The 72,089-nt window shown below is 41.7% G+C and overlaps 2 protein-coding genes across 4 annotated transcripts; one reads left to right on the top strand and one right to left on the bottom strand.

Moving 5' to 3' along the window:
• Positions 1-22,794: 22,794 nt before the first annotated feature.
• On the bottom strand, positions 22,795-70,173 carry ESM1 (endothelial cell specific molecule 1). 3 transcript variants are annotated; one of them, XM_042949947.1, is made up of 5 exons: positions 69,883-70,173; positions 37,186-37,283; positions 31,277-32,079; positions 27,870-28,019; positions 22,795-24,296 (listed from the first exon to the last, which is right to left on the bottom strand). In XM_042949947.1, exons 3-5 carry the CDS (start codon positions 31,575-31,577, stop codon positions 24,199-24,201), a joined length of 549 nt encoding a protein of 182 aa, XP_042805881.1. In that variant the 5' UTR covers positions 31,578-32,079; positions 37,186-37,283; positions 69,883-70,173; the 3' UTR covers positions 22,795-24,198. The 3 variants fall into 3 exon arrangements, with proteins under 3 accessions (XP_042805881.1, XP_042805872.1, XP_042805892.1); XM_042949938.1 differs by lacking the exon at positions 37,186-37,283; XM_042949958.1 differs by lacking the exons at positions 27,870-28,019; positions 37,186-37,283.
• GZMK (granzyme K) lies at positions 55,871-66,743 on the top strand. Its single transcript, XM_042949927.1, has 5 exons — positions 55,871-56,553; positions 56,914-57,061; positions 63,454-63,604; positions 64,383-64,652; positions 66,123-66,743. Exons 1-5 carry the CDS (start codon positions 56,493-56,495, stop codon positions 66,294-66,296), a joined length of 804 nt encoding a protein of 267 aa, XP_042805861.1. The 5' UTR covers positions 55,871-56,492; the 3' UTR covers positions 66,297-66,743.
• Positions 70,174-72,089: the final 1,916 nt, after the last annotated feature.

Here is a 72,089-nt window from a genome sequence, read left to right as displayed (position 1 = left end):
AAGCAGCACGCATGATTGCAAATTAAATTAGAGACATCACCGTCCCTCGAAGGTCCCCAGCTAACCCACCAGGAGTTTGAACTTCACGCACCTTCATCTTACCTGGTCTCAGCCTCTCTCCATCTTGTTGGTTCCTCTCTCTTCTGTTCTTTGGTCTCTCCAGCACTACCCAGTTGAAAAAAAAAAGGAATATTATTTTAATTGCTTAGATCACCTTACTAGCATCTCCATTTCCAAAATGGAACATAGCAGGCTTCAGTGGCCATTGGAGAAGCAGCCCAGTATCACTAAGCTGAAATCAAATGCCACCCTCTCTTTCCCCACCTAAGAAACAAATTCCTTTCTTTCTTTCTGCAGAGGAATTCACTCTTCCCTAAAGCTACCGCAGCACTTCCAGACTCGAGGGGTTCCCCGCTTTTTGCACCAGTTGAATCTTGGAAATTTCAAGGGGAAATTCTGGCGTCAAATATTACAATAGTAATATTTTCTACGCTATCAGTCCTATTTACTATTTATCATTCTTTCATTCTAGTCAGACTTCCCTCAGGGCTGGTAGGGGGCAGTCTGCCAGGGCAGACGATCAGTGTGCTTTGGCCATGTCAAGAACCGGAGAGAAAAGCCAAAGAATACTGGAAAGGTCATAATGCTTTTACGTGCCTATCAGTTACCCCATCTCTTCTAGGGGAGGAGGCTCTAAATGGGATTTTTTCTGCCCAAGTAACCATAATTTTTACCACTGTCACTGAGTGAAACCAAGACATCTACTGTAATGTTGCTGCAGCCGATTTGACCAGAGCTTAGTGACTGAGCTCAATGAAAGGCAAGGATGAATACACCAGACAGGAGAAGGCTAGTCTCCTGGGGGTGATGTGCACTAAATCTGCATAATGAGGGCCCTGAGTGTTGAATGGTGGCACATTATCCCAATCAAATCTAGAATCAGCCAAGAGAAAGTGAATGTTCCGAAGTAACTTTAATTTTGGCAAAATCTTTATATGTGTGTGTGTGTGTGTGTGTGTGTGTGTGTGTGTGTGTAAAATTTATTGGCAAATTGGTTTCCATACAACACTCAGTGCTCATCCCAACAGGTATAATTTTGGCAAAATCTATCCACACTGATTGCTTTCCTTTCCTACCCCTGACCTGAAGCTTCCTCCCTCCTCCTAAGTTGTGTTTTCCTGTTTACTGATAGGGTGTGCGTTACTGTGGGCTCTCATTATTCGAATAGAGGGCAACCAAGTCTAGGTGTAAAAGTTGGGTAGATAATCTAATGATCTAATCCATCCAAGGGGTCCTCTGTTTTTACTCGGTTACCTTGCATCTGCTGCATAGACAGTTTGAAGATACCTTGTCTGAGAATGCAAAGTTTACTTTACTCCTGGGGTTTTTATAAGCTTCATGAGATGCAACTTTCTGTGCTTTCAGGCTTCTCCATCACCTTGAAGGTGGATGTAAATGGGGACAAGCACAACCCAGGAAGGTAGGGGAGTTTACCCCTAGGGGTCTCCCTTCACTAATGGGAGATAGGAGCTAAGGAATAAATGCTTCATCCGGTCACCTTACAGGAGTACTGCTCTAAGATATATTTCATAAGGTTTCTAACGAGGCCCCAGGATGGAGGACCAGTTGCCCCAAACTGATCAACTGGATGACACATTCTAGTAAGGCCTTTTCCTGCTTTCCTGTTTTCTTCTCTTGGCTTGGCTCCCCCTCCCTGTGACTACTTAAAAATACCTGCAAGACTTTATCACAGGCTCTGCTTTGGGGGCAAGACATCTATTATAAGACAAAACACTGCCCGATAACTATTTGTTTTCAGGATAAGAATTTTGTCTTCCTAATATTATTTTTTTTAATGTTTATTTATTTTTGAGAGAGACAAAGAGACAGAACGTGAGCGGGGAAGAGGCAGAGAGAGAGAGGGAGACACGGAATCCGAAGCAGGCTCCAGGCTCTGAACTGTCAGCACAGAGCCCAGTGTAGGGCTCAAACTCACGGACCGCGAGATCATGACCTGAGCTCAAGTCGGATATTTGCCCAACTGAGCCACCCAGGCGCCCCTTGTCTTCCTAATGTTAAGATGCCACACGCATGCTGTTCTCCTCAACGAATGGATGCTGGTGGCACACTGACATGTTCTCAGAACCCAGCGCTCTGCCAGTGTAACCCCCCAAATCCCTGTCATTCGGCAACAGTCTATGGAAAGTTGAATAATTCAAAGACAATATGAATAAATTACATCTTCATTCTTGCATGGTATGATGTATGGAATGGCATGCATGGCCTTTTGATGAATTTGAGAACGTGTTCTTTTATACATAAAACCATCATTGGTGGTATGGGGGTGGGACTGCAGAAGTGCTTTCCATTTTCACTTTAAAGTTTTAAAATAATCCTAAAGTATACGTATATGCAAGCATTACTTTCCCGATTTACCTAAGATATATTTTTTTCCACCCCTTTATTTTTCATCTTTTTGTATCAGTTTTTACTCTTTGTATAGAGTATGGCCTTTGAAAGCAAACAGATTTTAGCTTTTTGTTACCCAATCTAATAACTTCTATTTTCTCAATGGTGGGAGAGGGAAGCCACTCTATGTATTTGAATTTATTTCTTCCGTTATCTTTTAAAATTTCTTCAACTTGTATATTCAACAGAATGCAGACGCAATAAAAGAATATTGTAAAGTTTCTTTATTCTTTCCCTTTTTTTCCTCAGTGAGTTTTGAAGTTATTGGCTATATTTTTAGTTTTTGTGATTATTCTTAAGTATGTTTGTTTTTTAAATGACTTGAATTTTTCTTGCTTGTCTGAACTTATTCTATCCTTCTGAACAAATGATAGATCTGAATATGCTTTAACTACTCTTATAACATTATCTGCTATTGTAATAATGTCAAAATTTAGTTTTACCTATTTTAAACACGTGCACACACACACAATGATCATTTGCATGTCAGTTCTTTAATTTTTAATTTTTTAATGTTTATTTAATTTTGAGAGAGAGAGAGAGAGCGCGCGCGAGAGAGAGAGCAAGCAGGAGAGGGGCAGAGGGAGAAAGACACAAAATCCAAAGCAGGCTCCAGGCTCTGAGCACAGAGCCGGACGCGGGGCTCAAACTTGAGAACCGTGAGATCATGACCTGGGCTGAAGTCAGATGCTTAACCGACTGAGCCACTGAGGCTCTCCTTGTTTTGTTTTTAAATTTGCCATCTGAATGACTTAAATTGTTTTTATGTTTATTTATTTTTTGAGAGAGAGAGTAGAGGGGGCAGAGAGAGGGGGACAGAGGGTCAGAAGAGGGGCTTTGTGCTGACAGCAAAGACCCCGACTTGGGACTCTAACTCACGAACTGTGAGAGCCTGAGCTGAGCTGAAGTCGGAAGCTTACCCGACTGAGCCATCCACGTGCCCCTCAATTTTTTTAATTTTTAAAATTTATTTATGTATTTTGAAAAAGAGAGCATGAGCAGGGGAAGGGCAGAGAGAAAGGGAGAGAGAGAATCCCAGGCAGGCTCTGCGCTGACAGTGCAGATGGGACTCAATGACACAATGGGACTCGATCTCATGAAAGGTAAGATCATGACCTGAGCTGAAATCAAGGGTCAGGCACTCAACCGACTGAGCCACCCAGGCTCCCCTGCAAGTCAATGTTTAATCAAATTTACCAACTTAAAAACATTTCTTTCTGTGTTCACAGTTGTGTCTTTAATTCCATGCATATTCTTTTCCTTTTGTTGAAGTAGATACAATAGTAATTCTTTCAGTAAAGACCTATGGGTGGTAAAGTCCTTCAGTCTTGTATGTCAGAAAACGCTATTATTTTGCCCTTATCCTTAAATTTTTCTTAATGTTTATTTATTTTTGAGAGAGAGAGAGAGAGAGAGAGAGAGAGAACGAGTGGAGGAAGGGCAGAGAGAGAGGGACAGAGATCTGGAGGGGGTTCTCTGCTGACCGATGCTGGGCTTGAACTTATGAACTGTGAGATCATGACCTGGGCGGAAGATGGACACTTGACCAACGGAGCCACCCAGGTGGCCCTCTTTTGTCCTTATCCTTGAGTGACAGTATATCTGGATATAAAAAGTCTTGTTGATAGTCATTTTTCCTAAAATACTGACCATATTATTCCAGTTTCTAGCAGCATCTATTGTTGCCAGTAGGAAATTCCTGCCAGACCAATGACTGTTCCAGACTAATTGCTGTTCTTTTTAAAGTAATCTCTCTTTTCACTCTGGAGGCTTCAGCTTTTTTTTTTTTTTTTGGTCTTTATTCCTAATATCCTGCAGTTTCACTATGATGTACCTCAGTATGGATTTATTTATTTTAATTTTTACCCTTTGGGGTAAAATAAATTTTATATTTCCAAGATTTGTGACTGATTTTTAAACATCTATTCTTAACACATTTCTTTCTGTTCTATTTGCATGTGTGTCTTCACTTCTGTGTGAACATCTAAATGTATATTTAGGTCCTCAGGTTTTACAAAATTAATTTCCTTTTTAGAAAATGCATGTTTCAATTGTTGATTTTATTGGCTGTCTTTCTTAACATGTATTTTGGAATTCTGGTGTGCAGGCATATTTTTGAGTGGAAAGTTTGAAGATTTTGTTTCTGTGGGATTTTTTTTTTTTTCTCTCTCCCTTCCGCTTCCATGTTCCCATCCCTATTTAGTACTTTTGTAGTTGACTCCATCAGAAGCCACCCTCCTTGCAAATAACCTAACAGGCCAGGGAGTTTCCGCAGTGATGGTTTTTGGAGAGACTACAGATTCATTCACCCAAAGGGCATCTTGGTTCATAGAACTACATTGGTAGGTTTTCCCCAGTTCAACAGCTTCCTTAAATCATAGCTTCTGGCAGAGGGTTCAACCTTCCTCCACACCTATGAAAGTCCACTTGGGCTTTCAAGGGATTCTGAGTCCTGGTCCTACCTTTCAAAATGCTTCCTTGTCCCCACGACCCTTGCAGAGACTAACCCTTCAGTTCCAACCCAGAACTGGCTCAGAAGGCTCATGGCTTGAGCCCTGCTCACCACATTCAAGCATCTTCCATTTCAAGAGGATTATTCATTAGGGCATTTATCTTGTTTTCAATCTGGCTAAGTCTTTTTTATTTTCTCAGTATATGTGTCTTATTACTCACACATGAACCTTTTAAGACAGTTTGACAGAAATCTTCCAATGCTTTTATATTCAATGACAAAAAGAAAAATGTAGTTACTTTTTTTTTTTTCAAAGTAACACATTCTTTTTAAATCTTAGCTCGACTGGTAAAAAAATATGAAATGGAAACTCATTTTAAATTGTAAAAGATAACTTTGTAATTTAAAAATTTCAATGTGTTTTCTTTTTTCTGTTAAAGTTTTTGTTATTTCTGGAGACATTTTTTAAATGTTGGTGGCAATGTGGTTTTACAGTAATTTTGGTTCTTGACTATTAAGTCATAAATATATTCCATTTTCAAAAAAAAAAACAAACATCCAGCATAAAGTAAAAAACTGTCCTGGCAATACACTCTGTATGCACTTAAATTCCAGACTGAACATAGTAAGTATAAAACTAATGACTGCTTTGGAGAGCCACAAAAATATATGGCAAAATTTTCCATTTAAACTGTAGGATAGAAAATTCAAAATATGTCTATCTATGGATCTTTTGGCCAAACTTTTAAAAATGCAATCATTCCTGAGGCAAGCACTCTATTTGAAAAATAAAAAGCACTCAAAAGCAATCTGAGTCTTTAGCCTATTATTTGTTCCCAAACATATTTAAAATTTGTATTATTATTATTATTTTACTTTTGTAACCTTCACATTTGTACAAAGTGCTAAAACAGGCAAACAAATTCTAAATCTAACAGTAGAATTTGGAACCAATGGTGCCTGCTCTCTTTTTCATGAAGAATTTTATTCTTCCCCTGTATTGCTGTCTTCTTACTATAGTTAGCTCTCTATCTCTATTCTGGAGTCTTGCTGAAAGAACACTGTACTACTTTGTCCAGATCCAATAAATTTTAACATGGTCTACAGATGATTAGAGTATCAGGAACAGGTAAATCTGTGGTCACAAAGCATCCCCAACCCATACCTCCTTCAATGCTCTGAATGCCAGGTCACCTTACCCAGCTGTATCTCCTGTGTAGGTTTGTCCCTCAGTGGATCTGCTAGTCCAGGGCCACGTTTCCATGGGGATGATTAACTAATAGCGTGCAAAGGCCCACCTGCAGATCTGTCTTTCCAGTAAATGGATCACTTCTGGCAACCTTAAATTTCTATAGAAAGAAGGTATCTGCCATAAATCACTGCGTGCTTTTAGATACGCCATTTCACTCCATGCTGGGGAGTCTGGAATATTGTTGTCTCTGTCTATCTCATAGTCTAGTGTAAGGATCCAAATGGTATTGCATTTAGAAGAGACTTGAGAACTGGAAATTCTCTATCCATGTAAGGGCATTATTTGTGTTTATCCAAGTCTGGATATGAGGTCATCCCACAACATAATAAATAGCCTGACAGGTCAAATATCCTGCTCGTAGCACTTACCATCCTCATTGTTTCATAACTGGGCTACCTCTACCTTGAAAAAGTGAACAGAACACTTGTCCCCCTGTCATTCTGCATCTGTTACATCGGTATACACATATAGAATCGAATTCATCATTATACAACTGTGCACAGAATTGTGCTCAGCTTCTATTTGTTTATTACAGGGGAAAATCAGTCACTATATACAGCGCTAAAGACCTTGCACCATCTGTCTTGAGCCTGTCTTGCAACTTCATCTCAAATTTCTTCATCCCCTAAGCATATTACTCATAAAGAATTACTTAAAATTTCCCATAGGTGCCATGATCTCACAAATCTCAGGCCTTTGCAAATGGTGTTCCCTTTGCCTCAAACTTCCTTGACCTACATTGTTCTTCTTTTTATATGCACATATAATTTATTGTCAGTGTGCTCTTGGTTTTGGGGGTAGATTCCCGGGATTTATCGCTCACCCACAGCACCCAGTGCTCATCCCAGCAAGTGTCCCCCTCAATGCTCATCAACCATTTTTACACTGTTCTTGATCAAACTCCTACCAATCTCAGTTTACCTTTTCTCTGAGATGTTTCTCTGAGGCCCCCGTTGACCCGGACACACCTTACTTCATAGCTTAGCCCAATGTGTTATTCTCTCTGGAAAATAGTCTGTCCTTCTCTTGAACTGTGAGCTCCCTTTGTAGATCCAGCATCTGGTTTATAGAAAGCAGTTAACAAATTTGTTGAATGAATAAATCAGTGAAAACATATGTTGTGAAAGACCAGGGTTGATCGGTAGGAGCTGGATTCATTCATTCATTCATAACTAAGCATTTACTGCTCTTTTTTTTTTAACGTTTATTTTATTTTTGAGACAGAGAGAGACAAAGCATGAACGGGGGAGGGGCAGAGAGAGAGGGAGACACAGAATCGGAAGCAGGCTCCAGGCTCTGAGCCATCAGCCCAGAGCCCGACGCGGGGCTCGAACTCGCGGACCGCGAGATCGTGACCTGAGCTGAAGTCGGACGCTTAACCGACTGACGCTTAACCGACTGAGCCACCCAGGCGCCCCAACTGCTCTCTTAACCTATGTGAAATGTTGGACCAACCTTATCAAGGATACAAATGACCTCCCTGTCTTTAAGGAGCTTACATTCTGTTCAGGGTAATAATACATACAAATAGCAATTCAAAGCAAATCTTCCAACCTATCTCATTGTCCCAAGTCCTATTTACAAAGGAATTTTTCTATTTTTACTGTGTGGTCACTTTGGACATTCCATCTAGAGTTTCTTTTACTTGGCCTAAAATTAAATTTAAGTAGTCCTGATGGAATTGTGCCTTTTCTCTGGTTCCTGTCTATTGTTTGCCAAGTGCCCATGGGTATAGTGGGGAGCTATCACAATACCCAGGAGATGCCACACAACACTAAAAAATATTTTTTGATTGGGCCTAAATAGCAAGCAGCAATGGATTTCTCAGCCATTTTCCTGTCATCTCAGGAGCTGCCTTTAAATCTGAAGAGTGATTTCCGTTTTACATTTTTTTCTCCCTCAGGTTAATAAAATCACAAGGACCTGAGCCCTGAAGAACTACCTATGGAATTTCCTTTTGGTTTATTTTTTTCCTCAAATTCAAGACACTCTATTTCACTTCCTCCTTAATGTTTTTCCCAGAAATATTTTTATTTTTGTTTCTACTTTATCCAAACTTAAGTAAGAGGCCTGCACCCTGGTGGTATAGAGCTTGGGTTGGCAAAAGACACTTTCTGGTGGCTTAACGCAAATTGCAAAAGAAATCCAGCTAGGCAGATGTATTATAAAGGTGGCTCCTCCCAGCTGATGAGTGACACAAATGTGTTCCCTCCGGACAGAGGAGCTTCAAAAAAGGTTCCCACTGGGGCAAATGACCACAAAAGGCAGCTACACCTTGGTGACCAAACATGGGTTGCATGGAAACCCCTACTAACCCTCTAGGCTGGGTCCTTGCTCCAGGTTGAACTCCCTGGGAAGCCAACTCTGAGAAGGAGATGAGTGTGCAGGTGGTTTGTCCGGGCATCCTCTTGAAGCAACACCTGTGGAGAGGAAAGGAAGGGAAAGGAAGAAAAAAGGAACAGGATTGGACAGAGGGAAAGCTAAGCGGTCATGGAGTCTCCACGGAAACTTCAGGGGACCCTGCTGAAAGTTTTGAAGCTGGGGATTCCATTAAGACATCCTTTCTAGCTATGGATGGCCATCCATGCTGCCTGTCAATGCTCCCCATTTTAGCACGCTCACTGCTTCCCAGAGCCATGACTATCTCTGCAGAATTTTCAACCCCGTACAATCAGACCTGATGTCTTCTTGGATCCTGAGGAGACTGGAAGGAAATGAGGCACACTCCAGTGTTACATTCCTGTTTTGCTTTTGTGTCTGTTCTTTAGATGGCGCAGCCCAGGAGCTAAGGATCCGTGGAAGTACCAGTCTTTCTTGCAAAGTGGAGAGATGTGTGGAATACAAGACGGTTCTGCTCCACCTCTCTCATTGCCACTGTTAGCAACACTGAGGCTCTATCTGTGATCACTGAATACTAGTTAACAAGAAACATGCCCCGGGTATGTGAATTGAGCCTTCCCCAGAAGAGGCAAGTTGGTTTCGATATCTTGCCAAATGGAAGTTGAACATGGGGTCTCTTAAGAGAGACTTTGAGTCCTACATGATGCTAGGTGCTAAGGGTTTATATTGGGAGGGTAAATGTCAAGGAAGAAAAGCCTGATCACATCTGCTATCTCCTGACTACATGAAAGGGTGGAAGTTCTGGAACCTTCTTTTCTCACCTTCCACTGCCTTAGCCAATCATAGACCACATTTGTAAAATGTAAGTTGAAGAGAAATGCACGAAGATAAATTTTGCTACTGTATACAATTTTCCCTGATGAAGCAAACCACCTTAACAGTAAACTTGGAATGAATGGTTATTGGGTCTCTATTATAGGCCAAGCACTGTGTACTTCTTAGAGATAAATAGTGAATGAAAACAATTAGATGCAGTTTGTATCTTCATGGAGCTTATAGTCTCGTGAAAAGACTTAGTGTGTGCCTAATTGATAGATAATTGCATCCGCCATAGATGCCTGCAGAGAAATTTGACCGGTGCCTGCAGAGCATATCAGACAGGAATTTAGCTAAGTCTAGAAATTCAGGAATGTTTCCCTAAAAAATGGATGGTTGCATAGAAATGTGAAGAATGACTAAGAGTTAACTTGGCAAAGGATGGGAGTCAGAGGGACATTATAGGCAAGAGAACAAGATGCATTAAATCCAGTGTGATTAGTGAGAGCTGGACAAGCATAGTGGCCAATAACTTGGGTCTCTGACCCCAAACCTAAAAATGTATCATTACTGGAGTTTCAGGCACTGTGCTAGACTGGGGGAAGTTTGAGGGCAAGTGACAATTCTATTGCCTTCAAATTGTGTTACATGGGAAGCCAGCTCTACAGTATGCTCATGGATCGTGAGTACATCCTTCCTGGACTCAGTCTTTTTATTCTCGATCATCTCAAGCAATGAGATGAATCACTACAGCCTAGAGGATCAAAGTCTAATTCAAGACTTTAAAGATAGAATAATGCAAAGGGATCTCAGAGGTCAGTAGATAAAGCCACTCATCTTACAGATGAGGAAACAGTGGCCCAGAGAGACTGAGTTACCTGCCGAATGTTATTCCCTTAGTTAGTTGTGCAACATGAACCAGATTCACGTCCCTGGAACCTAAGAGTTTCTTTCTCCTAAGGTCAGGTGCTGTAATATGCTTCCCAGAACTTATCTACTTGGATGTGTCAATGTCACCACATTGCTCTTCCCATGCCCTCTTACCAGAGACTTCCTCCTGGCTCCAGCCCTTCAGATCCTTGGTAGCTTGTGAACTATGCCCCATCTCACCTGTAGGTGTAGCTGATTGTGACTATGGAGGATTCTTCCATAGTCACCCCCAACCATGGCCCAGTCACTCAGACTATCCCACCAAGGCACATGCTGGGACTCTTCTGCTGTAGCTAATTGAGGAACTTCTGGAGTCGCTGCACTAGATGGGCACCCCCAGACTGCCTGCTCCTGAGAGACAAGGAAGGAGATAGAATCCCGATGACATAAGTGTAGACCCTGGATTAAGCCAGGCCTGAAGCTGGCAGGACCCACTTTCTGAGATTCCCAGTTAAAGAGCCGATACCTTCCCTTTTTTTTTTATTTAAATGATTTTATACCGAGTTTCTGTCCTTTGCCACCAACAAATAATTTGAATTTGTAGTGAAAGAGCTATGATAGATACATTCTTTTAAAAAAAGTGAGCTGGTTGGCCTGTGCTGAAGCAGTTTTTTTTTTCTCACAAATTTGTGCTAATGTATCCAGAGACTATCCTGTAATCAACTAGTGTGTTGGAACTCTAGAAAAAAAAGTTTATGTAAGGCTGGGGAAGGAATTACTGCCGAAACATGGCAATACCTTGAGCAGGCCAAAGTAATGGAGGAGTTAAAACAGAGCCAAATTGCCCGAATTGGAGACTCACCTCTGCCCGTACCAGCTGTGTGATCCTGGGTGAGCTACTCTACCTTGCTATGCCTCAACGTACTCAATTGGAAAAATGGGTATAAAAGTAGTACCTGCCTCATGGGGCTGTTGTGAAGACTAAACTAATTTTAATACACGTAAAGCTCTTGGAACATGGCATACGCAGAATAAACACGCAAAAAGTGTTAGCCACTACTGGTATTACATTATGACTATTAACATTATGGTTAACCAGAAGAAGCCAACTGACAGCAAAGAGGATGGACCAGGCATAAAGAGTCAAACGAGGTTAGGAGCAAAGTCCCAAGAGTACTGACAACAGAGGGAGAGAGAGGAGTTGTGTCTGTTCCAGATGCCTCCTTAATTCCCATAGGGCCAACCTACTTTATAAGATTTCTATATCCTCAAAATAGCGCCCCCTCCGTTTTATAATGTGAGCCCTTTTGACATTCTGTTCCTTGTGATCAAGCAAACCTAGACAAAAACATCGCATGTGCAGAGCACAGGGCAGGCTGGACCAGATGGCACTTGCCTGTTCAACACCGTCCACTGCCCCTGGGGCATCTTATTGATGTGTATTCTCAGTTGAAATCCATCAGAATTCTTGAAATGCACCTCAGAAGCAAATGCCTCCCAGATGGCAGGCACCAACATCATCTCAGTGGTGCAGACAGCTACAGGATCTAACCAGGAAGCCCTGGTCTGATTATGTGTAGGAGTTCAAGAGGGAATCCTCTTAATGTCCACCTTTGAAGAGCAGGTAAATCGTTTCCTTTGTTGAGATCAGGCATCCAGGATTGCCATGTGAATCCAGAGAGTTTCTAACATGCTCTTTGCTAAGTTCTATTCATAGAAAACCTTGGCCCAGGTCCAGGTCTGTGTCACATTGTTTGTGTGGAATGAGGATGTGCTCTGCTTTTTCAGAATAACAAGCCCATGTTTTCGAGTCATTAAAGGAAAAACTTTTCCCACAGTGTGATGAGTGGAGATCACTTCATCACAGCCAAGGTGTCCCATTCTAAAAGTCACATCAAATCTCCCCAAAGAAGAAATCCCAAAGCCACCCACATCCCAGCCCCCTTGTCCATCAGTAAACAGGGCATCTGAGAAGAGTCCCCCCAGTGCCCTGGAACACTTTCTTCCCCAGGCGACTGGCTCCCTGTCTCTTTTCTCCTTACTTCAGAACACATAAAAAAAACTCCATGAGGGCAGCACTCATGGGAAAGAAAACGCTCTGGAAAAGATGAAAACATCCCTTCCAGTTTTTCCCATCTGAAGCGTTCACCCACTGAGCAGTCAAAATTCACGTTTATCCTGAATTTCACAGTTTCAGAATTACAGCCCTGACATGCCAGGGCAATCTCCAGCACAGCCACCAACCTATAAAGATGGAAGTGTATAAATATACTAATAATCTTCCCATCTATTAAAACCTTCTCATCTCTGAAAATGGAATGTTAACCTTGCTTGAATAGGAACAAGTAAACATAGTTCATTAATTCTTTTTTTTTATTGAGGCATAAGTGACATATAACATTATATTAGTGTCAGGTGCACAGCTTAATGGTTTAATAATTGGCATACATTGTGAAATCATCACCAAGGTAACTCTAGTTAACATCCATCACCCTACCTAGTTCCAAAATTTTTTTCTTGTGATGAGAACTTTTAAAATCTACTTAGCAACGTTCAAAGATGCAGTACAGTGTTAATAACTCTAGTCACCATGTTCTGCATTTATACCTATGACTGATTTATGTATAACTGAAAGTTTGTACCTTTTGACCACCTTCACTCATTTTGCCCATTTCTGCCACACCTCTGGCGACCACCAATCTGTTCTCCATATCTATTAACTTGTTTTTTGTTTGTTTGTTTGTTTTGGTTTTGTTTTTTTTTTTTAATTTTTTTTTAACGTTTATTTATTTTTGAGACAGAGAGAGACAGAGCATGAACAGGGGAGGGGCAGAGAGAGAGGGAGACACAGAATTGGAAGCAGTTTCCAGACTCTGAGCCATCAGCCCAAAGCCCGACGTGGGGCTTGAACTCACAGACCGCGAGATTGTGACCTGAGCTGAAGTCGGATGCTTAACCGACTGAGCCATCCAGGCGCCCCATGTTTTGGTTTTGGTTTTTAAATTCCACATATAAATGAGGTCATTTAGTATTTGTCTCTCTTTGTCTGACTTGTTTCACTTAGTATAATGTCTTCAAGATCCATGCATACCATCCATGTTGTTAAAAATGGCAAGATTTTCGTTTTTTATAACTGAATAATATTCCAGTGTGTGTGTGTGTGTGTGTGTGTGTGTGTGTGTGTACCACAATTTCTTTATCTATTCAACCATCCATGAATACTTAGATTGTTTTCATGTCTTCGCTATCATAAATTATGTTGCAGTGTATATGGTGGGGGGGGGACATATCTTTTCAAGTTTGTGGTTTCACTCTCTTTGGATAAATGCCCAGACATGGAATTACTGGATCCATACATTCTTTATTGCCCGGAAAATAATTGCACAAATAAAAAAAGGCATGTTGACCAGATGTGGTACTTTAGAATAAGTGACAATGATCATAGGGTTAAGAGGAGATTTGCACCTGCCCTGGGGAACTCCTCCCCAGCCTCCAATGTATCATCTCACTAGGGTGTGGACACCTCCTCTAATCGCTGCCGTGCTGTGGGTGTTGGTGCCATCTTGGCTTGGCCCTTGCTGGCCTTGCTGCTCTCTGCCTACAAAAAGTAGGTGTTCTAGTCCCTCGATGCTTCTGTCTTGGCTTTTATTGTTGCTTTTGTGTGTCATGGCCCCCATGGAGACTCAGAGATGGAGAGATAGTGCTTTCCAGAGCCTCTGAAGCAAGAGGGGGTCAGCACCCTGAGCATATTTCCTAAGAGTGTCAGCTTTTCAAGGTTTGTAACAGGTGTTATGTTGATCTAATTGTTGTAAAGACAATGAGAAAAGACAGTAAAGGAAGCAGCCTGGAAATACTCACCAAACCATCAGTGATCCCCTTTTTAACATTTGCTTTGACCTAATTTCAGATTTACAGACAACTTTAAGAAGAGACAAAATTCTCACATACCCTTCACCCAAATACCCCAAAAGTTAAGATTCCCTCTCTCAATTTGTGTACACATTGTATGCTTTTTTCTCCTGTTGAAGCATAAGTTGCAGCCATTTAGGTAGGATTGAAGGGAAGAAGGTTTTTAAAAATAATACTTCAAGATGAAGAATATAACTATTCTTCATAAATATATATAAAAATATAAAATATAAAAATAGCTGTTAAATAAGTGGATTTTTCAAAAGACAATTTTGCCTTCAAGCAATTGTGAATAATAATGTTTTTGCCTTTGATATCAAATAAAGTTATTTAAGAAAAAAAAAAAGAAATCAATGGCCAGACTATGAGATAGATAAAGGGAGCAGTCGAACTGTGATTGCTTCCTGCCACTGACACCATGGCCATGAACCTGGCCACGCCTCTGCTTCATCCATGAAAAAGCTTCAACCAACCTGCAAAAAACACCTGAGCAACACTTTCAGGGTTTCTCCCAAAAGCACCAACAACAGAAATGACCTACAGTGGGCTCCTACTTCCTAAATCCCCAAGACCATGGAGTGAGTTTGTGGTTCTCTAAAGCACTCCTTCCGGCTATTTCTTTCTTGTTGTCTTTCACAACTTGTTTTTCAGCAAAACAGCACTGCCCAAATTGATCAACATCTTATGGGCCAGACTGGGTTCTGAAGGGCGTTGGCTACATCCAAAAATGAAACCCAGCTACAAGGGAAGAATGTTTGTCACCATCGAGCTATTTGTTAAAAAGGGCCATAAGGTCAGAGGACAATATCCCAAAAAAGGAGTTTCAGAGAGGCGTGGAACAACTGAGAAGCACTAGAATAATGCACAAAATTACTGTGACTCTTTGTCCCAGCAGCAGCACCCCAGTGTAATGTGTGGTCACTCCTGTCACCTGCACCTCCCCAGCTGCCCTGCCTCCTCCAAACCAATGGATTCAGCAGGTGTTTTGTTTTTCCATTTTAATGTTTATTTACTTTTGAGAGAGAGAGAGAGAAAGAGAGAGTGAGCAGGGGAGGGGCAGAGAGTGAGACACACACACACATACAGAATGCAAAGCAGGTTCCAAGGTCCCAGCTGTCAGCATGGAGCCCAACGCGGTGCTTGAACCCACACACCACGAGATCATGACCTGAGTTGAAGTCGGATGGTCAACCGACTGAACCACCCAGTTGCCCCTGTTTTTCCATTTTGTGAGGCACCCCCATCCTACCAAGACGTTACATTTTTGTTGACGTCGGCCGGAGTCCATTTTTCCACTGTTTTGTTTCGTTTTGCTCGCGACCAAACAACCACAAAGTACCACCCATGATTGAATTGGGCACCTGTGTGTTTCAGTTCTCCCTATCCCATCTCCACAAGGCTCTTTAAAGACAGGGACCACACCTCATCTCCTCACCCTGCTTCCGTTGACCCTGTGCGAAACGAATTCTCCTCCAAGCAGACCGCCTAACTGCTCATGGGTAAAAGGCGAAATAGCCTTCTAGTACATCTACTGCGCTTTCTCCTTATTTTTTAAACTGGATTTCGCTTTTGTGTGAGTCTAACAGAAATGAGTCCATTTTCAAATTCCCCTGGTTTCCAGAGGCCAAGAAACAATTTCAAGAAAATGGTTTTCAAAATCTACTGATCTCTGGTCTCGGATGCCTCCCTAGCTCTGATTCATTAAATAATTAGAGAGTCAACCATGATCCTGGGTTTCCAAGGTTGTTTTCAAACCAAGATCTCGGCTACTGCCAAGACTAGCAGGGATTTCTGAGCTGGCCAACATTCCTTGAGCTTCCTTTGAGAGGTGAAAAAAAAAAAAAGGCAGCTTAAAATGCATTATATCAGAAAGAAAGGTATGAACAAGTTAAGGGGAAACTACAAAGGAAGCGGGCCAAGTCCCAAAATAAAAGGCAGGAATAGAAAACTAAAAATAACATGCAGGGAAGTGTGCCACATCTGTAGGGCTCTCTTGCATTCTCCTGGAGCATTGTACCTTTTTTTTTTTCTTTCAGGAGCATGCTAATAATTGTTTGGAGATTTAAATAGAACACTATTATTTGTTCTTTAAAAATAGTCACGTCTTTTGTAGAATTGTGAGAGAGTTTCAAATGATATTAATTGAATTTCACTCATGGCCATTTACCTTTTATGGACGTCTTCAAGTGTGTTAAGAGTCAGTTTTCTTCAATGTCTTTATGTATCTGTCTTTAATGGAACACTTACAATGTTTGAAATGCTTCAATCTTGTTGCAATTAATGGACATATGAAATACACAAGAAAGTTGGCTTATATGACAATGCTTTAAATGATCTGCCATTTATTAGAAAGCTTAGTACATGACAGATACAATGATAGGATAAAATGGCATGCATAGAACATGGGTCAAGGTCCTTACAACGTTGCACATGAGCCATTAGCCACACTTTTCGCAGAGGACACTAAGGGGCAGCGTGGGTAAGTAACTAACCAAAGTCAATAATTAGTGAATATGATAATGAGTTAATCCTGGCTCCCTTTGACTCAAAAAAATCTAGGGTCCTTCAATAGTACTTAAGATAATCACAAATATTTTTCACATAGGTTAACTATGTATTGTTAGCCCAGATCCATCAATAGGGATTTATTGCTCACTTTCTCTGTTTTGCTAACTCTTAAAGACTTATAATTAAATTTATATTTAAGTTCTGAAACTGCATAGTACCCACCCCACGTCTAAGATAAGGTGCCATTCCTCCTGGTTCAAAGGTTTGTCTTCCACCATTCAGTTAGCTGTCGAATTAGTGTGACAATCACATTTTTCCCTTAAGAGAAATATGTTATGATAGATTTGAAGAAAATGAAGCCTCATACCAGGGAAGTACATATGTAGAGGTCGTTCACAACGTTTGTTTAATAATCGCTTCCAAGTTGTAAATTCCTGTTTTCTCTAGACACAACAAAAACAGGAAATATTTACCAACTTCACAGGTGTCAGGAAATACTTTAAAACCCTGGTGGCCTAACCACCAGCTTACGCAGATAGCATTTCTATGCATAGGTGCAGAAGGTATATTGTACTTTAAAATGTGTACCTATGATCCAGAGACCTTCATCTATACTTACTAAGGATGCACTGGCTTTGCTTCTGTCAGACCAAAAGATTTTCTTCCAGAAGAGAGAAGTATAATGTGCTAATGTGCTTTGTAGCCTTTCTAGGATTTATCAGAAAATTATAATTCTCTACATTGAATTGGTTTGAAATCCTATTTCTGTACCTAACCGAGTGCCAAGACGACAAAGTACATCACAAAACCACTGAAATATAGGATTATTCCCTTTAGTCACCATGTACACAATAAACCACAAAGTCATCTTCATTTGTTTACATTTGCTACAATTGAAACTTTCAAAAACGAAGAGAGCTTTATTCTTTTTGCCAATTATAAAACTAGTGGCAAAACTTTCAGAATATAGGTATAGATATAAAGAATAAGATAGGCATCGCTCTTACTATCTCTATTTATATATTTTTTTTCACAGAATAAGATTATCCCTATGGCATCGTAGCATGCTTTTTTCCACTTACTATAGAGAAGGGTTCTTAAGCGATCTCCCCATAGTGACTTCACTGAGATCACCATGTGTCTCTGTTCTCTCTGGATAACATACAGCTATGATATCCAGGGTGTATGCTAAAGGGTGCAGGCGCACAGACCTCCCTCTGGGGTGCACCTGAAGACTTACATTTCTGCCAGTTGAAATAGAGGCATACCAAGAGTCTGTTGTATTTGTTAGCGAACCTGTTTGCACCAGTTATCACTATTGCAAACCTGAATAAAAATTCAGTGTAGGTCAATAAACCAGCAACGCAACAAGAAGATTGTTGTTTCTATAAAAAACTAAAGTGTTTAAAAAGTAGCTGCTTTCGCACTGTTAACAATGCCCGAATTATGGAAAGAGCCCAAATGTCCATCCACTGATGAATGGATTAAGAAGATGTGATACACACACACACACACACACACACACACACACACACTGAAATACTACTCGATGATGAAGAAGAATGAAATCTTGCCATTTGTAACAACATGGATGGAACTGGAGGGTATTACATTAAGAGAAATAAGTCAAAGAGAGATATCGTATGATTTCACTCATATGTGGAATTTTAGAAACTTAACAGATGATCATAGGGGAAGGGAAGGAAAAATAAGATAAAAATAAAGAGGGAGGAAAACCATAAGACTCCTAAATACAGAGAACAAACTGAGGGTTGATGAGGATGGTGAAAATGGGTGATGGGTATTAAGGAGGGCACTTGCTGGGATGAATAGGTGTTATAGATAAGGGATGAATCACTGGATTGTACTCCAGAAACCAAGACTACACTATATGTTATTTAACTTGATAATAAAAAAAAATAGCTACTTTCGAACCGGGGAGAGGGACTCTGTGTTTAGGCAGCCACACGCCTGACCAACTCCTGGCCCTGATTACGTTGTCACCTTGTGCTTTGGAGTGAATGCGTCCTCTGTCAGTCATTCTAAACACACTTCATCATTTACAATGGCTAGGTTGTAGTCAGTTCATGGCTACACTGCCATTTCTTTATCAAATACCCCACCAATGACCTTTTCAGATTACTTACAATTACTAACAAAATATTGTAACTTTTTTTTTGTATACAGTAAGACCTTGGATTGGGAGTAACTTGCTCTGCAAGTGTTGCACAAGACAAGCAAACATTTCTAATAAATTTTAACTTGATAAAGGAGCAATGTCTTGCTGTTCAAGTAGTATGTGACACCGAATGTCACATGATCACAACTGAGCCAATGGAATTCGCTTTGATATACGACGGCTTTGTATTACAAGTATGTTTCTGGAACGAATTACGCTCGCAAACCAATGTTTTACTGTATATGTTTTTGTACACTCAAAACAATTATTTCCTTAGAATAAATTCATAACAATAGAATTTTTGTGTGAAAAGATGTATACCTTTTAGGTCGTAATATAGATATATATGTATATATTTCTAAAAATTTTTTAATGTTTATTTTTGAGAGAGAGAGACACAGAGCATGAGCAGGGGAGGGGAAGAGAGAGAGGGAGACATACAATCTGGAGCAAGCCCCAGGCCCTAAAGTGTCAGCACAGAGCCCGATGTGGGGCTCGAACTCATGAACCGAAAGATTATGACCTAAGCCGAAGTCAGATACTTAACCGACTGAGCCACCCAAGCACCCCTATGTTGTATATATTTTTTAAATATGTGGTAGGTAAACTACAAATATGAATGTTTTCCTTTAAAAATATTGAACGGCTGGGGCGCCTGGGTGGCTCAGTCGGTTAAGCGGCCGACTTCGGCTCAGGTCATGATCTCGCGGTTTGTGGGTTCGAGCCCCGCGTCGGGCTCTGTGCTGACAGCTCAGAGCCTGGAGCCTGCTTCAGATTCTGTGTCTCCCTCTCTCTCTGCCCCTCCCCTGTTCATGCTCTGTCTCTGTCTCAAAAATAAATAAACATTAAAAAAAAAAAAACCAAAAAAAAAAAAAAAACTACCTTTAATAAATAAATAAATAAATAAATAAAAATAAAAATATTGAACGGCTAAAAGTGGTACAATGATAAGTAGTAGTTTTCACTGCCACACACATTTTATCACCAAATTTATTTGGGTCTAGGTGTTTCATCTGTAAAATAAAAGGTTTAGACTAGAATTCTTTAGGCTTCTCTTCTGAACTCCAATATTTCAGATTTCTGTGTACTCCCGTATTTCCTAGAGGGCTGGAAAATGTATAAACACATCTACTCTGTGAGAGTTATGTCACAAGGACCTGTATAAATGGAATTGTATTAACTGGATTAATATAATCACATCAGACTCTATCATTGCTTTAGAATGGTCCTCCTGAGGACTCTTTAGCTCTCCCTGGTCTCTTCAAGACACATGGTGCCACTGGTCACTCTTCTTGAATGTCTTCCTATGAGACCACAAACTCCCTGACTACTTCCAAATTCTCTGGTTCTTTCACCTCCATCCTTCTTTGATGGTTTGCCACTTGTCCCTGACAAGTCCCCACAATTTAAAGTTTCTCTGACATTTTTCAACGCTTCCCGTGGCTTAGTTAAGTATCTTTAAACAACAAAAATAAGTTGAATGAAACAACTGGTTAAGAAATCTTGCAGCACATTCTTTCATAAGGCCAGCAAGAATTGGTCTTGATCACACCTTAGTTTCTTTCCTTTCTAGGCAAGTCTAGATATCCCTGTATCAGTGATTCTCAAAGTAAGGTCCCTGGACCCAGAGTATCTGCATCGCCTGGGGAACTTGTAACAGTGGAAAATCTTTGGGCCTCATCTCAGACATAACAAATAAGCAGTTTGTGTGTTAGCAAGGCCTCTAGGTAATTCTAATGAATCATAAAGAATTGCAGGTCTATAACATGCGTCTTTTTAAAGCCAGGCCTTAACTCAATGATTAACACTACATATGGGCAATCGGAAATAATCAATTCTCCCTCCAAATATCTGTTGTGATGTTGAATTATATCTATGGATCCTTTACTCCTAGGGACCTCAGGATAAAGGAAAGGAAACAAATACAGAATGGAAACAACAGTCCTCCTGAACTGCCTTTCACAGAAAATGACAATGCAATCTGGCTACCACTAAAGTTACCTTACACATTTTGTTACCACAGGAGATGTCCCCACTGCTTGATGGAGAAGGACTCTCTGTTGCTGTGGCCTTGGACAACCTTACCTGTCAGATTTACTGACTCTCACGGATGCAGCCAGTTTTTCAATCTCCTAGGGTCCTAATAGGCAGGATAACAGCCATCAAGGAGATGGGAGCTGGTAGATGAAAGGGATGGGAGGCCATCTGCTCCATCGGTTCTGCTGGAGATAGGCCTGTCACCTGCTTCATTCATTCATTTATTCATTCACTCATTCATTCATTCATTTGTTTATTCGTTCCTCCAGACATCCACTCACCCAAGTCTCTTCCATCTTTCTTCCCAAACATCCTTCTACCCACCTATCTACCCGTCCATCCTTCCATTCATCCATTTATCCATCCAACTATTCATCCATTAATCCATTCATTCCAGAACTCTTTATTGTGTGGAATATGTGCCAGTTTGGTTTCTCTTCAATATCAAATGAGGTTGAGCCTCACTAGGAACCAGTGACATTTGGCATTTTCTTTTACTTCTCCAGTGTTTCCCATGATAGTCCATAGGGGTGTAGGAAAAAAATCTCAGAACTCCTGTTTCTATTTATTTTTTAATCCCTTAAAAATTTCTACTTTGAGTATATGTGCTATAATGAACATAGTGTATTAACACTATGCTATGTATTCAGTTTAAAATTGCATGCTCAAAAGTATTGCAGTCAAAAAGTACAAAATCCAAAGATTTTGGAGGCCACTTCCATCAAGAATAGAGTCAGAAGGCTACAGAGCAATTTGAGACAGACCAGTACCAGCACTTGAAGTGAAATGCACAGAGGGGTCCCAGTAACAGGAAGCTGGGCAACTAGAAAACATGCCTGCGACTGAGAACAGATGAACCCACCTTTGTTCAATTATATTGACCATGATCTCCCAGGCTGCAGAACAAGGACCAGAGGCAAGTCCTGCCCTGGTCTAGCTCTTGTTCCACTGTCCACCCTTCCCCAGAGGGACATTTGGACTGCAGCCTGGGCTTCAGGCCAAGTCAGATACAGATACAGACGCAGATATTTAAGTAATCTCACTCCCTGAAAGCATGTCCTGAAACCCACTGCACACTGATAAGAGTAAAGACATACAAACATATGTCTTATGTAAAGACATAAAAACATACATTGTTCTTATTTAATAATAATATGAATATCTCACATTGATAACACATTGATAGAACTTTTTATCTCATTCACTTTGTTTCTCCCATCTTAAAAAAAGGAAAAACATCAGGCAGATTGATGTTTTTGCTAATACAGACAAATTTTTTGGGGGGCATTGTGTCAATTCATTTAAATGGTTTCCTAATTTGCCCATAATAAAGCTAAGTGAAACTATACTGTTCTTGGACACGATACTCTCAAGCTCCAAAGCCAAATGCTACTCTATTCTTTTACAGACAGCGAAAGATCTGTCTTTGCAGACACCTTCTAAAGTGTAAGTATCTTCAAAACACTGACAGAAGTGTTGTTTTGTTTTTGTCTCTACAGAATGGATTAATATTTAGGGACCTACGTTTCAGGGAACTATAAGGCATGGGTAGACCAAAAATGTGAGGCAAAGAAATAAATATTCTAGCCTCATGTTTTGACAGAAAATGCTTATCTGTAGCAGCAAATTCAGTTGAGAAGCCAACTTTTAATAGGCACACAGACTTTTTGTTCATTGGATGAAACTTTTTTTAAAAAATGCTTATTTTGAGAGAGAGCACACCTGTAAGCGAATGGGGGAGGGGCAGAGAGAGAGGGCGACAAAGAATCCCAGGCAGGTTCCGTGCTGTCAGTGCAAAGCCCGACCCGGGGCTTGACCCCATGAACTGTGAGATCATGACGAAAGCTGAAATCAAGAGCCATCAAGAGCGGGTCGCTCAACCGACCGAGCCATTCAGCACTCCATCAAGTGAATCTTAAATAACTTTTAATGATTTAACAAAGTCATGAATGGACTCAGAGCAGCTGTCTTGTATTTTTATTGAGCAGCCATAAACTTTTCCTTTTAAAACAAATCCAACAGCTTATGCAGCTCATGATCCAAGACCTTCCCGCACACGCATTCACAACTCTGTGGCAAACTTTGAGAATAAACATAGGCAAACAGTGAAATAATCCTTAAATAATCTTCACTCCAAATAAAATAGGTCTGCAAACGTTTCCTAACAAAATCTAGTACAACCGTCCTGTTTGTGCTGAGATCCTCCCGTGTGCTCATAATTCCACTTATCAACTGACTTTGAAGGAAAGAAAAATAAGAAAATGAGCCCTATTTTAAAGCTGACGCTTCTTGACTCTCTTCCAAGCCTCCTAAAAAAGTATTTTCTACTTTAAATCTAAAACGCTTCTAAGTCACTGCACTGACTTTGCAATAAACTCCTTCTGTTGCTCATTTTCTGACATTGTATACATCTGTCATGACTAAGTTTTTCCCAGGGTTCCCTTGTGCTTATTACTGTAAATATTACTATAATTACTAATAATAAATTTACCATGCCTTGGGGGTTTGGAAACCTTAGAGAGTTATACCTTTATTCTACCCGTTTTAAACGAACAGTAGAGGGTGATGAGTATGTCTGTTAGGATGACTCATACTAACATAAATCGTTGACAAAATTATGTAAATATTTACCTTCCCACCTCCTCCAAGTGGGAAAAATCCTGCCTGGCTCTCTCGGTCTGAGGTGGCCTTCTTTAAAACCATTTACAGGAGTTTGCCCTCTGCCCCAGAATCTCCCTTCTGATGCGGTCATCTGGGAATGACACATAGCACCTTTGAAACCTCCCTCACTATGGGGGCTGCTACCCAATCTCCTACAAGCTTCAACTATCCCCCTTCCTTCAGGGCTGGTTTTGTGTTCACTTTTCCCAAAGTTAAAAAAAAAAAAAAAAAAAAAAAAGCACAATTAAATTCTATTGGTGCTACTACAAGGAAGACCTAAATACCATACTCCCCCACCCGCCCCCACCTTCTCTCGCTCCGAACTCTCCCTCCATCCTGTATCCCAGCATCAATGCACATCTGAGTCACAGGCACTGTGGCCTTAGCTTTAGCTTCCTCTGGGGCTGATCTGCGTCCACGTTAATATGATCTAAATTGTGTTTTCCGTTCTTCAGTATTACTATAAACACATATTGAACAAATCTGTACGTATTCGTATATTTCACAAAGATCTAAAAGTGTTCAGTCATATGCATTTTATGGATTGTTAGTAGCCTACTTTATTATTTTTTTTTCCTGGACCCCCACACTTGGCCTCCCGATATCACATGTCCATATGCTATAATCTAGACAGTTCCTAAAATGTTGGCTGTGTGTTGAATGACCATTAAGATAAGAGTCTTCTCTCAGACACCCCACCCAGGCTCAGCGAGGATTTAACCATTTCATTACAGGCGAGCGGGTATTCGTTTTTACAAGTTCTTCTGTCACAGTATTGCCGTCTCCAGATGCCATGTCATGCTCTGAAATGAGAAGGAATACAAATCATGCATGTCCAAATGTTGATAACCCTAAGATCAAGAACAGTTTTATATTATTTTCTTTAAATTTTTTTAACATTTATTCATTTTTGGAGAGACAGAGAGAGAGCACAAGCAGGGGAGGGGCAGAGAAAGGGGGAGACACAGAATCTGAAACAGGCTCCAGGCTCTGAGCTGTCAGCACAGAGCCCCATGTGGGGCTTGAACTCATGAAACGCGAGATCATGACCTGAGCCGAAGTCGGATGCTTAACCGACTAAGCCACCCAGACGCCTCTATATTATTTTTATATTACAAGGGATTTACAATAATTTTTTTTATAGATTCAAAGAGTCTCTATACTCGCTGTATTCACCCACTCTGTGTTAATCGGCACCTCCCATCTGAGTCAGCCCCTACCGCCGACTGATTTCTCCTCATACACCTGTTACCACCAGGCATTATCTTATACATTCATTTGCTTTTTTTATTTATGTGTTATTTCACTCCACCACTAGAATATCAGCTCCTAGAAGGCAGAGGCTTTGTTTTGTTCATTGCTACTACAGTGCCTGGAACATAGTAGGCACTTAATAAATACTTATGGAATAAGCAAATGCTGTAAGAGTGGATCTTTAATAAGATTTTCCTATTATCTGGTATGGAAGAAGGGTTAGCCTATTTTGTGGCTCCAGAAGGTGGAAGGCAGACCGAAGGGCAGAACTTTTATAAAGACGGTTTTTGCTCAAATAAAAATTTGTAATATTTAGAATTTTCCAAAATGAAATTTGTCTGCTTCTAAGAGTAGCGAAGTGTATTTGCCTCAACAGTGCACATCCTAAAATGGAGCCCTGTACGATTCGTGCAGCCCGGCAGATGAATGTATGCAAAGTAATCAAATATTCCAGATCTTACTGTCCCTGTCCCCCTAAAAAAAAAGCTACTTATAAATTCCCCATCTCAGAAAATTGGAAATCTCACTACAAAACAACGACAACAAGAAATGGAAATAGGAAACCCACTTGACAAGATCGTAGTAGCCATTAGATAGAAATCTAGAGAAGACGAGCTCATGCAATCAGGGCATAGAAGGGACCTCCAGAAGTCCCTGTGCTGACGAACGTTGGCACCATTTGCAAAGGCTTTGAAAACAGATTCGCACAGAGGTGATGTGAAGTTGATAGCCAGACAACCCCCCTCCTATAAATGGTAGCACATGAACCCTGGAAAGTCACAAGGAGACAAGGTACCACTGAGCAGCGGAGCTCCTATGCTGCCTCTCCACAAAGCCTTTAGGATATTCTGCTCCCCTCCTGAACCTAAGGTTTACCAAGATTAACCAGTAATCATTTTTGTTGCTCCTTAGCTAATGGAAAAAAACACACACACACACACACACCTCGGGTCAGAAAATGCTTTTCCCATAGATTTCTACTAAGAATCTTGATACCTAATTTGGGTATAGAAATGTTTTTTGTGTGTAACCCCTAATGTGACTTCTACCCAGCAAAATATGTGTGGCCAAGGCATCTATCTAGTAGTCAAGACATCTGCAGAATCTGCAAGCAAATAAGCAAGGGTGACATGCTGAAGGGAAAGAGACTGTCCAACAGTCCAGTGGAGAAGAGGGCATGTGGCTGGGTATACAATGGGAGGGACGGACGTGAGGATTATTATCCTTCTTGAGGATTACTCCAAAGGTGCTCTCATGGCCTCCCAAGCATTCTTCCCAAACACCAATAAGATTCACAAGGGAGTCCATTCTCTCTCTCTTGGTGGAAAAGGTTTAGGCACAACCATAAATGAATGAAGAGGAATTCAGAAGTTCTTTAAAGTGTTTTGTAGTCTGCAGTTTTGAGAAGGCAAAATAAGACAAAAGAAGATGCAAGCATTTGAGACAGCTGACTGTCCTGAGACAGTAAGTTTCAAACCTGTACTGAAGTAGTCAAATCATTCAAAAAATGTGCAGGTCTAAGACTGATGGTTTCCAGGGGCTGGGAGTTGAGGAATGGGGACAACTGCTTAACGGATAGTGGGGTTTTATTTTGAGCTAATGAGAATGTTCTAGAACTGGACAGAAGTGGCGGCTATGCAGCGTTGTTAATGTACTAGCTACCACTGAACTGCTCACTTCAAAATGGTTAATTTTATGTTGTGTAAATTTCACCTTAATATCAAATTTTTTAGGACTTAAAACTCAATCTTTTTCCATTTTGCTTTTTAAGTACCATAGGACAAGTCCTAAGTATTTAACCTATTAATGACTTTCTCAATTTCCAGATCAAATAGTCACAAAGATGCTCACCTAATAGCTTTGAAAACAGGGGTTTCAGTTTAGATGAATGTTTAGGGGCATAACCACACTTCAGCATAATAATTCCCTTCTTAGCACAATATTTCCTCTTTCTCTTAATGTACTTAATTGTATCCATGTGTAAGAAGGGGGTAAAATTAAGAAATAAGTACATTTGCCAAATATTTCAAATCTAATTTGAAGCGCAAAGAACCAGAAATAAAACTAAATAAAATGGACTTGGATTGTCAACTATTTATATCTAAGGGGGAGAAATTGCATAGTTTGTTGATACTAACAGTTGCTGTGGCCACATGTTGTTTTAAATGAGCTATTTTCAGTTTAATGAAGCTTTACGATACTGATTGTTTATCCAACAAGGTAACCAAATATGTGCACAGGACCATCTTATACGTTGTATTTCTCACATTCCAACAACCTGATAAGAAATACACATGCATGAACAAGCATCAGGTGGCTATTACTACAATTTCATTCAAAGGCTTAGAGATAATTCCCAAGTTTCGGTCACAGATACTGTCTCTTATCCTCTCCAAAATCTATAAAAACACATGCTGGGAAATATTCTTTGGAAATACTTCCATTTGGTTAAGAAAAGAAGAAGTGTTCTATATTTTCTCTCTTGGCTCTTAAACCTTATCTAATAAATTCTTGAGGGTATTTTTTCTATATGAAGTTGGAGAGAAATAACTTTGTCTACTATACATAAACATCACTGAAGAATTTAGGGAACTTTGTGTATCTTGGTTATTTTATTATTACAGGTGTTTTGGTAATCAACCGTATTTATTCTCCATATGGCTGGGTAAACTTTATGGAAAAATGTATAATCCTCAAAATTATTAATAAAATCTTTAAAAAAAAAAAAAAAACAACAACAGCAACCGAACTCAATCACCACCCCTTTCCCCTGAGTAAAATAAAAAACAAAATCATTCAAAGCAATGCTTTATTCTAATCCTCTATATTGCTTAAGTTATTCAAACTGAAAATGAGATTATTGTTCTGATGTTTGTACTGAAATCGATTCTTTTTTTTATTTAAAAATAATTTTTTAATATTTTTTTATTTTTTGGTGGAGGGGGGAGGGGCAGATACAGAGGAAGACACAGAATGTGAAGCAGTCTTCTGACTCTGAGCTGTCAGCATAGAGCCAGACATGGGGCTAGAACTCACGAATCATGAGATCGTGACCTGAGCCAAAGTTGGACGCTTAACCAACTGCGCCACCCAGGTGCCCCTATACTGAAGTCAATTCTTACCTGTAGAAACAAGTCTCCTGTTGGAAGTCTTGGCTACTGAATATTGGAGGAAGGGAAATTTCAGACATTTGCCAGTCACTCTGTCACATATGCCGGACTGACAGTTGCATGTCTCCTTGCATTCCATCCCGAAGGTGCCGTAGGGACAGTCTGAGGACACAAGATAGGTTGAGAGAGGGAGCTGCTCCTTGTGCATGAGCCCCTGCCCGCACAGCCTCCATATCTGAACACGCCTCGTGAACCTTGACTGTCAGATACAAACAACTTCTTTAAAAAAACCCAAGTTTGGGAAGTTGAAACTTTAAGTCACAAATGTGAAATCACACCCCAAGAGCAGGACACCTCGGCTCTAGTGTCCTGCTCTGGAGTTTAGTTGAAGACGGCTAGACATAACCAACATCCTTGAACCAACCTTAATTCTGTTCACTTTCTGCTTAGGTACCAATAGACAGGTTCCCGAGACTGCTTCCGTGACAGGTCGGTGAGGTGGGCAATTGAACAGACCTACGGATCAGCTGCGAAGGAGTTTAGGGGCTCCTGGGTGGCTCAGTCGGTTAAGTGTCCGACTTCAGCTCAGGTCACGATCCTGCGGTCAGTGAGTTCGAGCCCTGCGTCGGGCTCTGGGCTGATGGCTCAGAGCCTGGAACCTGCTTCCAATTCTGTGTCTCCCTCTCTCTCTGCCCCTCCCTCGTTCATGCTCTGTCTCTCTCTGTCTCAAAAATAAATAAACGTTAAAAAAATTTTAAAAAAATAAAAGATGTGATGCTGTCTGAATCCACCGTACTGGCAAACAACTCGCTATTTAAAAATAGCAACATATAGGAAAGGACCCCACGCTACCCAGGGACTGAGAGAGGTGTCGATGCCAGCTGTCCACCAAGTGCTCAATCCTCAGTCTGTGCCAGCTTTCATCAGCTACCTTATCTGTTGACACGGCAGTACAGGTCACCTAGCTCCCCTGGATGTTAAGAGGATTTTTAGTAAAATGTTCTGCAAACCTAAGGTGTGCATGCTAGGAAGAACGAGAAAGCTGAGACTTTGCCTATATACCTCCCCAAATCTGGAAGCATTTAGAGCTTCAGTGCTTTCATACCTAGACTCAAACATATTATGCTGAGAAAAGAACAAAATCACTTATTAAAAATGCAGTATTGTTATGACATAAACAGCATCCCGATAGACACCCCTATCCTTAACAGCCAAGCAGAATAGATGCAGAATATGTATTCTCTTGGCATGAGAATCTTCTCGTACGTGTACAGTCACACATGGGGGAGAAACGAACTGTGAAGCAGCCGAGCCCTTAGCAATCTAATATTCCACAAGAATGATTGAGGTAGACATGAATGAACTTTATTTGGGGAAGAGATTTAGAGTTCTTCTCACTGGCATTCTTCAGATTGCGGAGGAGCCTGGTTTTAAACACTGGCCTCTCTGCTCGCAAGAACAGCCCTTAAAAAGGATCCCCAAAAGCCTCTTTCGGAAGAGCATACAGGATTGGAATTTGAGTGTGTCTCTAGTGACATTGAAAACTCAAACTTTAGCCAAATTCTCAATTGTGCCTCTGTTTCATCCCCTAGCGTTTTGAATAGTGCTGGGCGGATAGCAGGTGTTCAGTAAATAGATGTTGGCTGGCTGATTGTTAACTCGGCAGCCTGACGCCAAACATCTGAATATTGAGAAAACATCTGGATGTGCAGCTAACGTATACGGTTCTGTGCAAAGGCTGAAAGAGGGAGTCCGCCTACAGCAAAATCCAATGTCTCTGTCTGAAGTTTCTGAGTTTCACGCAGGGTCACTGTTTCCAGCAGAGAGAAAAATGTTTGAAACCAGACTCGCTTGCAGTCTGAAGGATGCCAAGAAGAACAATCTTAAGTGCATTTTAAGAATCTATCCTGTTAACAGCTGCCTCAGTCATTCAGTAGGAGGGTAGATTGCTAAAGATCCCATAGGCCTTGAGCCATTTCTTTACCCACATGTGACAGGGCATTTACAGTCCCATTGATAGAGGCAATTTTTGTGTCCAGAGAAAAAACAATCCACTGCAAATATTTGCTATGTCACAAGTATGATCGGTTGAACTACTTCCTCCCTAAACTCCTTACGTGCAATCCTGTAATTTATAGAAAATACAGGTTCTCCTCAGCTTAAATAAATGCTTGTGAATGTTCACACACACGCACAAAAAAAGGTTCCTCAATATTCTACCTTTTAGTGGTTATAAGCAAAACTAAACTGAGCAAAAAATAAAATTCTCTTCCTCCTGCAAGCATCCATTTCCTAATCTTTAGTTGCATTTTGCGGGTGAAAAGGTAATTGATTTATAAAATATTTGTCTAAAAGGTAGGTGTATGAATGAGACTGGATCAATGGTGGATTATTATCGTTCATAAAAGCATACAACTGTTTCAATTACATAAAGTATAAGAATGAAATAAGAAAGAAAATATAAGAAATACATTACCCAGCCTCTTTAATCATTTTAAAAGCTGCTTTGTATTATAAAACTGATGCATGGGGCTATAGCCTATGTGTTTCATCTTAATAATAGCTTTTAATTATGAGATCATGAAGTATCCATATATATATTTTAAATCACCATTCTTTTGATCCAAACATTTTTTAAACTACAGGCATGAGTTTGAAATAAATTCTACAGATGTGTAACTACATCGTTTAGCTATGATTTCAAGCTAATGACACTTTTTTTAAGTCTGTAAACTCTCATTCTTCACAGACTTCCAATTTTTATTTTTCTTGACTGTTATTTGTACTCGTCTGAGACCATCTGCCATTTTTCTAGGTGATCAAACACTTCCATAAAGTGGAACGAGGCTTGTTTTATACTTCAGGGTACCCTCCTTCAAGAATGTGAGTCATTTCGTTTCATGATCAAACCCCACCCTGTTTCACAAAGTGCATCAGCCGTTCATCAGAAATACTTGATCTTGAGAGATGCCCACCAACCCATGGACCCTTTCAACATCAAATACTCACTAAGCCCCAGCCTAGACACCACCAGCGGTTATCTAAGCGCAGACCTCTGTAATCACTGCCTTGCAGAGGAGACAGCACCTAAACCATCCAAACAGATTACCTGTCAAGTTTCTAAAGTTTTCCAGAAAGGGAGGTAACACGATTTTTCATCGCAACTTTTTTCCTTCCGTCTCCTACACACACATAATGAGTGAAATGCTGTCTTGCTTTCTGTGCTTTCCTGCACACTGGCTGTCAGTTGCTGTTCGCAGAGTTCTCTCTCTCCCTGTGACAACACCCGTGCCGGGCCTTGCTCCTAAGCCACCTGCACTTTCCCTCTCGTCCTTCGAAGGGAAGCCTCCTTGCCTCCCACGCTGGCTAAAAGCCCTCGCTGTGCCCTAGACGGGGAGGAGCAAGGGGTCACTCTTTACCTTTGCAGATACCAAACTCGTCACCAAAGTCATCTTCCTCACTGTAAAACTGACACCTGAGCCCCGGGCCACACTTGGCGCCGTCCATGCCGGAGACGGTGCGGTAGCAGGTTTCGCCCAGGCCCGCGGCGCACACCCGGCAGCAGCCGCAGTCGTCCAGCACTGTCCGCTTGCAGCTCAGGCTGCTTTTGCACTCGGCGCGGTCGCATCGCTCCGGGCAGTCGACCGCGTACTTGGGGCTCCAGGTCGTCGCCAGGTGCGCGGGTACCAGGAGCGTGGCTAGCAGCAAGAGGCTCTTCATGTTTCCCGCCGGCTCTGGCTCAGCTCCCTGCGGGCGGCGTGGTTCTCTGCTGGCGGGAAGCAGCTGTCCAAAGTGGTAGCCGAGCCTCTGCCTACACGTTTATGAGCTTTATACACTGGGTTGCCCGCATGCTTCCCCGTCATCAATTTCCTCAACCCAGCAGCAGCGCTGTCCTCTTGCCAGGCTCTCTTGTTTTAGTTTATGAAATCCAGGATGAAGGCTGGATTAACACGCCGCTGCCATCCAGGAATTGAAAAGCCCAAGCTGATGTCATCTGTTATGTTTAGATGGTTGTTTTGCATGAGCACTGAAAAACTCGCTCACATCCGTCTCGAGGGCTCAAGGACGTCTGTGAAGGGGGAATAAAGAAGGTTGCATACCTTCCTTCGGGACAGGAATTGTTCTGACACCGGCATATCACTTGGGCTGTGGCTTTGTCTCAGAGCCTCTGGAGTCAGGAGGAAAATGACATCGACGTGAATCATCAGGACGAAAGAAGCTCCTTTAAACAAAATAAATAAACATTTGGTATTTCCCCTCGGTAAACAGTTATGAGCTCACTTGGGAGAAGAAAGGGTTATATTGTGCCTTTTCAATACTTAGAAGAAAGGAAATATTTGGAAAGGGATTTTTTAAAGACCCCTCTCTTCCTTCCTCCCTCCCTTCCCCCCAAATGTTATCTCTAAAACAATTCATGGCACATATATCTAAGTTTATCATGGATGGAGCTGTATTTCTAGTAAGATGTGGAACTGCAGCTGAGAATTTTCTTTCAAAGTAATATGAAACCCACAAAAGAGGTACGATGCTGCTGGCGCTGTTTCTGGGTTCCTCAGTTCTGGAAAAACTTATCAGTTGGACTTCTGACCCAGAACTCCCTGGGGAGAGGGCTCATCCATCACCGAGTCTGGCTGTCCAATGACTGAGGCCATTCGGAGCTCTATCCCCTCACTCCTGGCATCTCTCAGAGCCCTCACTAAAAACCACTAAACAAGGCAGTCAGCCCAAGGAAACAAGCGAGCCAGCAGGGAAATCGGAACGTGGCCCAGAGAGGCAAGTCACGGGGAAGGGAAAACATTACCCCTCAGGAAACAGGGTCTTCAAGCAATGGAGGGTCACAGGGCCTAGGTCCCCCTGGGGAAGACAAAGCCGTCCTCTCACGCTATCGGCAGGACCAGGGCCTCGTGAAGGAAGGGGGCTGGGCCGGAAAGAGCAAGGTGAGCGGAGAGAGCAGAGTTCTTACATCAGCCACACGTTGGGTCCCCAGCCCCACCCCCGACTTGTCAAAATAGGCACAAACCCGCCGTCGTTCTAGCAACTACTCAACCAGTAAAGTTGATGGGTGACCCTTGGTCTGTCCCCAATTAGCTATGGGCGAGCCCCAGGATGTCTCTCAGCCTCAGCCTCCACTTTTGAGAGTCGACAGTGTTCGTTACGCTAGATGGTCTCCAGAATTCTTATCCCCATTAGAAGATGAGGCTGAGGCCACTGGATGTGTCTGCTGAGTAGCCTTCCAAAGCGCACTTCTAGGAAGGTGGAAGGAACCGAATCTGGAATGCGTCACGGAACCGAGGGGGTAGAAAACCAAGCAAGAGTCCCAGCTTCCAATTTCCAAATTTCCCATGCGATCCAATTTGACACATTCTATCGGCATCTCCCCAGAAGCAAACACATGCTTATCAGAGGCACAATCTGATGTATTGTTTTCAGCGGTGGGTAACATCCACTGAGGGCGCGGTGTGTGCCGATCGCCTGTTCTGAAACCATTTACACGTATTAACTGACTTGCTCTTCACCACACCCTCATCAAGTAGATACAATCCTCGTGCCCTTTTCCTGAATGGGGAAACGGAGTCAGAACGAGGTTAAATAATTTGCTCAGGTCCCCCTAATGTCCGAGGTAGAACCCGAACGGGGTCAGTCTAGTGTCGAAGGCGTGCGCTCGGTTGCCTATTAAGCACAGTGGTGCTTCCGTGACTACTGTTCTGATGGCCTCCTTCACAACTTAGGGCTGACCTTGGAAAAGATTACTGAACACCACTTTCTGAGGAAAGAGTGGTTAACTGCAATAACGGTTGATGATGGCATCTATTAGAGAAAACTTACCGTGTGTCAGACACCGTGTAGAGCGCTTTATAAGGAGTGCCACGCTGAATTTTCAAAGCAGCCTCAAGAGGTAGGGACTATTCTTATCCCCACTTCAGAGGTGAGAAAACTGAGGCCTTGAGGGGTTACGTAACTTGTCCAGGGGCACAAAGTTAGCAAACGGTGAAGCCAGGACTCAAACCCTGAAACAGACTGTTTCTAGAGACTGGAATAAGGACTGCAAAATCGAACACATACAGGTACCAATCCAGTGCCTAAGTGGGTAAAGTGGTAAGATATGCCAGATGTACGTGAGAAGGAGGGTTGCTGCTCACCTGAGAGGGCATGCCCCCACTAAGGGAAGCAGCGCCTCCTCAAGAATGGCTGACCGCTTCCATGCTGGACTCTGAGCCCACTGAGCCGAACCTTTTATTTTTTTTTTTTTTTAAGAGAAGCTGGAATCTAGACTTTTAAATGTAATGCCCTAATTTTTAAATGTCGGCCACTATTTCACTCAAATTACGAAACATTATATGCACCCTTATTTCTTTTTTTTTTTTTCAAAGTTTTATTTATTTTTTTTTTGAGAGAGGGAGCACATGAGCAGGGAGGGGCAGAAAGACAGAGAGAGAGAATCCCAGGCAGGCTCTGGGCTGTCAGCAAAGAGCCCGACGTGAGGCTCGATACCACGAATTGTGAGATCATGACCTGAGCTGAAATCAAGAGTTGGATGCTTAACTGACTGAGCCACCCAGGTGCCCCTGCGCCCTTATTTCTTATGGGCAGGATCCAGCCTGCCTATCACTTTGGTCTTGCTATAAAGTTTGGATTCCGCCAGAGCTGGATTTGAATCTTTGCTCTGCCACTCACTACCTAAAAATCTCAGAAACTGAGTTTAACATCTCTAAGCCTCCATTTTGTCGTTGTGTACAGTGGGACCACCAGCTTCTTCACAGGGCTATTGTTAGGACCTATAAAACGGGATGGAAAATGTCTATCAAGTAGCACGCGTTCACTAAGTGATGGCTATTTTTCATTTTAAAAATATAATCATCATAGAGTTGGCAGTGAATAAAGAGAAATAGTCAAAGCATAAGAACTTCCTGGTCTTCTATGGAAATTTAAGGAAGAAACAATAGAAGCCTTGCAGAGGTCAATATCACAAGTGCTGAGGGAAGAAGAGGAGCTCATGGAACCCATGTTCTGCATTTCCAAAAACTGATAACACTTTCAGTGAAGGACAACTAAACAGAGAGAAGATGTCAAGTTGAGAGTCCCAAATCCACAATAATAGTGAGCCTAAATGCATACCCAAAAGGGTGGAGAAAATACGCTCAGCAGAGTTCGTAAGCAGTGGAACTATCTCCACACGTAGTTTCTAACATCTCATTCTTGGGGAACGTTCCATTCCTTCCAAGACCCGACAAAAACTGTTTGTCCCAGCACAATCCCTATGGGATTTACATCTCATTGTATTTCTGGTCTTTCCCAACCAGGAACCCAGATCAACCACTCTTCTGAGGAAAGTTACCAATGGCCACACAGGGTTAGGAAATTGGAGCATGAGTAAACAAACAACAACAAAAAAAAAAATGGCAAATTTAATCTGCAACAAAACAAATTAAGGTGAAGGCAACGCAGTTGCTGATGAGGGCACGAGGCCCACCTGGGTTGGCTTGCCGTGTGCTGGGGTTGGCAAGTCTCTAACCTTGCTCTGCCCTGCATCAGATGTCAGACCAAAGAGTGAGAAAGGCCAAAATCACATAAGCTTTCTACAACTGTGAAAAGGCAAGTTCATGTTATAGTGGGTCAAACCATACCATCTTGGGATTCAAAGCCTGTGGCCTTCTGCAATGGCGGCCAGAGAAACAATAAAACTGAGTATTTAACCCAGTACACCTTGCTCATTAAAAACCCCATCATGATTTTGTCCCTTAAACTTGGCATTATTCCAAGAAGGAAAATAAGCCTAGGTAATGTGCTCTGGCAATTTGTGTTTAATCCTGCACATTCTGATTGCTTGTAACCAAATACCCAGCATTTTTTTTTTTTTTTCTGGATAGGCAAAGTGGGAAAGGCTCTGAAAGGATTCCAAACCCTCATGGTCAAGTCAAATTGTCCCATGTTTACTGTGTCTTCCTCACAAACCTCTTTACCAGATAGGTTTATTTTTATTTAATTGTTTTTTAAGTAATCTCTATGTCCAACGTGGGGCTCAAACCCATGACCCTGAGATGAAGTGTTGCATGCTCTACTGACCGAGCCAACCAGGCGCCCCCAGATAGGTTTAATTCAAATTGAATTATAAAGGCAGACCGGAAGGCAAAATGTTCCAAGGGGCAAGTGGAGAAACTTAGGTGGATGAGACTTTGTTTTTAGTGTAGTTTTGGGTTTTGGTACCTTCTGAAAGTCTTTCTGCTTTGAACCAGCTGATGGCAATTTGCATGTGCCTAGGGCGAGGTGTAGCACGTAACTAGAGCTCAGTACTTAGTAAACATGTACATGTGACCAGTTGTTGCCCAAAATCATTTTCAGAGAGTAGTAAGTTAAAATGTGCACCCATGTTTCCCAGGGGATGCAAAGTGAAACCCGCGTTCTTGAATAGGCTGAACTGAATTATAGAACCGGGTGCGTCTTTGGGGGAATGAGATAGAGGTATCCAGGGATAGCAGAAGCAGCTGGGGATGGAACGGGGTCTGAGCAGAGTCCTGTTGTGTCAGCTCCTGCACAGCTGACCAACTTCTGTCCTCTTGGCTTTCCAGCCTTGGGTCTGGTAGCCCCGCATCCATCCCGAGACGTTCCTGGGAGCTCCTCTATTGCTGATAGAACCTGGTGAACCCATCTGCCAAACTGAGTTTCACGGCAGTCACAGGTCAGCTGTCACAGGCTCTGGGGACTCCTCCCAGAGCCTCCTGCGCTGGGAACAGCTTGCAGAAATTCTAGCTCGGCCACTACAAGCTATGTCATCTTAGGTGAGTCACATGATGCACACCTTAGACCACCCCCCTCATCCCTCCTGTCTACCTCAGTAATTAGGTAAGAAGACCCAAAGGTATATCCTGGCTATGACTATCAAGAATCCAAAATTCTAAAGGTTTGTTTCATTCTTTAAAAATGATCTTATGTCTTGGAGCAAAGGAAATACCATCTCTTCAGTTCTCCACGTTTTCATTTCTAATAAAGACAATTTTAACAGTAAAGGGGGATTGGATGTTACAGGCAATTTTTAAAAACCACACCTGCTCGGGGGCTCCTGGCTGACTCAGTCGGTAGAACATGCGACTCTTGATCTCAGGGTCATGAGTTCAAGCCCCATGTTGGGCATGGAGTCTACTTAAAGAATAAAACAAAACAAAACAAAAAACTACACCTGCTCAGGGGCTCCTGTCTGACTCAGTCAGTAGAACATGCGACTCTTGATCTCAGAGTCCTGAGTTCAAGCCCCACGTTGGGCACGGAGTCTACTTAAAACAAAACAAAACAAAAAAACTACACCTGCTCTGAAAAGTAAAGTGACGTCCACCTGTTCTTGCCTGCATGGGGTCCTCTGATGTATCTTAGGGAGGAGATGAATTCTCTGGGCAGCTGGGAGGCAGTCGCAGTTGCTTACAGCAAACAGTCCTGCAAGAATAATGAGTGTGGGGGAGTTTGAGAAGATAAAAACAAGATACCCACAATGCCTACTGCAAACGTCAACCCTGGATGTCCGGGTGCCCTTCAGAGAGCTTTGCCACCATATCCAGGGCTCTGCATCCCACGGAGTTCCCCGAGGAAGCAGGTGGAAACTGGTTGTTTTTTAATCTTGACCAAATCTAGAAACCTCACCTTTGTATTCACACTTCCAGGAGGTTTTTGAGAGTGAGAAAGTTTAGACTTGGGAACATGGGAGGAGCTCTCACTACTTATCTGCCCTCTACTCTATCCCCCCATTCCCCCGATTCTGGTGGGCATGTTTTTCTAACAGCGAGCTCTCCCGGCTCTCATCCTGGCTATGACTATCAAGAATCCAAAATTCTAAAGGTTTGTTTCATGCTTTAAAAATGATCTTATGTCTTGGAGCAAATGTTTTCCCCAAAGAAATACCATCTCAAATCAAGGTTCTGAATCTATGAACTCATCTGCAAGAGATTCCAGTCATATAGTGTCCTTCCCTCTCCACATATAAAGCCACACCCAGAAGTACCAGGTGCTGTCCTGATACAAGACCACAGGCAGCATGAGTGGCGAAAGTAGCTCCCACCTTGGAACCAGAAGACCCAAGTGTGAGTCTGAGTTCCACTGTCAGTCCTGTATGAGACACCAACCAGCCTTCCTGACTCACGCAAAGTCATTTGTTTCAGCAAAATCTAAAAGATGGAAATCCTGCCCGCTCTCTCAAAGAGACAATGGGATCTCTCAAAGAGATCAGAGGGTAAGATAGATGGGAAAACAGGCTGTCCACTCTAAACAAGTATAAAACAGTAGGACTTATTCTAAAAGACAAATTACATACCATGAAAGAAAATGAGCCTGTGGCGATCTCTCTCAGGCCTCACCCTTTCCTCCATTCCCCTCACCTTCTGCAAGATGGCATAATTTTTCATTCACGTAATTCACAGAACGACTGCTGAGCATCTGCGTTCCCTGTTGGAAGACTTCACCTCCTCTCCCTGCAGACTTCCTCGCCCCATCCTGGCATGGGGTGACTAGACAGCTCACAAATTGTGGGCCAAAAGAGGCTTTTTTTTTGTTTTGTTCTGTTTTTTGTTTTTGTTTTTTGATTACCAGTTTCCTAAGTGGCTAAAGAATTAGCTCAGGCGTTGGAAGTTATTTAGACATTGGAACTATTGACATAAGAGAATATAGGTTGAAAAAGTCATGTTAGAAGTTAGTGCTAAGACATTTGGAATTTTCACCAGGAATTTTGGAAGGACGGGGATTTCTGATTAACACACGAATCATAGGAAATGATTTTGCTACTTTGCTTCTCTAATAACATGGCACTTCCTTGGCCTAACCTTAAGCTGACCTCTTTTATAATGTAATAAAATATTAATCAGGACCACCCTCATCAGACTCACTGGAATTTGTCTGGTGATGAAGAGCCTTAGCCTTTACATGATATGCGGGTTGAATAAATAATTGAGTGATTTTTTTTAAAAGTTCAAGGTAAGCACCAGAAGATAAATAAGAAGTGTAACTTCCAAGCCCCTTATTTAGAATTTTTTAAACGAATTGGCAGTTTCAGACTCACTTTCTAATCTGGTGTTGAAATATCTTGGCTCTTTTCTTCCTGGAATCCTCCCAGTGAAGGGCCATGTTGTGACCTTCTTCTTCTCCTCCCTCTCCCTCTCCCTCTCTTTCTCCCCCTCTCTCTCCCTCCTATTCCTCCTTCTTCTTTTCTCTTTCTTCTTCTTCTTCTTCTTCTTCTTCTTCTTCTTCTTCCTTTCCTTCTCCTTCTTCTTAGCATCTTACTTTCTTTTGACTGACACAGACTTCATGAAGCCTCTAAGCCTACAACCTGAGAGCTTAATGCACATTGACGGTGCCTCAGACAGGGCTTGGGGCCGGGTGCATCAAAGTGCAGTTGCCCAGACCATGTGCATCAGAGTGTCCTGATGTCAAAATGGCACAGCCAGGTATTCCAGCTGGATGGGTCAGGGGTGGACTTAGGAATCAACATTTTTTTTAACATTTATTTATTTTTGAGAGACAGAGACAGGCAGAGCATGAACAGGGGAGGGGGAGAGAGAGAGAGAGATACAGAATCTGAAGCAGGCTCCAGGCTCTGAACTGTTTCTCAGCACAGAGCCTGGTGCGGGGCTCAAACCCACAAACTGCGAGACCATGACCTGAGCTGAAGTCAGATGTCCAACCGACTGGGCCACCCAGGTGCCCCAGGAATCAACATTTTTAACAAGACACTCGATTCTGACAAACTTAAAAATTTCAGAAACCTCTAGACCAATGGTTTCTCCCAGGCCCATGTCAGCAGAATTAGTACTTAATCTTTAGTCTGGAGATCTCTGATAGACAAAGCCTGTCTCCGAGGGGTTGACCTAGAATTTTTTAACTATATAACACACTTACAAAATTTTTAGCATATTTTTCTCATTCTGAGACACACATTTTCTTTCACATGTTAACATCCCTGAAGTTGGAATTCTGCCATTATGACGTAAGTCATTGCCTACATGTACACAGCAAAACTTGGAAGACGTGTGCCAGTTACTTGGAAGAGAACCTCAGACGGTAGCAGGGTTGGCTTCTAAGTCATGCTGCATTGCTGATGATCTTAATCGCCCAGAGCCTATACTCTCTGAAAAAGACATGATACTGACATGTGATTCAGAAGGACCAGGCACAAATTTAGAGTCATTTGGAAATATTTTAACCGCTTTATTGAATTTATATTTTTCTTCCTATGAATGTTCAAAAGTTCTAAATGATAGAAATCTATACCCAAATAACCCCCAAAGAGTGCTTTCAATAAATACAAACACTATTTGTAAAGCACAAATTACAAATTCCCGAGATATAAAAGCATTATGTTAAGAGTTTCACCGGAAGAATATTTTTCCCTTAATGACATACAAAAAAATAATGGCCTTCTTATACTGATAACGTCTTAGATTCAGTGAGATATAGTAGTTTCCAAATAAATAGACCTGCTTTTACTTTTGTTGACTCACCGCCAACAGTTTGCTTAGCAAACTTTAATCCACTACAACTTTGCATGATGGAACTGAACACCTAACTCTCGCAAGCTGCCTGACATTGATCAGACTAGAGGTATTTTAGGGTGAAATACATGTGCTGTACATATACATATATACATATACATATACATATACATATACATATACATATATGTGTGTACACATATGTACAAATCTACATGTTTGTATATATGTGTGCCCACATATGAGATCCATGTACCCAAGTTTAATATCCTACTTTCAGTTCCAAAGTGCACAAACACACCCAGCTCACATTTCTAACGATGGATCGTGAGCCTGTTGCACACATTACCACTTTAAACAACATGCTGAGCCTGGCTCCTTTGTAAATATACCTAGGAAGTACTCACTGAATAAAACACCAAACAATGTCTCCGTGAATGAAAGGAATCCAACGTACTTTCAGCTTTCTGTACACTTTGCAAGTGTTCTCAGGATGGCAAATCAGAATTTTAACCTATATGTGGCCTAGTCTACAAAGCTGGTTTATAAGGGATCAGCACGTATTATAATGGATAAGTTGATGAGCACTGACCCATGCTAATTTTTCAGTATTAATGCCTTCATTTCATGAACTTAAAATTATGGAACTTCAAATAGGGCCATAAATGATCACCTTTCAAGCATCCCATACCCAGACAAGAGCCTATATTGAAAACAAGAAATTGTAGGGTATCTGATCCTCCCAGGGACTGGCTGATGGGCACTTTTGAAGGGACCTTCGAGGAAACCAGTTAGTAAAGCTGTTTGAAAAGGGGACAACGTGTGTGGCACACTTGCCATGATAACCTCTTCCTAACTGGCTAACTCACACACACACAACCCACACAACAGCAGCAACAACAAGAACGGTGAGGCACCCACCGTGTTGAACAATCCTACATGGTGAGTCTTTAATATCGTGCACTTGCAGTTGGAAAGCTACACAAACCCCCTGCAGAAAGACATGCTTCTCTTTCGAGGGGGAAGGTACATCATCAGAGCACTTGACATTCAATTAGAAGAGTCCAAGTCTTCGAAATGCAAAGTAATGCTTTCCTCCACATATAGTCCCACTGCCAGGGCAATTAGCATGAACAGGCAATCAAAGACCCGTAGTACCTGAAAGGAGCAGGAGTGGGTGGAAGCAATAAATACGCACCAGAAAGCTTCTTAGGCCCTAAATACACCAGAGCTCTGAGCTTAGATCCGGAAAAAGTCTGGCTGAAGAAGTGGTTCAGGTTAAGTTGCTTACTCACCTACTAAGGAAACCAGAGTTAGGAAACACTTAATACCTCTGAATTTTATTATTTATTTTTTAAGTAAATATATTTTTTAAACTTTTTAGTTTTAAAAAATCTTGCCCTGTAATAGACATACAACATTAGTATTTATAGGTTAATAAGTGTAAATGTTCTCTTCATTGGAAACAAAAATGACCAGGTTGTAGGCCAACGGGTCCGCAGTCCATGACAAATATGGCCTAGGCTGGCCCCTCCATCCACCCGCTTAACTTCCTTTCTCCATCCATCAAAATACTTTGTCCCTCGAGGCTGAGATGCCAGGGGCTGTGTGCTGCCCTTGCTGATCTCCTCCCCGATCCCTCACCCACCTTGGCATCTCTACACTTCTGGCCCTGCCCTTTACATCCAGGGGGCCACCCAGTTCCTGTGAGCAGAAATCATTTTATGATTATTGCCCTGGTCTTCACAGTGCTTGGCTCAGGTCCTGCGCATCCAACGGGGTCAAGAAAAGGCAAAGCCTCTGAGAAGAAATTAGCAACCTTCAGAGACAGCCTCACAAACCCCAGCTCCTCAAGTGATACTGAAGGGGATGGACCTCCCCCCTGCCCCCGCGTCCTCCCGCCCTGCCCGCGGCCTCGAGGAGCCATGTTTTAAGGAGCGTGCTCTCACTTCCCCCTCTTATAAAATGAACAAGCCGGAAGCAGTGCCTGCATGACATCACTGGCACGTTAGTGGGAACATCGACCAGATCACTTTCCTTTCTGCCCTGTGCCTGCGGCCTCTGCCGCCCCCTCCAGCACCAAGCCCGCTACTCCCTGTGACTCCTCAATCCTCTGTCAGGAAGTAAAGGGTGGAAGCAGCAAATTTATTTCACCATATGCAGTAGTGGCTAAGAACATCCATTTTGGGAGTCAGGCCACTTGAGTGCCGATCCTGACTGTACAACTTACTAACGCTACAAACTGAGCCCAGCATTTAAATCTGTGAGCCTTGATGTCCCCAGGCGCAGAAACACACAAGAATGTGGGTCACAGGGTGGAACTGCCACACGGAGCCCAGTTCCTGGCAAGCAGTGAGCGCTCAAAATGGGTTGATAACACGGTGGCCTTGGGCTGGGGCTCTACCAGATGTCTCCTCCTGCCATGGATCTCCGTGACCCCATGATTCCTGGTCTCAGAGCACCCAACTGGATGTACACAATGGAAAAAGAGGGGAGAGAGAAGGTCCCCAGGAAGTGACAGATGCTCAGGCTGTATGGCAACCCACTAACCTGTCTGATGCCATTTATTTACTGGGGGGAACAGGTGTGGATGAAGCTTAATTTATACAGTAAAAAGTCAGTTTAGCCCCAAAGTGTTAAAGCAGTTTATTTTTGTAGGCATGGCCTTGTACATGTAGAAAGAGCTCAGCATTGGTCCGGGGTTTGGGGAGGGTGGGGGGCGGGCTCTGGGGTCTGCAGAATACAGCTGCAAGGCTGAAGGTCAAGGCGGCTAGGAGCGGGCTTTATTTATCACAGTCTGAAGTTTCCAGGGGAGCAGAACAACCAGACTTTGCATGAGATGAGTCATCCCGACTCCCAGGATCAGAGAAGTCACAGAGGATCAAAGAACAGAAGAGCCTTCCAGCTCCTGCCCCTCTCAAACCAAAAGACGACTGTCAGAGGGCTCGCTCTAATCTGTTCCAACTAATTTTCAGGGATTGAGTTGAGAGGAGGAGTCAACAGGAGATTTAGTTGCTCTAAGCACTTGGATCCCTGACAAAGTGGACTTCAGCAGAATAAGAAGAAGCGTTTTTCTTAACAGCAAAATGTATGGAAGTCGAACCCTTCCTTGTGATGAAGAGATTAAAGACATAACTGAGCAGTGGGTCAAGCCATCAAAAATAAATGCAGATGGCATTGAGCAACTCGCAGTGCACCACAAATAAACGTTACTTATTTATTTGAGGACGCTTATGTAACTGTTTTCAAAGGGCACATGTATTTTGCTTTCCTGTTTAATTCTTTGTCCCGATATGATGACTGCCCACCAGCCACAGGTCAGGTGCCAGAGTAATGTCACACATACTGGGTCACGACATTCAGTGTCCATCCCATGGATCACCTTGCTTTGCAAAGCAATGTAGATGAGCTTTGCACAGTCGTCTTGGCCTCATGAGTGGGTATGCAGTTGTTTAAAAAAGATTTTGGCTGAACTGCTGGGAACAAGGGGACTCTCCACGTCTGCTGTGGGAGCCTTGCTGCCACCCACGCTACCCTGTCGGTTCCTGCCTGGGTTTCTTGTAAACAAGGGCAACTGGCAAAGAAGTACACATGCACCAGATCTGACAGAGCAGAGTTCACTGGGGAGACGAGATCACGTTCCCTGTGGCCCATCCTAGAGCAGTGCACCAAGAGCCAGACAGATCTATACTCTGGGCTGCGTGATTTGGGACCACCGGCTTCTCACCTGGTGTCATCAGAGGCTGCACACACGAGTAACGAGACATGTCAGTTCCTCAACTCAGGCATCTGTGCTTGGGGAGAGACTGGTCTTTCCTGGCTGAGGACCGAGATGCCACAAGCCAGCTGCAGAATTCCCTTAGAAGCATTGGTGGTTGGGGAAGCATCAGCCCCTCTCCTGGCATGATCATGGGCTGACCAGGACTAACTGCTCTAAGCACTGGGGCATCCAAGTGTCCACGGAGAGGCCAGCCTGCTCACCTTTAACAAGTGAACACTTCTCTCTAGCACGTGTAAGCTGCTTCATATAGTCACATACCTGCTACCTACTCTGCCCCCCTGGGGCCCTGTCTATGGACCGTCTGAGCACAAAAGACAGATTTTTAAGGTACCAGGTGGCTTTCCACCGTTTGTCCCACCCACCCCAAATCTAGTCTCTGCCTCTTTTTTCTGTGTTTCATGCCCTCCATGGTCTACCTCACCCAGTTTCTGTTGGGTTGACTTGCCTTCCAGTTTCTGTTGGGTTGATCAGAGGAGGAGAGAAGGTTTTGGCTTTCTTCCCTACTCCTTCCCTGCTTTGGCCTGCCTTTATGGTGGGGGCTGTGTCCTTCCATGCTTACAGCTCCGGTTGGGCACCTTCCTCCACAGCTGAGATCTCATGGACCACCGGAAGTCACAGGGGCTCCCTGCTGTTGCGTCCCTGCACGCTCAAGTCCTTTGCCTTCCCCACACATCTGTGAGTAGTCCCTTCATGAAAGTCTCTTCATTTGAACCACCTGAGTCACATTCTGTTTCCTGCCAGGATCTGATCGAAACAGTATCTTTCAGCAATAATATCCTGTGATTTTCACACTTGCGGTCCAAACAGACATAAATATGCTTTGTTGAAACAACATCCTGAAAGATAGGCACCATACATTATGGGCACCAGAATTAGGACTTCTGATTCAGGTGGATAAGTAACTCCACATAGGCCATTTCTTTAACTCAGAACTTTAAACTATAAAAGGATCTGTTGATAATGGTTAAGTCCAATGGTTAAGTCCAATTATCCACATGTGGATAAGTAACTCCACATAGGCCATTTCTTTAACTCAGAACTTTAAACTATAAAAGGATCTGTTGATAATGGTTAAGTCCAATTATGTTGTTTAGTAAGCAGTTACCTTGAAAATCACATATATGAATATATATATATATATATATATATATGTATGTATCTCAACTAAATAGTATTACTGCTAAGTGTTCAAGCTTAAACTCTGTGTTTACTAATGTATTGGAGAAAACAATAAACCCTGTCATATACTTGTCTGAACTGTCCCTTGTCTCCTACTAGCATTGTCCATATTCAGATAATCCTTCTGTATATGTTCCATGTTGACCTTGTTTTGTGTCCAGGACTCGATTCTCTGTCTAGGAAATGAATGTCAGCAAAGACTAAGCCTTCACTGCTAAATGATTATGGAGTCTTGGCTTCGTTCTGATGCATTTGGCAAAATTCTGGCTTCCTACTTCTTATATTCCTTGTTTTCCCGTTGGAACCGAAATCTTGTATTTAATAAGTTAAAAATATAGTTCTGGATGCCAATTGTTGACAGTGGTAATTATTAGTAGTTTAAAACTTGCGTATGAAGAGATTTTCCCCCAGAAAATTCTTTTTTTAAGATAAAATAATAGATATACCATATGTTGGTTTTGACCAAGAGATTTTATATCCATTTTTTTTTTTTTTTTTGTAATCCTTCTCTTCAAGAGGATTGGCCATTTGGATACACATGACCTTTCTCATTACTGGTCTCTTCTTTCTGTGGATCTCTCCTGACACCTTCACAAAATAAAAGCCTAAAGAGCAAACAGTGAACACTGTTCTAGATGTCTGGGATGGAAAGGTGACTGGTCTGCTAAGAGAGTTTTTATTCTTCCCTGAACTATGAATCATTAAAACCCTCCTCATCTTATAGAATACTAAGCACCATGATTTAGATCCCACACCAAGCATCCTAGGCTTCGGTTGAGTTGGTGTCTTTGAATCTTTCAGTAGGTGCTGTGATCTGCTGGCCTGGATCCTGTCAAGTGAGTCACAAGGACACTTTTCTAAGACTTCTGACTGCATGAGACTTTGTCCTTACAGCAGGTGTCTGGAAATTAGTAAAACAAGGGCAGTGTCACTCAGAGAAGGGCCTTCTTCTTTAATACCATGCTATCCCACTGCCCAGTTTCCTCTATAATTGCTATGTATTACCTGGAAATGGCTTTTCTGTGTATGTGACTCCAGTCCCTGAATCGGAAGCCCATAGTTCCTGGGACCTTACTCTTCACCTTCTTGCCACCATCCCTGACAGCCGATCATTAAAGATGTTGCCTCTGAATGTGTACAGTTTATTATTATTACTTAAGAAACATTAAATAAAATGAGAACACGCTATAAAGAGGCAACACCTTAAAATATTTTTGAGCCGTGAGATGTTGGCAGGTATTTGCTGACTATAAATCCTTATGGATGAGGATCGTTAAGAGAAATGACGATACTGACAGTGGAGGTGGAAGGGTCCCCATGGTCAATTTTACCTTCTTTGGAATTTGGCCTTCACCAGTTCTGAGAGTTGTTTGGTTTTTGGTGTTGTTCTCTGTGTGTGTGTGTGTGTGTGTGTGTGTGTGTGTGTGTACAGTTTGGCAAATTTCAGAAAGCATAGAAAGAACTAAAAGACATATTCAAACTTTGTTTATTAGGAGATAAATGAGTAGAAGTGGATTTTGAAACATGTTCTTTCCTGTTGACACATGTTCAAAGAATGTCTGGAGGAAATACTAAATTAAAGTACAGACTGATTCAACTATTGGCATCAAATCCCTTACAGTGTAATATGGTTGCTATCTTGAATATGAGGGAAAAGAAAAAGAAGCTTCCCAACGTTGTAATTTTGTTGATGAGAACAATGAAAATCTTAATTTAGAATCTATTTTATGTTATTTTGATTTTAGCACTATGAACTCCCTTGGAGACGTTTACTCAAAATGGCTCTATTCTATTCCCTGTTCCTGATATTACTGATATAAAGAGTATAGGGAGGACAAAAGCTTTAATATTTCAAATATGGAGTTAGCAACTATAACTACTCACCTATGAATATTCCTTCTTAGATAAATTTTGAGTCTTCTTCCTAAAAAGTCAGGAAATGTAATCAACAGGTAACAAGTTATAAAATCTTGACTAAACACATTACTTGGCACAACCGTCCATCTGTTCATTTGTTCACTTAGCAAGTCTGTAGAGTGTGCATTGTTCTCTGTGGGGAGTGGAGCAAGACACTGAGATATAAATTCCCTTCTGCCCACTCCCACCTTGCCAACAGAACCCCTAATTTGTGGGAGGGAGATGTGCCTGCGTGCTTCCGGGAAAGGCGTGGCATCCTAAAACACACCTGCAGGAAATGCTGTGTACTTTAATCTTCCCTTTAACCTTGTACCCAAAAGGGACGCCTGGGGTCATGGGGTTAGTGAACACAAGGACTGAGGATGCACACTTGAGTCTTGATAGTAACATTGAACTCCTGAATTAATCAACCTTGGCGCTGTCCTACCCCTGAGCTTCTTGTTATATGAGAAAGTGAATTTCCTTGTTGTTTAAGTCCCTCTGGGATGAGATTTTTGCTACTTGGCAACTGAAATCCTTTCTTGCTGGTACCAAGGGCATAGACACAGTTCTCAAGAAGCTAACGATCTCAGATGAATATGCTGGATATGATAAATATAATAATATCAAGCCAGATGTGAAATATTAAGTCTAAGCTTTCATCTTGCTTTTGGAAGAGGGAAAAACACTTCCACTTGGAATGATCAGGAAACGCAGCATGTGGAAGAGAGCAGGAGAGGCTACAGGAGAGCCATAGAAGAAAAAGCTGTTGAAGCAATATTATAAAGAGAGGTCAAGGTCAAGGAAGACTGAAGACGTGCACTCTTTTCCATCATGAGTTCTATGGAATTCAGGTGTCCTGAGACATTCTGTAAAAAGAAATGTTCTGTGGCAAAGTAAGTTTGAGAAACTGAACATTCTCTAGTTCTACATATCGCCCTGGGTTTGAACAATGCACATTACCATTTAAAGGCTAAAAGAAGTCCTAAAGACCAGAACTACACTTAACTTTGTTGAATTGCCTATTTGTTGCTGAAGCTGCTTGGACAACAGAATGCTTTTTGCTTCAAGACAACTGCATCATCACACCTATGGCTAGTGCTCTGGGTACACACTCTGGAAAAGGCTGGGCTGAAGAGAGTAGAGAGACTTCGAGAAAGAATTTGGAGAACAGGAAGAGGAAGTGGCAGTAAAGAGACGCATAGTGATCAAAGCAGTGAAGAATACAAAGACAGGGTATCAGGAGTCAGGGATAGAGGATGCTTCAAGGAAAAGCTGGGCAGCAGAGTAAAAGGATGCAAAGAAATCAAAAAGAATGAGGACTGAGAAAAGCCAACAAGAGTCACTGAAAATATGTTCCACTAGTGAAGTGAGAAATAAAACCAATTTGTCAGGATGACGAGAGACAGTAAGAAATTGATTTGGAAAGAAAGAAGGAAAGAAAAGGAATAATTAACTGAGGAGCAAACATGTTCAAGTGAATACCTTTCATGAATAGATAGGTCTGTGTAAGCTCATAAACAAAATTAATGTAGGGATGGATGGATGGTGGATGGACGGTTGAATATTGAAGGAATGAGCTAGTGAACAAGTAGAAATTCAAGTTGCTATATGATGAATAATTAAAAGATAAAGTCCCCAGGAGATGGGGTAAAGAATAGAGGTGTCCCTCTACAGAGGTATTCCCACTTGACCAGGAAGAAAAGAGAATCAGTTAAAGAGACAGATTCTCCTTCAACTTCTTCTGAAGCACAAGGTAGCACCATGGAATCTAGTAAAGTGGGAAGTGGGGTCCTGGGGAAGATGAAGAAGGTATGGAAAGGGTATTGTGGCCTGTGGCCTGTGACCTAGAGAATGGATAAGAGATGAGGGAAAGACTTTCTAGAGTGCAGTGAACACCCTGCTCTTAAGTTGGTGGGGTAGCCCACTCAGGGACCGCGATTTCTGCATCAGCACTCTTTAAGCTAGCATCTGAGAAAGCAAACGGTAAGGGGGCCGTGGAGTTGGGCACTTCCATAGTAGAAAGTTAAGAGAGTAGAGAAACCTGGAGTTGATATATGGGCCTTGTTAGCATGACTGTCTTGTTTAGACTGAAAAGAGGTCAGGCGTGTGTAGAAGAGAGCTAGTGGATATGGCCACGTTGCAAGAAGGTTGGTGATTCAAAATTCTGGTGAGAATAGAATGTATTTTGGACTTTGGAGAGAAGAAGAGGTGAACTAAGGAATCAGTAGAAGGAAAGACGATTTACAGTTCAAGATCTAAAAGAAATATCACAATTACACCATTGCTAAAAATCCATCAACTGACCTGTCAACCTTGAGAATTTAGTAGATTCTGCCTTTGTTGACTTCTCTCTTCTTAGCCCAGTGGTCTTTTCATCAGTACTTGCTATTGTTGTTATGCTGTTAGCATATCAAACTTATACTTACTAAGCTTTCAAAAACTGTGCAATGCGCTTTATTTTTTATCCTACAATCACCAAGATTTTAAATAATTACTTAAAATATTATTTATAGGTCCCTATTGAAGACACCTAACTAAAGTATTATTTTATTTGTGTATATATATATATTTATTTATTTAATTTGTTAATGTTTATTTATTTTTGAGAGAAAGAGAGAGAAGGAGAGAGAGAATCCCAAGCAGGCTCCATGCTGGCATCAGAGAGTCCGACATGAGGCTCCAACTTACAAACTGTGAGATCATGACCTGAGTTGAAATCAAGAGTCAGATGCTTAATTGACTGAGCCACCACCCAGGCGCTCTTTGTATTTATATTGATTTGCTCACCAATTGAACCCACTTATTGCTACTCTTATCTTTTTTGATTGATCTGTAAGACAACTTCATATACTAAAGATATTATCGGGGGGGATGTTTTTCGATACAAATGACAAACATTTTGGAATGTCTTTGGATGTTACCTATCGTTTCCCTTACGTAAGTCATAAAACTTTTTACGCTCTAACACTGATGGTCCTTTGTACGTTCCTCTCTCAAATGGCATTTTAAATCTGCATTTCACTTAGGTTTATAACTATTTCATTTTTTCATAGACAGTCTTTGATCCACCCGGAATTTGTTTGTGAGAAAGAATAGGATAGGGATTCAGTGACAGTCGGGGCAGGAGATGGAGAAGTTCAGGAGCATGTGTGTGTGTGCATGAGTGTTGTTTGGTCAGCCATCAACCTTTGGTAAGAGTATTGCTATCATACTTAGAACTAGCGTATGTGACAATTTCTACTTGACCTCATCTAAACGAAACAATTGATTTTTCTGAGTTCCAGCTAGGCCAAAGCATTGTTTCTGATCATCCCCTTTGAAATACCTACCATTTTGTCTGTTGTGACTTTATTTGTTTTATGAAACCCTTGTGATTAGTTCCAACAACTGACTTGCTTTGAAAATAATAACACAAGTCCTTTTTAAAGATCTGTTTCAGTTGTAGAAGGATGATATATTTGGCTTGGGACACACCACAGTATCTGAGATGTTCAAATATAAATGGACGTGTTCTTCTGTCCTCAGATGATTGTTTCCATCTTTCTCTACTATGTTTATTTCCTTCCCTTCCCTTCCTGCTTCCACCTTTCTTCTGGTTTTTATCACCTGGCTCTTTCCTTGACTTGACCTACATACTGACCCAAGTTTTTTCCCTAAAACCCCACCAGGCTCAAAAGTCCTCAATTCCTCTGTGCAAGGGCAGTGTCCCCACAGGCCTGGCGCCGGGAAGAGAGGTCAGGGCTACAAACCTTCCTTTGGCAGTCATCCCTGGTGAAAGGATTTTCACATGTGTAAATCTTTTAGGACAAAGATTGCAGACAGTGTGAGTGCAAGATTTTCTGGATCTGCATCAGGTCCAGGACATCACAGGGACCACCCCATGTGGAACTTTCTTCATGTCTCCCATAACATTTCAGCTCAGTGAAAATGAACCTCAAAAGCCACCCTGAAGAAGAAAAGAAAAAGAGATGTCACAGAAGGGCAGCTTGTGGCCTGGAGACCCAGCTGAGATAAGTAAGGACAGTGACAGGGAGGCTGGGTGGTTCAGTCAGTTAAGCAGCCAACTCTTGGTTTTGGCTCAGATCATGATCTCGATGTTTCGTGAGTTCAAGCCCTGCATCAGGCTCTGCCCTGGCAGCATGGAGCCTGCTTGGGATTTTCTCTCTCTGTCTCTGTCTCTGTCTCTCTCTCTGCCCCTCCCCCACTCCCCACTCACACTGTCTCTGTCTCTCTCTCAAAAAAAGAAAGAAAGAAAGAAAGAAAGAAAGAAAGAAAGAAAGAGAAAAGAAGATAAAAAAAGAAAACATAAAGAAAGTAAAGACAGTGTCTGACCAGGCAGCCAGCTCCAGGAGCACTAGGAGCCCCCTCTGCCATTGTCAAGTGTTTTCCTGTGGTTGCTCTTTATGCCAAGATCTTGTATTTACCCACTGCCCTTCTCATCCCCTGCCATTGTTCGTTGTTCCATAGCTGACTTGGAATTAAGGGAGGAGGAGGTGAAAGGCCTACTGTGTTACTTAACTCAGCAGTGGTGGGTAGGAAATATATTCATGTTTAAGAAAGGAAGGTGATTCAGAGGCAAAATATGTTTTGATGAAAAGTTAAGATGGAGGAAGGCATGATAAATTTCCTACCATCCCACTCTCCCACCCCACCAAGGGGAGGTCTCTGAAGGTTTTAAGTAGCTTAGGAAAAACCAGTGCTGCACGTGCTGCAACCCAGGTCACCCAGTTTCTCTGTCAAAGAGAAACAGTTGACTACTGAGACCACTGGAAAACCTCTGCCCTTGAGGTTCAGGCCAAAGCCCCAGCCCAGGTCTGAGTCAAGGGGTACTTTGCTTTCCTTAGTGATTCTTCTCAAGCTCATTTATTTTAAGAAATCTCTGGCAGGGATGGCTGAAATCTGATGCTGCGTATATATTGCCTTGGGACCTTTGGACATGATGTCATCATACAGCACCCCAATGGCCGTTCCCATCCAATTTTCAAAACTGCCATAGTTTCGGGGCACCTGGGTGGCTCAGTCAGTTAAGCATCTGACTTCGGCTGGGGTCATGATCTCACAGCTTGTGGGTTCAAGCTCCACATCGGGCTCTGTGCTGACAGCTCAAGAGCCTGGAGCCTGCTTCAGATTCTGCGTCTCTCTCTCTCTCTCTCTGCCCCTCCCTCGCTCACATTCTGTCTCTGTCTCTCTCTCAAAAAATAAATAAACATTAAAAAATTTTTTTAAAAAACTGCCATAATTTCATCATAATTGTTGGCAGATTCATTTCTCAAATGAGCTAAACCATTACTGAACAGAAGTCAAGGCTAGTAGGGTGGCAAGCCATAAAGGAAGGACCCAGGGGAATTCTGCCTAATCCTGATCTCACATGCCTGGGGCTGAGAAGGATGGGACAGCCAGGGGAGTCTCGGAAGCCTTGGTGTTGGGAAATTTTTTCAAAGGAGGCTAAGAGGGAAGAGACAGAAAAAGCTTGAAACAGATCTGCTTTGTAGCTATGTCTACAGAGCAGCGGTCAAACTACCTTCAGGGAAGAAAGACTAGGTGTGTTTTGGGTTTTTGTTTTGTTTTGGCTTTTTGTTTGTTAATTTGTTTGGTTTCAGTTTTAGTCCATTGTGGACTGATACTTCTATTCAGTGTAACACAGGTGAATAGAAACATTAAATTTTATAATAGGCATAAAAAAATATGCCCTATTTCATGATTAGATGGAACAGATATGAAAGAGCATTTCATTAACTAAAATTAAGCAGTATGGAGCCCCGGTAAAGAGCTTCTAAACTGACTCTCAATTTCTGTCCTCAGTTTACCCAAGATATGTAAAGAAAAGGTCACAGACTGAGACAATTCTGGGGCCACGTTTTGAGTGGCGTGGCTTTAGAGGGCGTGGCTAATGAAAGTGACGAAGCAGGTGTTTAGGCTGGTAAAGGAAAAACAGCCCCATTGAGAGAATTGAGAGAACCAACCACCCACAGTCTCTGGACAGACAGCTGTTCTATAAGGGTCTCCCTGTAAGGGTTAAATTGTACTATAGGGCTAACGCTTAGCTTGAAAGATAACTTTGTTCTGACACTGAAGGTCAAAAGATAACAACCTTGCTTTTACTCTTGTAAATCATACTTCATAGTCTTGTGAATCAGGCTTTACCAATGAAGGAAACAAAACCTCAAAAAAGAGCGTCAGAGACAAGGTCAAAGAGATCCACTGGTTGCAACTTAGCGGCAGAAAGTCTAAAATAATCACTTCATTTGATAACTGTTTCTGACTCATCTGGCAACTGTTTCTAACTCATCTGGGAACTGTTTCTCTGTTCTGTTCCCAGATAACGATAAAACGATGTGATCGGCTTTAAAAACTCTGTACCCCGGCTGTTCAGGGCCACACTCTTGACAAGAGTGTTGGCCCCGATCGGTCGGCCACACTCTTGACAAGAGTGTTGGTCCCGATCGGTCGGCCTTGCCTCTCAGCGTCACTGGCAACGAGTGCGCAGAGGTCCAGGTTCGAACCTGCAATAAACGACCCTTGCCGCTTGGCTTTGACTTACGACTCTGGTGGTCTTTTGTGGGAGGTTTCAGAACTTCGGGCATAACATCCCAAAATATTGGAGGATCAAAAGAGAGAGGATGGATGAAAGAAAACAAAAACTCTGTGCTCAAAAAACAGCACCTCCAAGAGCAACCAATGAGGACCACTGAACACCATGTAGCAAAAGCAGGCCACACGTTCCTTAATTCGCGAAGCCAGTCCCGCGCTGAGCATCACCTCACGCTCTCTCAGCCCAGCACAGCTGCTGCAAAAGCCATCCAAAGCAAACACGGCTCTCCCCACAGCAGACTCAACAGAACAAAACCAACACCCAGAAATGAATTGGATCACCAAGCTCATCATGTTACACAGCTCACTGTTCTCAAATCCAGGATCCTGAATATAATAACAAATGATACTATTAACCGGTGCCTTGGTCCAAAAGCCAAAAGTGAATAACTCATTACTATGAACCAAATTGATTCTCAGAAGTTTCCAGGTCAGCTACAAGAAAGAGTTAGGAGACTGGTCCTCCAGACTGAACTAAATCTCACCCATGTCAAATTGCAAGGTATATGGCTAAATCCTTTCCCCCTCTGCACAGCCAGCTTGCCGCTTAGCACTCCTGAACCCCAGAGACTTCTCAAAGCAGGGCAGGCATGTGATCAGGTTGAAAGCAATGTGGAGCCTGGGACTGGCACATAAGGGTATAAGAACTGACGCAGCCACCTGCTAACTCGGTCATCTCCAGCAGGTCTTTATCCACAAAACAAGACTGACGGCCACCTCCCTGGAAATTCAGTTGAAAATGCCCTGTCATTTGCAAAGACCTATGTGGATGTGAGTCCTCACTCCACAGAAACAATCAGCCCACAGATGTTTTTCACCATGCCCCTGACCCCTCCAGAAATGAAGTTCTGTCTTTTACACAGTTCTTTTCCTCCTCAGAGTTCAAACCACTTCCGGGTGTCACACATTATTTTCTTTATGTTCCCAACATCACTGGGACACAGTAGGGGGCTGGCATCATCAGGTCCACTTTACAGTTTGGAAAAGTGGCTTGTGAGGGATCTAAGGCACATCAGCGGTGATAAAGACGACTCGAAAATTCATAGGGACATTTGGCTGGAATTAACAAGTTTGGTTTATTACGTGGCTTTTCTTGATCTGACTCCTCCTTGTCTCACCCGTGGGACTCTGCAACAGGAAATCGCTGCTCTGAACTGGTTTTGTTAATTCTGCTGATTTCACACTCAGAAGACCTTCACCAGTGCTGCACCCTTGTGAAGTGAAAACAGGACCTTTTTCAAAGGCTGTGCTCTGGCAATGTATTTGTTAACAAACAAGGTATTTCAGGTCAGGCAAATGATTTGGTCCCAGTTGCATGCTGTGTGACCTTAGATCAATTACTTAACATCCCTGAGCCTGTTTCTTCAGTTGTAATGTGAGTATAATTGACCTGCCTTCCTCACAGACATAAGAACTGAAAAGATATCAGTGATCATGTAAAGAGAACTTTGGAAATAATTTAAGACACTTCACTTATATTTTTGAAGTATAAGGTATAATATACAATTATAAAATTGTTTATTATTTTTCCCACTGTCTTATGCTAAAAAACAACAGTTTGGTAGGACTCTCTTGCAATCTACCAAGCATAATAGCTCTAGATTTCAATTCTCCTTGATGACAAAAATAGAGGATAAGACGCATGTTATCTTAGAGAAAAGAAAATAAGGTCTGTTAATTCAAGGTAAATTTTGGTCGGTATCTCTGGATTGGGGTTTCAGTGCCTGATTTACCTGTTTGTACTCATCTTATAAAATGTATGCTCTTGATTAGCATGAATCACAAACAGAATCTTGAGGAATATGAAGTCTAATAGCTTTGCTAGTGATGAGAAAGTACCATAGAAAGGCTGTAATACAGTATCATCTGTTCCCGGGGAGAACGACAAAATGTGGTCTTTCATTTTGAAAAGATATTATTATCAAGGCCCTGGAAAACCGTATGATAATTTTCAATTAAAAATGAGTAAAGGAGTTTGGGATGAGCACTGGGTGTTGTATGGAAACCAATTTGGCAATAAATTTCATATATTAAAAAAATTTTTTTTTAAATGGGTAAAGGAAAGACTCCAAATTACAAATATGTTGCTAATGTTCCTTTCTAATACATGATGAAATCTCCCCCCCCCAAAATGTAACTAAAGTTAACCCAGATTTAGTCAAATTTAAAGTAAACGGCATGACTACTAATAAGTTTGCTACAAAATATATGGTTTTCTCTGGATGGTGTTCAGGTTTCAACCAAGCCTTATTGCAATGCAATCATGCTCCGTGCAAAGTTCCATGTCTCTCTACGTAATACATCTATGTCCAAATGAAAAATGGTGAGAAACCAAATACGATAGGCACCATTTTCTGCCAGGAAAATAGTAAGTATTGATTTAGAGCAATAAACACCTTGGGACTTTGTCTGCGACTTCATTAAGCTCTTGGATATTTATTATTCTTTCACCTTTTATAACATGAGTACTCAGATATCGAAGATGTTACAGGAAATGAGATCCTTATTGCATAACACATCAAAAAAGTGTTAACAGCTTGGATCCGATCTCCTCAAACAGATGTACACTTTCACACATAGGTGTGAAAAAACCTTACTTCTGGAACACTTGTGGTGAGACAGTTAAAACTTTCAAAATCACTCAGTCTTCAGAATCTTCTTTCCTTTGCCAGTGCAGTCAGGATATTTCACCTGTGCTTCTTAAATCAAGGCTTTGAAATGATGGAGTTTTACTTTTCTCTAATTTTCCTAACAGCTGGCGTTTCTATGACTCCAGAGTGTAAGTATCTCCTATACTTACCACATCTGAGCGTTAAATGAATTTCTAAGTGATTGTGTTGTTACTTATAAATGAAATGATTTCTCACAACCATGTCTATCCCTCTAAACTGTACGATTAAATTCTTCTATTGATTATATCATTGTTAAATTACATATGATTAAACCATTATATTATTAGATATTATTAAATGTGTTTTACAATTGTTTACCAGTGAAATTATAATAACTTTTAGGTGACTGTAGGGTTGTTGGGTTTTTTTCATCCTTGAAATGGTATATTTACTGTCAAAAGAAGAATGACGTGAAACAATCTGCTAGATCTCTCATGTTGATTGAATCTTTGGGTTTTCTTCCGTAGGTTTCGGCATGGAGATTATCGGAGGGAGAGAAGTGTCACCACATTCCAGGCCATTCATGGCTTCCATCCAGTACAGAGGCCACCATGTCTGCGGTGGAGTGCTGATCCACCCACAGTGGGTGCTTTCGGCAGCCCACTGCCGCTCCCGGTGAGTCCCTGCTCTGGGCTTTCGTGTTCTACCTCGACTGGCCAAAAGAGAAGCTCCCCTGTCCCGGGAGACAATTTTGTTTTGGAGCATTCTAAATGTGATGAGCACAGAAACGTTTGATGAATACACATGTGATATCAAAGGGTATTCATGACAGTTCTGTTCATATATACGTACATATTTTTTAGTTGAAGTAGAGTTGACATACAATATTAAAGGAGTTTCAGATGTACAACACAGTGATGCAAAAATTAAATATATTCTGAGAGGCTCAACATGATTAAGTGAATTACAATATTACTGACTCTGTTCCCTGTGCTGTATTCATCATCCCCGTGACTTATGAATCCCCCTCACCCATTTTGTCCAGCCCCCCCTCCACTTCCCTCTGGCAGCCACCATTTTGTTCGCCACATTTTTGTGTCTGTTTCTCTCTTTTTTGTTGTTATTGTTTATTTGTTCACTGTTTTTGGTTCTGTTTTTTACATTCCACATGTAGGTGAAATCATAAGGTATTAGTCCTTCTCTGGCTTCTTTCTCCTAGCATAATACCCTCTAAGTCCATCCATGTTGTGCCATGTGAATGGCAAGATTCTGATCTACCCTTAGCTTCTGTGATCACTGACCAACTGGTGGAGTTCACTTAGCCTCTTGCACACCCAAGTTCTCTGCCCTGAGTTTTCCTTTTCAGGGAGAGCTGGGCCACCTTTCCCAGGCAAGCCATTGGACAAATCCATGTCCTCCGTGTAATGCCAGGGAAGACAGCAACAGTAGTAGTTGGAGAGTGGCATTCCAGAACTTTTCAGACAACTTGAGTTTGCACCTTCCCTTTCCCGTTTTACAAAAGGGCAATAATAATAACAGTACCTACTTTGTGGGGTTTTGAGGATTAAATAGTATCTATTTAAATATTTTAGTATGCTGGGGCGCCTGGGTGGCTCAGTTAAGTGTCCGACTTCAGCTCAGGTCACGATCTCACGGTCCGTGAGTTCGAGCCCCGCGTCGGGCTCTGTGCTGTCAGTTGGAAGCTTGGAGCCTGCTTCGGATTCTGTGTCTCCCTCTCTCTCTGCCCCTCCCCCACTCACGCTCTGTCTCTCTCTATCAAAAAATGAATAAACGTTAAAAAAAAACTTTAAATATTTTGGTCTGCTTAGCACAGAGTAAGTACGAATAAATTACAGCTGTTATTGTTATGTGTACAAGAAGCCTGCTTTGTTAAATGGATTTTTAGACCCCTTATGTTAACTCCTCTGCATCACCTTCCACCCCAGAGGCCTGAGGCCCATAGTTTGGGAATCACAGCTGGAAAGGGACAACAGACTTCCCAGTTAAAAACAGAAAAGTTACAGCTGATTTGCACAAGGAGAGAAAGAGTTATTTTTTCTGGAATACTTAGTACAAAGCTTTTCCGAAGACAGATCATAACCTCTCATACTACGTTTTGGTCTGTGATTCTCTTACGTCAGCTAAAAAAAAGTCCAACACTCTTCTTGGGGTGCTGTAACCTTTGCAAAAAGAAAAGCAATGGAAAACCAATTTGCTGTTTGCTGCTGTTTTGTTTACTTGTTTGGTTTGGGGAGAGGGTGTTTTTTGTTTGTTTTTTATTTGTTTTTGTTGTTGTTTGTATGTTTCTTCCTTATGTTTCTTGCCCACATAAGCCAAGAAGAGATGGGGACTTCTTTCCTGATGAACATTAGAGTGCTTCACTTAAGAATCTCTTGGCCACAATGGTTTGCTCTCCAGGCGACAGAACAACTGAATTGACTTGCCCCCCCTTTTAATAAGACTAGACACAAATTAGGAATTTTGAAGCCTGTGGAAAGTGAGGACTTCTGTTTTATTTCTAAATAGCAAGCCACTGATTTCCAATTTAAAATGGCTACCTCATTCAAATGAGGGTTTGCTGTCATAGAATTCACCCTTATGTCCCTATTCAGAGCATGTGTGCCCCCCGGGGACCAGCTAGGCAGAGGGTGACTACCAATAAATGTTCATCCAATTCAAAATATGCACATCTTCAAATATTCTTATGGTACACATTCAAGCAGACTCTAACCTACCCAGACACAGAGCTTGACTTATTATAAACGCTTAACAAAGGCTGGATAGAAGGAAGGAGAGAAATTGGAGGACTTTTTTTTTTTTCTAAGCCAAAAACACAGTGTGTGAAGTCCTTCACAAGCCATAAAGTGCTATCCAAAAAGTGAATAATAGTATTAATTTGAATTTAAAATTTTGTCAAATGAACTTAACTCAGTAGGAGTGGGTCCTCAAACTGACAAATTGGGGAAAAGAGGTCTTGGAATTAAATTAAAAAAAAAAAGGACAGAAAGAAAGAAAAACCAACTCTTGCTAAATACCATTTTCAATGGCCAGAGTTTAAAGAACTCCAGAATATGTGGATCAGATTTCCTGTACAGGACACTTGGGTGTAAAAATGTAGGCGGATTGATGCTTAGAAAAATATTAAGCTTTATGAAATCCAAAATATTTATGAAATAGTTTAATGGTGGCTTCCCACAAATGTACTCCCAAGCATCCTGGGGGAATAGCTTACTAATTCCAGGCCCCTCTTTCAGCAAAACTGTGAAGGAGGCCAAATCTGGGGTGCCCCCATCTCACTAGCCGTTCCCCACTGCGTCTCTTGGCCCCTCCACTAGTTGCCATGCCAACTATAAAAGCAAACCAGTAAAAAGGCTTTTGTCTAATCTTATTTTCAGTCTTTCGATTTATCAGAAGCAAAATTCTCACCAACTCTTGTCCACTGTCTTCCTGAATCCCCTCTTATGCCTTCCCTCAGGGAGCACCCCTCCTCTCACCTGCTTGGGCTGTAATTAGATGACCGCCGCCCCCCTCCCCGCCCCCCCCCCCCCCCCCCCCCCCCCCCCCCCCCCGCCCCTTCCACATGGCCTCATCCCACCTCAGACAACTCGGGGCATCCAGAGTAAATGGTGAGGATTCAGACCCCAGACTCAAACCAGCTGAACTTCAGTCCCACCTGCATTGCATCCTAGAGCCTCCCCTTAATGTCTGTGGGACTTTCTCAAGTTTGTTAATTTACCTGCGTCTCAGTCTTCTCATCTGAAAAGTGGGGATAATTGTAATACCTCCCTCACAGGACTGCTGTGAGGTTTAAATGAGGGAAAATATGTAAAACGCTTAGCACAAAACCTGACACACCACAATAACCTAGTAAATGGCATATAATGTCATTACGTTATTATCTGTACTTTCCATGGTAGTCACTGAGGCACAAGTCCGATGATCCAGTCGTGTTGAGGATGGGACTGTAATAACCCCTCTCTGACAACCAGGTAATTCCCTCCTCTCTTAGACTAAAGAGACCTCCAGGAAATAAGGACCCTGTCTTTGTCTGCCCTGGAGGAGTGTCTAAGCAGAAACATGGCTCAGTGCCAAGGCAAATGGCAGAGGAAACAAGAGTCTCGAAGGGGCTTGGCATGGGGCTTACAGAGGTGTCATGGAAAGAGCACTGGACTTGAAATCACGAAAGCTGGGTTTGAGTCCTGCTTTCCCTACTTACCATGTGTGTCACCCTTGGCCAAAGAACCCTTTTACCAGTGAGGACTATACAGCACATCAACTTGAGCAATACTGAGAAGGGTAGAAGGGTTATATTTAGGCCCAATAGTGAGGGTGTTTCAGTAGAAGCCTGGATGTCAGGAAAAGACTGCAAACAATATTTTTGTTCCTGTTCTGCATGTAGTTCTGTTCCAGGTAAGTCCAGGGTGGGACTCAGAAAGCTGTATTATGTTTTAAACACTCCAAGGGCACCTGGGTGACTCAGTCAGTTAAGTGTCCATCTCTTGATTTTGGCTCAAGTCATGATCTCATGGTTTGAGCCCCGTGTCAAGCTCTGCATTGTCAGCATGGAACCTGCTTGGGATTCTCTCTCACTCTCTCTCACTCTGTCTTCCCTCTTCCTCTCTCTCTCTCTCTCAAAATAAATAAACTTTAAAAAATTAAAAAACTATAAACACACATCTCCATATGATTCTGAAGCAGGTGGTCCAAGAAAAACCCTACAACAAACAAATGAATGAAAAATGCCGGTATCATGACTTCTTTTCTGTGTGAATTCAGACGTGGGTTTAGCTAAGGAGGGGGAACCTAGAACTCAGGTAATTCCAGGTATTCTGTGGGAAGAAAAATTGACCTTTGTAGTATAGATTACAGATGAAGTGTACCCGGAAATGGGAAGTCAGAGAGCGTTCGTGGTCTGCTTGGGTTGTTTTTGATATTAACATGTCCCAGTGGAAATGAAAATAATCAGAACATTTCAAAGGCATTAACTCATCAAGGAAATTGGTAAAAGATGAGGAAGATCAGAAAAATTTTCGGCATCCATCCCCTAATCAAAATTCATCTTCCACACCCTGCATTTGAACCTCACAGCCTTCCTTGTGTTAGTTATTTATGCATGTATCCATCTTTTCTGTTAAAGCAGTAGTCCCGGGGCTTTGGTGTCATTTTCTACCCTCCCCACCCCCACCCCCAAAGTTTGGATTTAATGAGTATGTTGAATTTGAGTTTGAATCAATCCTAGGAAATCTGATCCACATCCTTTGAGAAATTTCATCCCCATCCTGATTTTGCAATAGGAAAACTTTTCAACAAATAGAGCTGAAATTCCCCAAATAAACCAAAATAAACTCTTTTGGTAGAAACTGAACAGTGATCATTCCCAGCAGCCACAGTCCCACCATATTCAAACCTACCCTACCATAGTCATGAGCTTATTCTTCAAAGCTGAAACAACACTTTCTTCCTTTTCCTATATGTTTTTGTATTTTTAAAAAATTCTTATTAATCTTTATTAATCTGTAGGTATGGGAATGTGTGTTTTTTTTACTTTTAATTAAAGTATAGTTGACATGCAATATTACATTAGTTTCAGATGTATAACATAGAGATTCGACAATTACGTGCACAATGAAATGGTCACTGTAAGTGTAATTACCATCTGTTACCAAAGGTATTACAATATTTTTGACTATATTCCCTATGCTGTACTTTTCATCCCCTTGAGTTATTTTATAACTGAAAGTTTGTACCTCTTAATTTCTTTCACCTATTTTGCCCATCCCTCCCCCCACTTCTCCCCTCTGACAACCACCAGTTTTTTCTCTGTATCTATAAATCTGTTTCTGTTTGTTTGTTCGTTTGTTTTGTTTTTTAGATTCCACATACAAGCAAAAACCATTTGTCTTTCTCTGTCTGACTCATGTGGGTATGGATGTTTTTATTGTAATCTGTCTTGATCCCTTTTTCAAGTGACAATGAAATAGTTATATGTAAACAAATGTCCTTTCATAACCTTCCTTCCTTCCTAAAGGATTTGAAGTGGCTTCCTAAAGGCACACGTTAAAATGGGATTTTTTTACAGTATGCCAAAAGCCCCAAGGTTTTGTCAAGATCTTAAAAAAAATTGTTTCTATTTTCATAACTAGATGTAAATGTAATTTTGTCCAACATGCAGTAAATCAAATCAATTGTGGCACTATTGAAACAATGGTCCTAGAACTGTGTGCGACCAGGGGTAAAACAAAACAAAACAAAACAAAATAAAACTATTATTTCTTTATCTGACTCACCTGTTTATATCTTCTAAATCTCCAGAATGGAATTTTCAATGTCTACCAACCTTACAGTGTCTTTATTTCAAATTAGCAATTATTTTTCACCTTGAGGAACATTTTCCTTTCTTGTCCAAATACCCTTTCTAATTGAAGGGACAGAACATAGCTTATCTGACAGCCATGTAATGGATCTTATTCTCCAAATGGCCCTGAAATGAGGTCTAGATATACAAGATTAGCAAATGCAGAGTTGAGTTTTTACCTTTTAGTTATTAAAACACTTAACGTTGGGAAGATGAGAAAGTTCTGGAGATTGATGGTAGTGAGAAATGAACAACAATGTAAGTGTATTTCATGCTACAGAACGGTACGCTTCAAAATGGTTTAAAGTTTATGTTTATGTATATTTTACCTTAATTAAAAAAATTAACATTGATGGATATAAATTTCAACCCACCACTCAAGAAATAGAATGTATTTCTACATAAATTAACATAATTTTGTTGTAAACTTGATCTCAGTCAGTTAGAACTTCATTCCTTTTCCCCACAGTAGGGTATAAGTTCTGATATCCTTTTCCAATACTATGGAATTTTGAATTGGGGTGAGTCTGAGAGCAGATCTTTGGCCTTTGATATTGTCCATTCATGCTTGGCTCCACAAAGACCTCTGTCACTCCACCTAATCCTAGATGTGTTACCTTGGAGATGGTCCTTGTTCCCTGTCCACCATTTTTACCCCCCATTGGGGTATTTGGTACTTATTCTGTTCCTTCTATTCTCTGCTTTTTTTTAGGAATCACAAAGGCCAGTTTTTCAAAGTGATTTTAGGAGCACACTCTCTCTCAAAGAATGAGGCCTCCAAACAAATGTTTGATATTAAAAAATTCATACCATTCTCAAGACCTACATCGTATCGTAAATCAAATGATATTATGCTAATTCAGGTATGTAGTATTGCCTTCCTTCAATTTCTCCAGCATTCTTATATAGCATAACATATTTCAGTTGTTAAGTTGTCAATCAAAAGCATCTTGTTAGCATCATCCCCACGTCTGAGGTAACTGTGACATATTCTATAAAGGCCCATTCTACTCTATATACAGCCTTAAAAGAAACAAGAATTGATCACAAATGCATGAGGGCTGTGTTTATACAAGGAAAAGCAGTCATGATGCTCACACATGTGGGAAGGGAACATCCCAGCAAGCCCAAGGATCCCCACTGAAAGCTTTTTTCCCAAATGCTTTTATCATTAGCAAATGAAAAATACAAGTCCTTTATACAACTGAGCCAACCAAGTGAATTCAGGGACACAGAAGTGAGTTATATCTTAGTCTAGACCATACTTAGTCTAGTCCAAACTCAGTCTAGACCATACTCAAGGGTCTTATCCAGCGGAAACAGCCCAGCCCTCAAAGTCATGACCTGTGGATGTTATTCCACAGAAACCCATCCAATGCAGAGCAAAGGCCAGTTTGCTTAAGACTGGGCAAAAATTCCTGCTCTGTGTAAGCTCCCTCCCCAAGCCTCATTGAGCTCTACAGGGAATGGGGAGCATTTCAGAAAAGCAACAGGCACAAATACAGCTGCAGGCTACCACCAAAGTAGATTCAAGAAGAGGGATGCCTTCCTAGACCAAAGGGACCACACATACATCGCTTAGACTAATAGCAGAATACTACTGGGAACGAATGATTATTTATTCTCTTTTCAATCTGTCAGCTTCACACGGCTGCAACACTCAACCAACATGTTCAGCTGCTGCACCCAAGCTCCATAAATGATATTAGACCTGGAACAAAATGCCAGGTTACTGGCTGGGGAGCCACCGACCCAGAATTTTTAAGGATCTCTGATACCCTGCGTGAAGTCACCGTTACTGTCATAAGTCGAAAACTTTGCAACAGCCCAAGTTATTACAACCACAGCCCTGTTATAACTAAAGGCATGATATGTGCAGGAGATGACAGAGGCCACAAAGATTCCTGCCAGGTAAGAGACTATCAGGCAAACAGGCATCTCAGAGTGCTGTGTTGTGTGCAATCAAAGGCTCCATTTGCTCCTCAGCCCAGAGGGGAGGTAAGGAGAACACAAAATCACAACTCCAGAAAGTTCCTCTCCATTTCTCCACTGAGTTCTCTGTTCTTTCTCATCCTCCCATGTGAATGAGTCATAAGAACTTCCCCAAGACATAAGCACCCTCCAAATATTTGTTAATCAGGGGGTGCCTGGGTGGTTCAGTCGATTAAGTGTCTAACTCTTGACCTCAGCTCAGGTCATCTTGATCTCAGGGTTGTGAGTTCAAGCCCCACATTGGGCTCCACACTGAGTGGGAAGCCTACTTAAGAAAGAATAAATAAATAAATACATACATACATACATACATACATAATACATACATACATAAATACATAAATACATACATAAATTTGTTAATCAGGATAACAGACTGCATCTGAAATATATAGTATGTGTTTCTTCAATAATGTTGATAAATTGACCAAAAGGAACCATAGTTATACTTTTCAGAATCTTTGGTTTCCTGAGGCAGTAAAACAAACAAACAAACAAAAAAAAAAACCCAAAACCAAAAAAACCACAGGTATTCGTGTTTACAAGTGACAAATGGTGCAGATGAATTTCTGATCTTTAAGACATTAGAATACACTATTCGCATCATGCTGTATTAAGTATTATCAAGGGGAGGGTATAATGATTTCAGAGACCACGTGTATCTGAAGTGCCCCAACACTGTCACCCCCCTACACCTTTATTGTCATGGCTGACTAGAGCACAACATGCTGTAATTTGCAATGTGAGTGGCAGCAGAGGCAAAGGTCGCTTTCCAGATTTGAAAGCCCCCTCTTATCATTCTGTCACTTTCCTTGACAGATTTTAGTTACATGTTTAACCGAGTCCTCTGGAATCAGTTCATTGAGCAAGTCTTCGCGAAGTGTTGTGTACGTGTAGGGCATTACGTTCAATTACGCGAGAATGCAAAAAGGGAAAAAATTAAGATAGAGTCCCTGACACCAATATATTTGCTACAATATATTTCTCTTTTCTGCCTGTTCCTATAGCAATTTGATTTCAGATCCAGGAGCACCAACATGAAATTTACAGTTTGAAACATTTCTCTCATTTCAGTGGGTTATTTTAAACTTTGCACTTATTCCTTAAGGATTAAAGTTCTATAGTCACGGATCACCAAAGGTTGTTTTTATATGTAGTCCTAGACAGAGACGTGGGCAGAGAGAGAGACAGACAGACAGGCAGACAGATGGACAGAATCATTGTCCTGGCCAGAAACAGAGACAACCCACACTAAGAAAGGGCTGTATCGGCCCTCTTTCAGGATACGATGAAACCAAGGGCCCATGTAAAAATCCTTTGAATAATCAATAATTGGTGGTAGAAAAAGTTCAACAGCTTCTTACCAAGTATCTATTTTCTTCTTTCCAGGGTGACTCGGGTGGCCCCTTGGTTTGCAAAGGTGCCTTCCATGCTTTAGTCTCTGGAGGTCATCAATGTGGCCGTCCCAAGAAGCCTGGAATCTACACCCTAATAACCCAGAAATACCAGGCTTGGATTAAAAGCAAGCTTGCCCCATCTCATGCAAACTATGACCACGAGTGATTTTCTTGGATCCACCAACTGGCTTGTTTTGTTTTCATAAGATGTTCTAGAGGCCACTTTGTCTTCATATGTAGTTGGATGTCGTTTAAGTGGAACTCAGTCAGGGACCACTCCTGCCCCCTTAGGACAGATTTTGTCAAGGAATCAAGTTCTTTTCCACATCTATAACTGCTGTATTTTTACCATGCTGATTTCATTCTGAATAAAAGTTAGAAGATTATGGCGTTTTCTTTTTATGGAAATGAGGTCTGGCAAACGATATACCCCCCACTCCACTCACACTCTCACAAAGGGCAAAAGGTGATTAAGCAAGGCCTTAGCCAGGCTCCACCTTCAGCCAAGTTTATGCTGTGATTTCTGCCGTGATTTTATCCTAAGCTGCATTTTTAAAATAAGCACCAGTGGGACGCCTGGGTGGCTCAGTTGGTTAAGCATCCGACTCTTGATTTTGGCTCAGGTCATGGTCTCATGGTTTGTGGGCTTGAGCCCCACCTCAGGCTCGGTGCTGACAGCATGGAGCCTGTTTGGTATTCTCTCTTTCTCAAAATAAACAAGTAAACTTAAATAAAATAAAATAAAATAAAATAAAATAAAATAAAATAAAATAAAATAAAGTAAAATAAAATAAAAAAAGAAACAGTAAGTGCAAACACTCCAACTCAAGTTAAGAAAGAATCATCAAGGTCTATAAATATTATTATTTACTGATGTCACTTTGTTCCAAAGAGGGTTTAAGGCAATGTGTAAAAATACCTGCAATAAAACAAAATATGAAACTAAAAATATTTTCCTGAAAAAATGAAAAGTAGAAATGTTATGTGATCCAGAAGTTCCACTTCTGGGTATTTATCTGAATAAAATGAAAACACTAACTTGAGAGGAAATATCTGCATTGAAGCATCATTTATAATGACGAAGATATGGAAAGAAGTTAAGTGTTCATTGATGGAAGAACAGATAAAGAAATTATATATATACATATTATATATATAATATATATAATATATATATATATAATATTCAACCATAAAAAAGAATGAAATTTTTCCATTTGTGACAACATGGATGGGCCTTGAGGACATTATGCTAAGTGAAATAAGTCGGACAAAGACAAATACTATATGATCTCTCTTCTATGCAGAATCTTCTCACTTATAGGGAACAGATTGGAGATTGCCAGAGGTGGGGAGTTGGGGGGAGGAGAAATGGGTGAAGGGGATAAAAAGGTAAAAAAAGAATTTTTTAAATTATAAACAAAGAAATAATTTGGTAAAGAAACCGAGGCAAAGGGGAAATGAGAGCTTTGAAGAATGATGAAGACAGGGGTGTTAATACCCAAAGGGCCACAATTTTCTTCCCACCCTGTTGCTCAAAGGAGCCATATTTGCCTTTATGCTTCACATCAGTCGATGCAAAAAGAGGAACACAATCAGTTATATGAATTACGATATCCAGGAAATAAAAATAAACTTATCTGCCCAGAAGTAGGACCACTGGGGCTGGCACAGAGCCTGGAGAGAACTTGGGGTGATCTGTGTCGAAGGACCTTGTGTCAGGGTTCCTGCATCCTTCTCAGCTGCATCAGATCCCTTGTGAAGATACTTTTGTAACACACATTGCCCCAATCCCTCGCTCAGAAATTCAGATTTAATAGGCTTGAGGTGGGCCTGAAAGTCTGCACTGTTGAAAAGCAATTCAATTGATTCTGATAAAAGAACAATTCTGAAAGCCACTGATAAAGCCACCCTTAAAAACATCTAATAGAAAAGGACAATAAGTGTCTTAGGATTGTTTTTTATGAATCCTACAGTGTGAACTGAGAACTGAAGACCAGAGGGCAACTCAGTAAGGGCACCCAAGGGTCTCACTGTCCTTGACCGTGACTGTCCCCTGATTCGTGATTAGAGTTCTGACAATTTCTAATTTGGTGGTGGAGGATGGGGGAGTCATTCAGGCTTCTCTGTCAACAGTCAGAAACCAAAGAGTCAATCTCAGCCTCCATATTTCATTTGGGTTCCGGAGGATAAAGAGTGCTCATTTCTAGGTGCCACCATTGGGTTTTCTTACATTCACATAAAGGTGGATGCTTTTATTTGTTTTGTTGTTGTTGTTGTTTGTGTCATGGTTCTTAGAAATCAGTCACCAAGATTACTCTACTAGAAATACTCAGACGAGCAGATGCACTGGGTTAAAAAGGAACCTAATTAAAATTATAGCACCACTTTGAAAGTAAGTAGTAAATAGGTTCTTTCGGTATTCCATTTTGTGTCATTTTGATTCATTAACAATATACTGATTTTGACCCATAAATCCCAGACTATATTTCCTAAGAGAAGAAAGAGGGGAAATTGCAGATTCTGGAGTCACCATCAGGGGCATCTGGGTGGCTCAGTCATTTGAGCATCCGTCTTTTGATTTTGGCCCAGGTCATGGTCTCACAACTGATGAGACAGAGCCCCACATCCGGCTCTGCACTGACAGCAAGGAGACTGATTGCCATTCTCTCTCTCCCTCTCTGCTCCTCCCCCTGCTGTCTCTCTCTCTCTCAAAATAAATAAATAAGCATTTTTTTAGAAGGTATTATACATTTCATCTAAATTCCAAATCTATGGAATATACAGTTGCTAGTCTCTTTAATCTAGCCAAAGGACTACTGAGATGCCCTCTGATTACAGTTGGTGAGTATCCTGAAAACTTTCACTAAAACCTGAGACTTGTTTTGATTTTAGACTCCATGCTGTTCCCATCCAATAGTCAAACCAGATAAGACCGCCAGAGAGGAAGCTTCTGTCAACAGCTATGGTACATCTGGTGACTCTTTGACTGGAAGATCAACAGTTTATTTTGACGAGTACTGATGATGGAGCCCACAATTGAAAAGTATCCCTCATCCTCCCAGGGAAGTAGTATTTTATGAAACATACCAAAATCTTCCCAAACTAGACTAAAAGTATATAGTGTTTTAGTTTGGGGGGTGCCTGGGTGGCTCAGTCGGTAAACCTCCGACTTCCGCTCAGGTCATGATCTCTCAGTTCGTGAGTTTGAGCCCTGCGTCGGGCTCTGTGCTGACAGCTCAGAGCCTGGAGCCTGCTTCGGATTCTGTGTCTCCCTCTCTCTCTGCTCCTCCCCCACTCACACGCTGTCTCTCTCTCAAAAATAAATACAAGCATTAAAAAAAATTATAGTGTTTTAGTTTGGGTCTTCGAGAGATTATTTGAGTCCCTCTACGACCTCTAAGAAAAGCTGAGAGCCAAAAGGAGGTAAATACCTAGATTTTAAAAACTGCTCAAAGATTGTAGGGGAACATGCCTGGCTGCTGTCATTCTAAATGATCCCACTGTTTCCCTTCTTTGCGACTGTGGACGGATCACATTTGCCTTCTCCACAGATACTGAAAAGAGCTTCGTGCTTCACTTTACGTCCAACCATTTTTAACACAACGTGACAGCCCTAAAAGCAATTAGGACCAATATAATGCAAGAACTAAACGGATACGCATTCAGGTGAGTGACTAAACCAATCCAGAACCAGGTAGCAGAATTAGTCCTACTGTCTGACCCTCTGCATGTAATAAATCTCCACTTACCCTGAAATGATAGGAAGAGAAGTGCTTCAAACTTGATTACTTCAGAAAGGTGTCTCATTAAAGGAGAGCTGTTCTCAGTCTGCCAGACACTCTCTTCCTCTTGATTAAGCTCTCTGTTTGGGACAGGGAGCACATGTGATGGAGAAAGGAGAGAGCTCCACCTGTCTTAGGGTAATGCTTCTAGATCTCTCCAAAGCTTACCCTTTCACAGGATTACTGAGGCACACCTGCACAGCCATTCGTATGTCATCTTGGGAGTTATTTGAGCACCAAATGCACTCTGACTGCACATTTGGGTTCTTTGTATCTTGAGTGACTCAGCCCTGCTTTTAAGGTTTCACACATTGCCTTCCTGTTTACTAACGTTAACTTCTTCAGTCTCTTTTGCTGAGTCACATCGGTCAGCTCCAGAATGGCACGCTCTCCTCATCACCTTTTATTCCCTACCGCGAAAAGATCATGTTCATTTTCTGGTTTTGACGGTACACGTCTATGTAACAGCCTACTCGAGGTTTACCCTGAGGCTTGTCTTGAGAACTTAGAAGTAAGTAGAAGGAAATTGTCCTCTGAGAGTTAAAATTTAAACTCCCTGTATATATGGGATCAAAGCAGAGACCCACAAGATCACCCCGAAGAGATGGTGAGGTTCCCAAGCCTGCAAGACTGCCGTTTGAAGGTCAAAAATTCTTAAGATTAGCAGCCCAGGCTGAAGGGGAGGAGGGCAGCTGTGGATACCGGGAAAAGGAGGCAACACAGGCAGTGGACCAACCAGAAATGATGAGAAAGGGAAGGAGGGACCAGCAAGACCATTTTCACTGTAGCCCAATTCCACTGAGCATTCAGCTGACTTACCTGGTCTTTTCCTAATCCCACGCTCACCAAGCAAACCTCTGTGACTGTTTTTCTCCCTGTAACAGGCATTTCTTATTGCATATAAATAAACATTTTGCTATCTGTGATAATATTTTTTTAACCTCTAAATTAAGGGTATTTGAACTTCTCTTTACGAGTCAAATTCACTCTTGGGGCACCTGGGTGGCTCAGTCGGTTGAGCTTCTGACTTCGGCTCAGGTCATGAGCTCGCAGTTCACGAGTTCAAGCCCCGCATCCGGCTCTGTGTTGACAGCTCAGAACCTGGAGCCTGCTTCAGATTCTGTCTCTCTCTCTCTCTCTCTCTCTCTCTCTCTCTGCCTCTCCCCTGCTCATGCTCTGTCTTTCTCTGTCTCTCAAAAATAAATAAAAACATTTTAAAAAATGTTTTTTTAATGTTTATTCACTTGTTGAGACAGAGACAATATGTGAGCAGGGCAGGGGCAGAGAGAGAGGGAGACACAGGATCCGAAGCAGGCTCCAGGCTCTGAGCCGTCAGCACAGAGCCTGATGCGGGGCTTGGACTCACGAACCGTGAGATCATGACCTGAGCCAAAGTCGGATGCTTAACCGACCGAGCCATCCAGGCGCCCCTCCACCCCCCCAAAAAAATCTTTTTAAAGAGTCAAATTCACTCTCATTGTGCCAAGTCTCAAGTCTCAATCCCCACAATAATGGAGACCAAACCCTGAACTTTGGTAAATTCACCAAGGTAATGAATATTAACTACCCCATGAGACTTTTCAACAGATCAATAGCCTGCCTTTCCCCTAGAGAGGACTCTGCGCATCCCTGCTCTGGCCTCAGGCATGAAATGTGCTCACACTTGGGGTATCTCTGTATACATGATCCCATTAGTACCCTGATTATCCAATAACTCTGAGAAAAAATGATGTTTTGTTTTAGCTGTGTTCTGTCTAGTTCTTCTTGTAGCAGAGGCTGCTGGTTTGCTACCCATCAGCCCTCTCCTCTCTTCTCTGGTAACAAAACTCAAATTTTATTTGGAGTCACACATGTACACAGAATGAAAATGGTGTTTTCCAGCCTCTCTCACTGCTAGAAGCGGTCAAAGAGATGTAAGTGAAAATCATTGGATGGGGGCTTCCAGGAATTTCCTTTAAAGAGAGCTGATTCGGCAGGAAGGAGTGACCTTTCCCCCTTCCTTCCTCCTACTGCCTGGATTGCAAATGTGGTCGCCAGGACGCCAGCAGCAATGCTGGAACCACGAGGCAAACTTGAATCGAAACCAAGTGTTTATGATGGTGAAGCAGAAAGGAGGAGGAGCCTTTATGTCAATCCTGTACTCTTTACCTGAAGACTTCTTTTACATGAAAGAT

The sequence above is a fragment of the Panthera leo genome, chromosome A1 (assembly GCF_018350215.1).
Source record: "Panthera leo isolate Ple1 chromosome A1, P.leo_Ple1_pat1.1, whole genome shotgun sequence".
Lineage (NCBI taxonomy): Eukaryota > Metazoa > Chordata > Mammalia > Carnivora > Felidae > Panthera > Panthera leo.
Note: the sequence above shows the minus strand (reverse complement) of the source record. Positions and strands in the feature narration are given on the sequence as shown.

Excerpts from the sequence above, each read along its gene's own strand:
- GZMK (XM_042949927.1), top strand. The coding sequence starts at position 56,493 with ATGATGGAGTTTTACTTTTCTCTAATTTTCCTAACAGCTGGCGTTTCT. Across the intron at positions 57,062-63,453 it reads GCAGCCCACTGCCGCTCCCG|GAATCACAAAGGCCAGTTTT; the intron begins GTGAGTCCCTGC and ends GCTTTTTTTTAG. Across the intron at positions 63,605-64,382 it reads ATGATATTATGCTAATTCAG|CTTCACACGGCTGCAACACT; the intron begins GTATGTAGTATT and ends TCAATCTGTCAG.
- ESM1 (XM_042949947.1), bottom strand. The coding sequence starts at position 31,577 with ATGAAGAGCCTCTTGCTGCTAGCCACGCTCCTGGTACCCGCGCACCTG. Across the intron at positions 28,020-31,276 it reads CGAGTTTGGTATCTGCAAAG|ACTGTCCCTACGGCACCTTC; the intron begins GTAAAGAGTGAC and ends TTGTGTCCTCAG. Across the intron at positions 24,297-27,869 it reads CAGGAGACTTGTTTCTACAG|AGCATGACATGGCATCTGGA; the intron begins GTAAGAATTGAC and ends TTCTCATTTCAG.